Source organism: Eurosta solidaginis, unplaced genomic scaffold (genome assembly GCF_040869045.1).
Source record: "Eurosta solidaginis isolate ZX-2024a unplaced genomic scaffold, ASM4086904v1 ctg00001121.1, whole genome shotgun sequence".
Lineage (NCBI taxonomy): Eukaryota > Metazoa > Arthropoda > Insecta > Diptera > Tephritidae > Eurosta > Eurosta solidaginis.
The window spans coordinates 7,594-79,682 of NW_027137228.1; the positions used below are offsets into that span (position 1 = coordinate 7,594).

General features: G+C 38.3%; 1 pseudogene; it reads right to left on the bottom strand.

The window, feature by feature from the left end:
* Positions 1 to 3,270: 3,270 nt before the first annotated feature.
* LOC137236283 (uncharacterized) lies at positions 3,271 to 54,996 on the bottom strand (annotated as a pseudogene).
* Between the last annotated feature and the right edge of the window lie 17,093 nt (positions 54,997 to 72,089).

Below are 72,089 nucleotides of genomic sequence, written 5' to 3' on the forward strand. Positions count from 1 at the left end.
ATGCATTTTTCAAATGGGGTTCCGACCAACAACTAGCTTTTGAAAACTTCATAGAACTACTAAGTAACGCTCCGGTACTCGCGTTATACGATAGGATGGCCGAGCATGAAGTACACACCGATGCATGTAGTATGGGTTTGGCGGGTGTGCTACTTCAGTCAAGCGATAACAAGACGTGAAAACCGGTATTCTATTTTAGCAGACATTGCAATCCAACCGAAAGCAAATATCATGCCTATGAACTCGAGGTGCTAGCCGTCGTAGAGGCCCTCGAACGGTTTCGAATATACATTTTGGGGAAAAGATTTAAACTCGTAACAGATTGTTCCGCTATAGCAAAAATTAAGGCAGATAAAGAGCTAAAATCGAGAATTGCACGATGGTGGATGAGATTATTAGAGTACGATTTTGAGATGGTTCATCGTGAAGGAACTCGTACGGCTCATGTCAACGCTTTGAGCCGTGCACCAGATCAACCACAAAACGAAGTTGAAAGAGCAGGGTTTGTAATGAAAATAAACACCACGTCCGACGATTGGTTGCTAACCATGCGATTACAAGATCCAACGTTAGCATCACTTGTGGGGGTATTGAGAAAGGAAACAGTTTCCGAACAAGAGCATCAAATTCGTGAAGAAGACGAACTGAAGGACCATCGATTATACCGTCGGACTGAGAAGGGTTTACGTTTTGTGATACCTAAAGCCGTACGATGGCGAGTAGTTCACTTATGCCACGACGAAATGGGTCACTTTGCTCTCGAAAAAACGATCCAACGAATACAAACACATTTTTGGTTCCCCAAAATTCGGAAATATGTCAAAGAGTATATATCGGCCTGCCCAAATTGTTGTTATAATAAGACGCGACACGGGATGTCGGAAGGGAAATTACACTTCACCGAAGTGTTGCCTATGCCATTCCGAGTTCTTCATATTGATCATTTAGGACCATTTACTAAAATTAATTGAGGAAATTGCTACGTTTTAGCAATTTGTGATGGTTTTTCGAAATATGTAGTAATAAAACCGGTACGGAACACGAAAACTACGCCAGTAATAAATGCCCTAAACGAAATGACGAGTTATTTTGGACTACCTGCCAAAATAATAAGCGATCGAGGTACAGCTTTTACCTCAAAGCAATTTCAACAGTTCTGCGAGAAAAATGTTATTCAACATATTAAAAATGCAGTTCGCACGCCGCGAGCTAACGGCCAAGTGGAACGAGCAAATCAAACAATTTTAAACTATCTTCGAACTACAACCGAGAAACCGAAAGACTGGGACCTTTTATTGCGTAACGTCCAATGGGCAATAAACTCTCAGCAAAACGATACATCGGGATACTCACCAAATGAACAAATTTTCGATTTTCGTCTGCGCGACGTAGTACAAAATCACTTAATCGCCGCTGTTCATGGGACAACAGAAAGCCCTGACTCGCAAGGCATTTCAGAAAAACGACGAGAAGCAGAAGATAACATAAATCAAGAACGCGAAAAATGGAAGCAGCGTTTCGATGGGAAGCACCGAAAACCAACGCAATACGAGGAGGGTAGCCTATTAGTCGTCGAAAACGAACCGGCAGCAACAGGCGACTCCAGGAAACTCGAACCCAAGTTTCGGGGACCGTACGTAATCGCCCGAAAACTTGGATTTGATCGATATTTAGGGGAAGATATACCCGGCATGCAAATAACGAATAAAAGGTTCTGTTCGGTCTTCAGCTCGGAAAAACTGAAACCTTGGTGTAGTAATGCACCCGAGTTAGAAAGTTACGACGAGTCCGACGACGAAGACGATCCGGACGATTTAGTAGCAGGAAAGGCCGAACTGTCACGAGACATGGCAACTCTGACGTGCGAACGCGACATTGTCGCGGACGCAGGGAAACAATAAGAACGAAACACAATACCAAAACCAGTCAGTCATCTTTAATCGATCACAATAACCGGTAAGTGTTAAGCTCTCCTGATATACTTGATCGATTTCACTGAGTTGCAATATTCAACATTGATATGCCTTTTAAATGCCTTACACAATATTGGCGAATATGGTACAATCCATGTATTATCAATCTCAATATTCACTCCCTTCAATTGAGTGATGAATGTTCGGTCATTGTCATTTGGTGACCGCCGACGATAGAGAGGATATCCATCGTTTCCAGATTGTGTCTCCGAAATAAAAGCAAGTGGAAATCTTTGCGCACTTATACAAACTGAAGAAGGATTGTGTTTATCACATGTTCCGTGTAGCATATTTGTTTTAACCACTTTGTGCAGCTCTGGATCTAATTCAGGATCAGGAATCTCCGCCGAAATAATGTCATCGATTTGGTTTGCTTTAATTTTATCCATCATCCAAAGGAGAATGTGAGCGTGCAGCAACCCTCTTTTTTGCCACTCAACAGAATATGTCCAGCAACTAACAGTACCATATATACGTTGTTTCACAATAAAGTCCATCAAACATCTTAATTTTTGTTTGAATACCCGTGCTGTGACGTCGTGACGATTGCTTGGTGATTAGCCGGGATGCAATAGCTGCGTAATTTCGTCCAATTTGGGATTGCAAGTAAACGTAACAAACAAACAAACAAATCCGGTCGTCCATAATTGCGCACGTAAGTCATTGCATCCTGGGCGCACTCATGCATATGCCTCGGACTTCCAGTATAAGTCGCTGGCAAAATTGTGAGTCGCCCAACATCTGCAATATCTACATCGCTATTGATAGCATCCCGCAAGTGGATATATTCTTCGGATCGCAATTTGCCTTGATTGTGTTGAATATAATTGAGTCGCTCAGTCTCGATCTTAACATATCAACTACATATTGTTGAAACACGCGTCGATATCGCAGAAGGTGATTGTCAATATCTCTTCGAATCATAAATCGGTAATCATAAAAATTCTTAGAAGGAACCTTTTTATTTGTCTCGACACTTAAGAATTAACAAATTATGAATTGGCGACACGATACTGTTGCGATTACAATTTTCTTTACTAACCATTGGCCGGATCTTTCATTTTGTATTGCGAGTGATATCCGTCTTCACCTCGGCAGAAATTAAGCCGATATTACAGTATATCATATGATCCATGAGTCTCACTTATTCGCTGTAATGCCTTTGCAGTCCGTCGTTTGATAATTATGTCACGCGATTTCAAATTTTCACCACCAACAACAATGGATATTTCACTTACTGTTGGCGCATTGTACTGTCGTTCGTAAGTTCCTTGTGGTCGTTTGTCCGCTTTTATCACTATGCTATGATCATCGGATGGCATCTGTTCCAACGAAGTCTTAAAAAGTTTGATGAGCTCATTGTGTTCGTGCAACATTTGTTGAAATTGCTGTACTCTTTCTCTTTTTTTTTGTACTTAAAACCGTACCACCCTGATTTACTTCATCATGTGAATCTCCGATAAAGTATATTTGGAGATATTGGTGTTCTTGATATGAATGCGGCAAAAGAGATCCAGCCAGATGAAAAACTTGGCCATGACTCTATAAAATGTAAGGCAAATTCTGTAATCATTGTCTTTTAATTGCACGAAAAGTGGCAGATTGTGCAATCCCTACAAAAAATATTGTATCATGAGTGATGTTCCATGTGTCTTCCCAGTAAACACAAAGTCGAAGATAATATCGAACTCGCTGCGACTTGTAGGCGATATCGCGAAATTAGATTTTCTCGAATGCCATTTCTCGGACTCACAGCGAATTCGAGGCGATATCGCGAAATAAAATTTTCTTGAATGCATTTTCTCGGACTCGCCGTGAACTCGAGGCGATATAGCGAAATTAGATTTTCTCGAACTCTCCGCGAACTCGAGGCGATATTTCGAAATTAGATTTTATCGAATGCAATTTCTGGGACTCGCCCCCAACTCGAAGCGATATCGCGGAATTAGCTTTTCCCAAATGCATTTTCTCGGACTCTCCGCGAACTCGAGGCGATATCTCGAAATTAGATTTTCTCGAACTCGTCACGCCAGTTATCCCTATTTTGCGACAACTGAAGACAATTGATAAAAACCTAGAATCGCTAATGATAAAAACAGCGATTCAAGAACGATCCGAGAATGATAAAAATCGCGATTCGCGGACGATCCAAAAAGTGGAAATTCTCGAATAGCTAATGATAAAAAACTGCGCCTCACGGACGATCCGAAAATGATAAAAATCGCGATTCGAGGATAATAAGTGACACGACTGGGAATTCTGATTCGCCGAACACTCGCCTCGAAGTATCGCCGAGATAAAATTATCAGAGAAAGCGAGCTCGCCGCGAATTCCAGGCGAATCCGTTTTGTTTATTGGGTTGTTATGTTTGGGCCGTGTGTGTATTTTATAGTGTTGGTGTAATAGCATACATAGCTGGGGTTAGTGAAATTACCTTGAATGTTGGATTATAATTTTTCTCATTTACAATTTCACCACCAAACGACTTCACTTGAAAACAGTCGTTATACATTTTGATGTGTTGCAAGAAATGGTTCGAATTAGGAGATTCACCGTAAAGCAACTGGCGCAATGGCTCTGGTAGTGGAAGCAACTCTGGCAATTTAAACTTTCCGCCCGCGCAACACAGGCCAGGTGGTTCCTTCTCAAATTTAGTTGCATTGCAATACTGACAAACGTGAGACATCTGACCAAATTGAACCCATGCCCTGTATTAACTGTTCGGATTATATCGAAAGGCTGCACGTACAGTATCCAAACGAAGATCTGGTTGCTGGCGAGGCTGTCGTCCAGCATTTACACGTTGTGATCTTGCCTCTTCTCTTTGTCGAGCGCGAACTGCTCTTCTTCTGAATCGCTGTCGCTCACTGTAATGCGGCAGTTACTCACGAACGTACGTACCAAAAACGAGTTAGCTGACACGACCTATCTCATGAGTGTGCAATGTAAACGAAAACTCACCGACGTGCAACACCCGTACGTACGTAGCCCGGAACGTAGAAGTCAAACCAATTTTGATTTTTTCCCTAAGAACGTGTCAGCTGATCGCTCTCTCACTAGACAGAGTTGCCTAGTAAACTTTTGTGCGCTAATTTTTGACAGTTTGCAGTTTTATGCAAAAACACCTAATTAAAGTTTGAAAATTGTGAAAATAATTCGAAATAATTATGTAAAAGTGCAGATTACAAATATGTAATCTATTTATATTTATTTAATATTAATTCCAGCCTTTTACAACACCAAAAATTAAATTGGAAAAAGTTGATGTTTCCATAAGCATGCATGCAAAATGGTCAATGGCAACAGTGCTAATCTGTAAACAATACACACAAATATGTTATGTACATGTACACAGACGCACACATAAATTCCTACGGGCTTGATGGTTCGGTCAAACGTGCTTCGTACGGCAAACTTCTGTACGTACGGCACACGTCGGTGGGTAATTTCCGCTTAAGCTTCGTTAAGCTCCTGTGACTGTCGCTCACGAAATTCAGCCATTCTGACTCTACCTGATTGTCTTTCTATACTACGTGCCTCTTCCGTTTGATGCGTTGCATTGTTTCGATGATGCTTTGCTTTTTGAGTACGACGATATAAGTTACTGTCACCTCTTCTTGGCATCTTAACAATGGTCAACTGTAAGTGTTGACTTTGTATATATGGGCTTATTAAATTTTCAGTAATCAATTACTTACCTCTAAGTTAGTAAAAAAAAATGGAGCAAACGAATAAAACAGTTCCAATTATATTTTAGAAAACAACTGCAAAATGAAGCAAATCCATGGAAGATATTTTCCAATGAAATTGAAATAAAGTTTTCGCCGATAAACAAAGGCAATAAACTCACCTTTTTTGTCGAAGAAATATCACAATTATTTCAATTAAATATTGAGAACTCGCACATTCGCATTAATATTTTGCGCTAACACAAACTACAATTTTCCTACAGTCTGCAATTCTACAGAATATTTTTAAGTGCTACAAAGGTGCAATCTGCAAATGGTAGAACTAAAAAACCGCTTTATTCCACTTTAAAAAGACTCGTATTAGTGTTGTTATTTGAACTTTGTGATTCTAAGAATGAAGGATTTTATTTGTTATGACCTCTATGATCTAAGATGATATGCAAACGAATAAAACAGTTCCAATTCTATTTTAGAAAACAACTGCAAAATGAATCAAATCAGTGGAAGATATTTTCCAATGAAATTGAGATTCAGTTTTCGCCGATAAACAAAGTCAATAAACTTACCTTTTTTGTCAAAGAAATATCACAATTGTTTCACTCAAATATTGAGAACTCGCACATTCGCATTAATATTTTTCGCAAACACAAACTACAACTTTCCTACAGTCTGCAATTCTACAGAATATTTTTAAATGCACCTTTGTAACAATCTGCAAATGGTAGAACTGAAAAAGCGCTTTATACCACTTTTAAAAAGGCTTACCCACTCGTATTAGTTTTGTTATTTGAACTTTGTGATTCTAAGAATGAGAGATTTTATTTGTTATGGCCTCTATGATCTAAGATGATATGCTGGGCTGACATCCACAAACATTAAATTTATTTTTTGTGTCCCAAATATCAATAATATCACTTAGAAATTAAAAATCCGCACAACGTTTCAACGCAATCGTACAAAAAATTATGAAATTTAAAAGAATAAAGTAAGGCTGCGTACCTCTGTGCGGTGTTGAGTTATTGAGTTGATACCGAGCCTGCCCCCAAATTCCAATTTTCGCTTAGTTAAATTCCATCGCCAAAAATCTCTAAAACAAAATCAAGGGCGCAGAAAAGCATGCAATATTTAGTACCATGTGGTCGATAGCAAATACCACCTAAGTAATAGAAGTTAGGCTGTTATCGCTTATGACTACATGGTACTAAATGCTGCATACTTTGCTGCGCACTTGATTTTCTTGTAGAGATTGGCGATGGAATTTTAGCTTAGCGAAAGTTGGAATTTGGGGGCTTATGTCACTGAAGTTAATACACTGTTTCGTTATACCGTGGCGCAATGACGGCACTAACACAGTACCACTACAGCCTCATCTTCGACATAATATCGATTCTCAACACTTCAACTCAATGCCGCCAGTAACGCCAATAACCCTAATCTACTTAGTACTTAGTACTGGTGTTGTGATCGGGTGACATCTGTAATTCGGTAATCGGAAGTTGCTGTTAGTCAAAACTTCACCACAATGCCGCTAAGAACACTGCTGTGACGCCACCTACGACGGGTAATAAATAGCGTTATGAGCGGGCGACATCTGTCACTCGGTAGTCGGAAGTTCCTGCTAGTCATATAATGCCACCTGCGAATATTACAGCATGAGCGGGCGACATCTGTAATCGAGAGTTGCTGCTATTCAACACTGTGCGTAATATGCGAGCATGGGATTCACCACGTGGAAATAAATTATTCTCATATAAAATAGCATGGTTAATCCCATACCCGCGAAGTATTGACATGAAATATTGTTTGATTGCATGTTTTGAACCTTCTTGTTACTTCTAGTCACCCATCGGTATAAAAAATATTCTTTACGAATGTCCTTATCAACAGTTTCATTTGATATCCATATTGTATAAACACATTCTAGAGGTAGCCAGGTCCATGTTTTGGGCTATATCTCGATCCAGAGGTTTGAAAATTGTTCTGCAGTAAAGCACTCATCAGCAGCTTTCATTTGATATCCATATTGTATAAACACATTCTAGTGGTACCCGGGTCCACGTTTTGGTCTCAATTCCCTACCCACCCAGCGGAATGAAATATAGCCTATGGCCTAATCGGATACCAAAATAATATACCTACAAATTTTATAAAAGTCGGTATAGTAGTTTTCAAGTTTTAAGCATCTGAACATACACTCACAACGATTCATTTTTATATATATAGACTAGAAGACCGGGCAGACGTTGTTGTGCCCTAAATTTAGCCTATCTGCATACATTTTAATAAGATTTTTCCGTCTAACTCTGCCCTCACCCCATCGCTCTTCACTTTTTCCTGATCGTTTTATTCACTCCTCCCCTATGTGGGTATTATTAATTCATGTCTCTATTTCAGCTTCGCATGCATATTGTCAGTTTTGCCAGGTTGATGCGACTAAAAAGAATATCGCAATGCAAATTACTTAAGAGCTCTCAGCAACAGCTTTCATTTCATATCCATATTACCCACACATTCTAGGGGTATCCGGGTCCACGTTTTGGCCTATATCTTGAGACCCTAGTCACCAAGCGGTATAATATATTACTCTGTACTAAAGCACTTATTAACAGCTTTCATTTGATATCCATATTATATTAATATATTCTAGGGGTACCCGGGTCCACGTTTGAACAAAATCGACCGATGCATCTCTTCAAACATCGGTGACCAACTAACACACATTTTATCCTTTCCTTTTATTTATATAGATATTCATTTTTCACACTTCACTATAATATTAAAACGAAATGCGGATATTCGTTGCTTTTGAAATTCGGCTTAAAAATTGCACATGGAACAACTGAAGACTCTCCTGAATTAAAAAAAAATGTCTTACACTCAGAGAAAAAATACTGTAATATTGACCAAATTAGGGGTTGAGACAACAGATTTCACAGGTAAATCACATCCAAAGGATTTATTTGTTAAAACAACAGATGCTTATCGGTTGCCCACAGTTCAACAGTTTCACTGTTGAATTTTCAAAATTTCTGTTCAATCAACTTTTATTAAGTCGTTGGTTCAAAATGTTTTCTGTTAACTGTTAACGAACGTGACAGTTGATTTACCATATTGTTTCAACCATTTTACTGTTGAATTCCCGAATTTACTGTCCACTTACCTTTTTTGTAACTAGTTGGTTCAACCGTTTATCTGGTTATTTTGCCAAATTGTTTTGTGTAAATAAAAGTGTAACCTGTTCATTTAACCACAAAAATGCAGTTATTTAACAGAAAATGTGTTTTTGTGGAAAGTCAAAATTGGTTCTTTTTATAAACAATTTAGTTTCCAAAATGATTAAAAAAACGGGATGAATATATTTGTTAACTTTTATTTCACTCATTTATTATACTCAGCTGAGCAGAGCTCACAGAGTATATTAACTTTGATTGGATAACGGTTGGTTGTACAGGTATAAAGGAATCGAGATAGATATAGACTTCCATATATCAAAATCATCAGTACCCAAAAAAAAATTCGATTGAGCCATGTCCGTCCGTCCGTCCGTCTGTCCGTTAACACGATAACTTGAGTAAATTTTGAGGTATCTTGATGAAATTTGGTATGTAGGTTCCTGGGCACTCATCTCAGATCGCTATTTAAAATGAACGATATCGGACAATAACCACGCCCACTTTTTCGATATCGAAAATTTCGAAAAATCGAAAAAGTGCGATAATTCCTTACCAAATACGGATAAAGCGATGAAACTTAGTAGGTGAGTTCAACTTATACCGCAGAATACAAAACTAGTAAAATTTTGGACAATGGGCGTGGCACCGCCCACTTTTAAAAGAAGGTAATTTAGAAGTTTTGCAAGCTGTAATTTGGCAGTCGTTGAAAATATCATGATGAAATTTGGCTGGAACGTTACACTTATTACTATATGCCTGTTTAATAAAAATTAGCAAAATTGGAGAACGACCACGCCCACTTTTTAAAAAAAAATTTGTTTTTAATTCAAATTTTAAAAGAAAAGTTAATATCTTTACAGTATATAAGTAAATTAAGTCAACATTCAACTCCAGTAATGATATGGTGCAACAAAATACAAAAATAAAAGAAAATTTCAAATTGGCGTGGCTCCGCCCTTTTTCATTTAATTTGTCTAGGATACTTTTAATGCCATAAGTAGAACAAAAATTTACCAATCCTTGTGAAATTTGGCAGAGGTTTAGATTCTAGGACGATTAGATTCTGTGAAAAAGGGCGAAATCAGTTGAAGCCACGCCCAGTTTTTATACACAGTCGACCGTCTGTCCTTCCGCTCGGCCGTTAACACGATAACTTGAGCAAAAATCGATATATCTTTACTAAACTCAGTTGACGTACTTATCTGAACTCACTTTGTATTGGTGTAAAAAATGGCCGAAATCCGACTATGACCACGCCCACTTTTTCGATATCGAAAATTACGAAAAATGAAAAAAATGCCATAATTATATACCAAATACGAAAATAGGGATGAAACATGGTAATTGTATTGGTCTATTGACGCAAGATATAACTTTAGAAAAAAACTTGGTAAAATGGGTGTGACACCTACCATATTAAGTAGAAGAAAATGAAAAAGTTTTGCAGGGCGAAATCAAAAGCCCTTGGAATCTTGGAGGGAATACTGTTCGTGGTATTACATATATAAATAAATTAGCGGTACCCGATAGATGATGTTCTGGATCACCCTGGTCCACATTTTGGTCGATATCTCGAAAACGCCTTCACATATACAACTAAGGGCCACTCCCTTTTAAAACCCTCATTAATACCTTTAATTTGATACCCATATCGTACAAACACATTCTAGAGTCACCCCTGGTCCACGTTTATGGCGATATCTCGAAAAGGCGTCCACATATAGAACTAAGGCCCACTCCTATTTAAAATACTCATTAAAACCTTTCATTTGATACCCATATCGTACAAACAAATTCTAGAGTCGCCCCTGGTCCACCTTTATGGCGATATTTCGAAAAGGCGTCCACCTTAAGAACTAAGGCCACCGCACTTTTAAAATACCCATTAACACCTTTCATTTGATACCCATATCGTAGAAACAAATTCTAGAGTCACCCCTGGTCCACTTTTATGGCGATATCTCGAAAAGGCATCCACCTATAGAACTAAGGCCCACGCCATTTTAAAATACTCATTAACACCTTTCATTTGATACCCATATAGTACAAACAAATTCTAGAGTCACCCCTGGTCCACCTTTATGGCGATATCTGGAAAAGGCGTCCACCTATAGAACTAAGGCCCACGCTCTTTTAAAATACTCACTAACACCTTTCATTTGATACTCATATTATACAAACGCATTCTAGAGTCACCCCTGGTCCACTTTTATAACGATATTCCGAAAAGGCGTCCACCTATAGAACTAAGGCCCACTCCATTTTAAAACACTTATTAACACCTTTCGTTTGATACCCATATTGTACAAACCCATTCTAGAGTCAACCCTGGTCCACTTTTATAACGATATTCCGAAAAGGCGTCCACCTATAGAACTAAGGCCCACACCCTTTCAAAATACTCACTAACACCTTTCATTTCATACCCATATAGTACAAACAAATTCTAGAGTCACCCCTGGTCCACCTTTATGGCGATATTTCGAAAAGGCGTCCACCTATAGAACTAAGGACCACGCCCTTTTAAAATACTCATTAACACCTTTCATTTGATACCCATATCGTACAAACAAATTCTAGAGTCACCCCTGGTCCACCTTTATGGCGATATCTCGGAAAGGCGTCCACCTATAGAACTAAGGCCCACGCCCTTTTAAAATACACATTAACACCTTTCATTTGATACCCATATTGTAAAAACGCATTCTAGAGTCACCCCTGGTCCACTTTTATAACGATATTCCGAAAAGGCGTCCACCTATAGAACTAAGGCCCACTCCCTTTCAAAATACTCATTAACACCTTTCATTTGATACCCATATAGTACAAACAAATTCTAGAGTCACCCCTGGTCCACCTTTATGGCGATATCTCGAAAAGGCGTCCACCTATAGAACTAAGGCCCACGCCCTTTTAAAACACTTATTAACACCTTTCGTTTGATACCCATATTGTACAAACGCATTCTAAAGTCAACCCTGGTCCACTTTTATAACGATATTCCGAAAAGGCGTCCACCTATAGACCTAAGGCCCACTCCCTTTCAAAATACTCATTAACACCTTTCATTTGATACCCATATCGTACAAACAAATTCTAGAGTCACCCCTGGTCCACCTTTATGGCGATATCTCGGAAAGGCGTCCACCTATAGAACTAAGGCCCACGCCCTTTTAAAATACACATTAACACCTTTCATTTGATACCCATATTGTAAAAACGCATTCTAGAGTCACCCCTGGTCCATCTTTATGGCGATATCTCGAAACGTCGTCCATCTATAGAACTTAGGCCCACGCCCTTTTAAAATACTCATTAATACCTTTCATTTGATACCCATATCGTACAAAATAAATTCTAGAGTCACCCCTGGTCCACCTTTATGGCGATATCTCGAAACGGCTTCCATCTATAGAACTTAGGCCCACGCCATTTTAAAATACTCATTAATACCTTTCATTTGATACCCATATCCTACAAAATAAATTGTAGAGTCACCCTGGTCCACCTTTATGGCTATATCTCGAAAAGGCGTCCACCTATAGAACTTAGGCCCACTCCCTTTTAAAATTATCATTAACACATTTCATTTGATACCTATATCGTACAAACAAATTGTAGAGTCAGGCCTGGTCCACCTTAATGGCGATATCTCTAAATGGCGTCCATCTATAGAAATATGGTCCACTTCCTCTTAAAATACTCTTTAATACCTTCCATTTGATACACATGTCATACAAACACATTCCAGGGTTACCCTAAGTTCTTTTTACAACATGGTGATTTTCCCTTACTTTGTATCCACAGCTCTCAACTGAGTATGTAATGTTCGGTTACACCCGAACTTAGCCTTCCTTACTTGTTTCAAAATTTCGTTTTACATTTTGAATACTTAAATAAATCATAAATAAATAATAAGTTTTTAATAGACAGCATTCGCACTATTGCATTAAATAACCCGCTAATAATGATAAAACTGAAAGTTACAGCATTTTATTTCTTAGATATGTTGAACCGTCAGCCATACTGTATATATGCATCGGCGGACTAGTAAAAAATTCAATTGCATTTAAACAGATTTCTTGAGTATTAGCTCCAACAACAAATGACTGGTAATGTACATTTTGAATACTCAAATAAATCATAAATAAATAATAAGTTTTTAATAGACTGCACTATTGCATTAAATAACCCGCTAATAATGATAAAACTGAAAGTTACAGCATTTTATTTCTTAGATATGTTGAACCGTCAGCCATACTGTATATATGCATCGGCGGACTAGCAAAAAATTCAATTGCATTTGAACAGATTTCTTGAGTATTAGCTCCAACAACAAATGACTGGTGGATTTTAGAAGAAATTATAAAAAAACATATTTTCCTTGTCGATTAGTAATCCCTCAATTTTGTGTAAATTTAAATTTTCTGAAAAACTCGTTAGATAAAACTTTTTTTTATAGACACTACGTTTAAATGTCACTGATTTAGCAAAAAGAAATCCCTCTGTGGTTAAATTACTAGTCATAAGAAAAGAATCAATAGTATTATTTTTGTGTACTCAATCTTCAGTATATACTAAATATGGTGTTGAATCATTATATTTCAAAAGCAAGTTTGAAAATTGATAAGATGTTTTCATTGCCAGCGAATAAGAAATATTCTTCCGAAAATAACTAACAGAAGTATATTTTTTTAAGTCTTTATGTTTCGCCTCAAACCTCAAACACCAAGTATATTTCAAAGGTCCAGCTGCTTTGATTGCTGAGCCATAGTGAACCAAGAAATGATGTTTTGGCATAAGAGGTCCGAATAATTTTAATTATAATTCGTGATGACGAGATATGGTTTCTATTAAAAGTCCAATATCTTTTACAGTGAAAGTAGAATACAGGCAAATATCAATGACTTTAATTAATAAAATGATACTTCATCAGTTCTTGGTATTTTATCTCCTATAATTAATGGTAAGAAATGTGTGAATGTACGAGTTTCACTTGCTGTCATTTTTAAATTTGTCTTACGAAGGCATATCATTTTTAACGGACACGAGAAATTACCTATTTCGATTTCCCCGTACATAAAATTTTGTTTGCGCATATTAAAAAACTCTAAAGAAAAATATTTTTTTTTCAATGAAGTATAATAGTGGTTTGCATATTTCATATCGACAAATTCCTTCAAAAATGTCATGAATCACATCAACGCTAAAGTTATTAGTAATATGGAAGGTGTTAAGGTCATTAAATATACTGTTTTCTACTATTCCAGTAACTTTGTAATTATTTAACTCGAGGTCTTCTGAATAATTGTGCATATTTCTAATGTAATCATTTACTTCGATACAATCTTTTCGTATATCTGCCTTAGATCTTCTACAATGACGACATAATTTTTCAGAACAAGTTATTTCTTTGAATAAGTCCTAATGTAAATAAAACATGATAAATATTTCCATTGGCATTTATTTCAATGCCCCTTTCTTCTAAAATTTTAATTTCATCAACGAGACCATATAAAGCTGAGTTACTACCAAAATCTTTCACGTAACAACTTTTGACAAGTGCTGCCACGAAAGTAAATTTTAAACTAGATAGTAAATGTTGCGTCATAGTCGGAAAAGAAAAATAGATAGCGCATATTGAATCTTTAGTTGCATTGTTTGTTTCAAAGTCATCGGAGTAAAGAAAATATTGTATAATCAACTTCTCTTTACCAATTATGTCAACCTTTGATTTAAAAATAGATCCATTTACAAAATTCGAATACTGCGTCTGGTTTTGTAAAAATTGTGTGTTTTTCAATGTTTCTCGAAAAATAGAACGTAGTTCGAATATTTTTTGAAATTGGAAGCGTAATGGCATTATATAAGCTTTAGAACTACTTTCCGCCAAAGAGGGATTTCCAACTGGGATTCGTGGTACAATTTCATTGTTTATATTATGCTCCCGAAAGGTTTTAAACAAGTTTTTGTTTTGAATGTATTTACAAAAATATAAATTTATATTAAAACACTCATTTAATTTGGTTGTTAAGGGAAAATTCATTTCATTTTTAAGTAAGTCTTTGATATTAGTAACTATAACTTTACATATATTCCTGACAGTTTTTGAAGACTAAAAGCATCCTTACGATTTAGATTATTTTCGATAATTTCATCTTTTGGATTACTTTTCATTTTACAATTTGTATATTTTTTTTGAATTTCTTGACAATTATTTAATGATAGTGCTGTGTTGCTAAAATTTACCGATTTCGGTTTAACGGAACTAAAGCTCATGTTATCATCACGGGCATCTTTTTCATGTCTATTAAAATGTTTTGCAAATGACCATTTGCTTGAAAAATGCTGGAAAAAATTTTTCTACGCACATTTTTACACACCAAAATTTTTCAATTTATGTTTGTCCTTAAAGTGAGATATTAACTTCTTACCCGTTTCAATGCTGCATTTGCAAAGGAAGCAAAAATACATTTTAATTTTTATTTAATAACGAATTCAAATGAGATATAAGCCCACTACTAACTTTTGGCTGATGCTCGTCGTATTTTGTGTCAATTTCAAAAAAAAAACTTTTGAATAAAAAGCCAAACACCTTTGCAATATAAGGGATATTGTAAATCGAAAACTTGAAAATTTTTAAAGCATATATCTAGTGCTGGAAAAAATGATGATCCGTCTATATAAACAAAATAATTATCTATTGATGTAATAGTATTACCAGTAACTATAATTATGGGCTGCAACGTATTCTTCTCTTGCGAAAAATGTTCCTTTATATTAGAAATTGTTTCTTCTAAATTTGATGCAGAGTTAACGTGGAATAAAAAACTGTCCATGACGAAATCATCCCACTTTGCAAATAAGTTTCTTCCTTTTCCTCTATCCGAAGGATATAAAATCACAATTAATCTGGAATATTAAGACAGCGGAAAATATCGTTGTTTTAGAATGTAAACCTGCTAACTGGGGTGAAAACAAGTTTCCCTGCATAAAAAATTAAAGACATTTACGCAAAGCGAAATCTCGAGCTACTGGCATAACACGTTTACATTTTAAGGCACGTACATATGATCAAAATATTACCAGTTGTGGTCCAAGTATACAATGTTTGTATATCGGCCACTCAAATAGAAAAACGGATATCGGTTCTCCTTTCTCTAGTGAATTTTCAATCCAATTTTTCTGTAGCCATGTGTTGTTTTCCACTTATCCTGAACTACCTCTACTGGGCTGTCGTTGTGCTTCAGCTAGATCTTGATTTTTATACTCAGTTGAGCAGAGCTCACAGAGTATATTAACTTTGATTGGATAATGGTTGGTTGTACAGGTATAAAGGAATCGAGATAGATATAGACTTCCATATATCAAAATCATCAGGATCGAAAAAAAATTTGATTGAGCCATGTCCGTCCGTCCGTCCGTCCGTCCGTCCGTTAACACGATAACTTGAGTAAATTTTGAGGTATCTTGATGAAATTTGGTATGTAGGTTCCTGAGCACTCATCTCAGATCGCTATTTAAAATGAACGATATCGGACTATAACCACGCCCATTTTTTCGATATAGAAAATTTCGAAAAACGGAAAAAGTGCGATAATTCATTACAAAAAACCGATAAAGCGACGAAACTTGGTAGATCAGTTGAACTTATGACGCAGAATAGAAAATTAGTAAAATTTTGGACAATGGGCGTGGCGCCGCCCACTTTTAAAAGAAGGTAATTTAAAACTTTTGCAAGATGTAATTTGGCAGTCGTTGAAGATATCATGATGAAATTTGGCAAGAACGTTACTCCTATTACTATATGTATGCTTAATAAAAATTAGCAAAACCGGAGAACGCCCACGCCCACTTTAAGAAAAAAATTTTTTTAAGTCAAATTTTAACTAAAAATGTATTATCTTAACAGTATATAAGTAAATTATGTAAACATTCAACTCCACTTCGTGCAACAAAATACAAAAATAAAAGAAAATTTCAAAACGGGCGTGGCCCCGTCCTTTTTCATTTAACAATTCGAACAAAAATTTATACTTGTGAAATTTGGTAGGGGCTTAGATTCTAGGATGATAACTTATTTCTGTGAAAAAGGGCGAACTCGGTTGAAGCCACGCCCAGTTTTTATACACAGTCGACCGTCTGTCCTTCCGCTCGGCCGTTAAAACGATAACTTGAGCAAAAATAGATATATCTTTACTAAACTCAGTTCACGTACTTATCTGAACTCACTTTGTATTGGTATAAAAAATGGCCGAAATCCGACTATGACCACGCCCACTTTTTGGATATCGAAAATTACGAAAAATGAAAAAAATGCCATAAATCTATACCAAATACGAAAAATATAACTTTAGAAAAAACTTTGTAAAATGGGCGTGACACCTACCATATTAAGCAGAAGAAAATGACAAAGTTCTGCAGGGCGAAATAAAAAACCCTTGAAATCTTGGCAGGAATACTATTCGTGGTATTAAATATATAAATAAATTAGCGGTATCCAACAGATGATGTTCTGGGTCACCCTGGTCCACATTTTGGTCGATATCTGGAAAACGTCTTCACATATACAACCACCACCACTCCCTTTTAAAACCGTCATTAATACCTTTGATTTGATACGCATATCGTACAAACACATTCTAGAGTAACCCCTGGTCCACCTTTATGGCGATATCTCTAAAAGGCGTTCACCTATAGAAGCCCCACACCCTTTTAAAATACTCATTAACACCTTTCATTTGATACCCATATCGTACAAAAATATTCTAGAGTCACCCCTGGTCCACCTATATCGATATCTCGAAAAGGCGACCACCTATAGAACTAAGGCCCACTCCCTTTTAAAAAGACTCATTAGCACCTTTAATTTGATACCCATATTGTACAAACACATTCTAGAGTCACCCCTGGTCCACCTTTATGGCGATATCTCGAAAAGGCGTCCACCTATAGAATTAAGCCCACTCCTTTTTAAAATACTCATTAACACCTTTCGTTTGATACCCATATTGTTCATACGCATTCTAGAGTCACCCCTGGTCCACCTTTATGGCGACATCTCGAAAAGGTGTCCACCCATAGAACTAAGACCCACGCCCCTTTAAAATGCTCATTGACACCTTTCGTTTGATACCCATATTGTACAAACAACTTCTAGGGTCACCCCTGGTCCACCTTTATGGCGATATCTCGAAGCGGCGTACATCTATGGAACTAAGGATCAGTCCCTTTTAAAATACTCATTAACACCTTTCATTTGATACCCATATCGTACAAACAAATTCTAGAGTCACCTTTATAGCGATATCTCGAAAAGTCGTCCACCTATAGAGCTAAGCGCATGCCCTTTTAAAATACTCATTAACACCTTTCATTTGATACCTATGTCATACAAACACATTCCAGGGTTACCCTAGGTTCATTTTGCTAAATTGTGATTTTCCCTTATTTTGTCTCCAAAGCTCTCAGCTGAGTATGTAATGTTCGGTTACACCCGAACTTAGCCTTCCTTACTTGTTTGACATAAAATTTCGTCTGTCTCAGAATTTTCGGCTACCGGTAAATTATTCGCTTCTTCAGTACTTGCACAAAAACTGAATGACTTTTTCCCTTTTCGGTGATTAAAATAGCGGTCATACAATTTTCCATATGGCTTTCTAGTTTCTCCACGGCGTCCAAAATAAGTCGACTGAACAAAAGAGTTAAATAGGTTACATCAATCACAAACTAATTCCAATGTATTAGCTTGATCATATTTTAATTCAAATATACTGTGTGCTCGCCTGAAGAATAACTGCATATCTTGTTCGAAAGTTTGTCCAAATTGTTTAAAGAAAGCTTAATTCGGGAAGCCAAATAATGGTCAATAACACAATTTGAGATACTTTGCTGGTGGTATGGTGTAAGAGTTTGTTGATCGACATAATAATCGAGGGCGTCTTTTCCTCGAGGATAATGTTGCAGAATATTTTGAATGTCTACCTACATTATAAAATATAAAATAATAATGCCACAGATCCATGCATACTTATATATGTATATTATTACCTCAAGCGAACCATGCAAAGTTTGTGATGCACTTAAAGGTGTAGAGCTGAAACACCCTCGTTCTCCTTAATCCATTGGTTAACTTTTTTAATCGCAGACGTTATATCTTCATCTTCGCCAAACTATAAGATAGAAAAAAACTGAAAATCACAGTGCATCGACAGTTGAAATAATGACAGAAGTTATGCACGTCTTGTCATTTGTTAAAATAAAGTTGAAAAAGTATAAAGAAAAAGGTGTTATTTAAAAAAAGTAATCATACCTCCCGTTTTTTTCACAATTTGATTTTTTCACGCAATTTCGCTTTAGTGCCTACTACATCAACTGACGGAAAAATTTTGTCCAAGTCGATTTCAGCTAAGTACCTCAACTCTTGAATTCCAACGCTCGCGTCTATAAACAAGTATATACATGATTAGAAAAGGTTTAATAAATAATTTAATTGCAAATTAAATATGCACTTTCACTAGATTCCGTTTAGTTTGCACATGCAATTACATATATAGTTGCGCGAGAAGTATTAAATTGTACGTTTTGGCCCCGGTATCAATAATCCGAAAGCAAAAAAAAAAAAAAAAAATTCTTTTCACTAGAGATATTTGCAAAAAACTGTTGCAAGTTTTCATGTGGTTGTTGTACCTAATCAATTAATCAATTTGTTGTACCTACTCGCAGGCACAGTCACTGCAACTTTTTTTGCAAATATCTCCCTTTTTTTTATATAAATCACAAGTATTACGAACACTCAATAAACTCTATGGCGCATAATCATAGTCAAAATAAAATAGGTTTTAAATTTAGTTTCAGCTTTTTCGACTGATAGCTCATAGAAAATTATGTCAAAAAGCTGCAACTAAATTTAAAATCTATTTTATTTTGACTATGATTATGCGCCTATATTTTTCATTTGTAGATATTGCAAACTTTAATATTAAATTTACTTACTTCTTAGTATAAGATAAATTTTGTACAATTCCCATTAATTTAGCAAACTTAAAAGCTTTTCGTCTGCCTGCACTTCTTCGCTTTCACATATAAATTATATTAAAATCACTATCGGATACGTCAATATTACTTGATAAATTTTTTACAATTCACTTACTGCGCGTCTCCTCAGCAAACACAAACATGCACATACATATTTAAATCAACAGTCTCAAACTTGTATGTAAAAGGCAACGGTATCAGCTTTGTTTTTTCACAAAAAATCATGGCGGTTGGTTCAACATGATTCATTTTTAAATCAGCTGCATATTCTGTTACTTGTTACCAGATAAAGGGAAATACCACATGTACGATTAATTTAACAGTGGCAATTGGTAATTTTATGGAGAGATTTGTGTATCTAACAGTGGTAATTGGAAAATCAACTGCGATTTCAGTTAGTAATCAACGGATTTATTTGTTGAATTACCAGTCATACCCAACAGCTTAAATTAACGATTTTTGCCCGTTAACACGATAACTTGGGTAAATTTTGAGGTATCTTGATGAAATTTGTTATGTAGGTTCCTGAAAACTCATCTCAGATCGCTATTTAAAATGAACGATATCGGACTATAACCACGCCCACTTTTTCGATATCGAAAATTTCGAAAAACCGAAAAAGTGCGATAATTCATTACAAAAGACGGAAAAAGCGATAAAACTTGGTAGGTGAGTTGAACTTATCACGCAGAATGGAAAATTAGTCAAATTTTGGACAATGCGCGGGGCACCGCCCACTTTTAAAAGAAGGTAATTTAAAAGTTTTGCAAGATGTAATTTGGCAGTCGTTGAAGATATCATGATGAAATTTGGCAAGAACGTTACTCCTATTACTATATGTATGCTTAATAAAAATTAGCAAAGCCGGAGAACGACCACTCCCACTTTAAGAAAAAATTGTTTTTAAGTCAAATTTTAACTAAAAATGTATTATCTTAACAGTATATAAGTAAATTATGTAAACATTCAACTCCACTTCGTGCAACAAAATACAAAAATAAAAGAAAATTTCAAAACGGGCGTGGCCCCGCCCTTTTTCATTTAATTTGTCTAGGATACTTTTAATGCCATAAGTGGAACAAAAATTTATACTTGTGAAATTTGGTAGGGGCTTAGATTCTAGGATGATAACTTATTTCTGTGAAAAAGGGAGAACTCGGTTGAAGCCACGCCCAGTTTTTATACACAGTCGACCGTCTGTCCTTCCGCTCGGCCGTTAAAACGATAACTTGAGCAAAAATCGATATATCTTTACTAAACTCAGTTCACGTACTTATCTGAACTCACTTTGTATTGGTATAAAAAATGGCCGAAATCCGACTATGACCACGCCCACTTTTTGGATATCGAAAATTACGAAAAATGAAAAAAATGCCATAAATCTATACCAAATACGAAAAATATAACTTTAGAAAAAACTTTGTAAAATGGGCGTGACACCTACCATATTAAGCAGAAGAAAATGACAAAGTTCTGCAGGGCGAAATAAAAAACCCTTGAAATCTTGGCAGGAATACTATTCGTGGTATTAAATATATAAATAAATTAGCGGTATCCAACAGATGATGTTCTGGGTCACCCTGGTCCACATTTTGGTCGATATCTGGAAAACGTCTTCACATATACAACCACCACCACTCCCTTTTAAAACCGTCATTAATACCTTTGATTTGATACGCATATCGTACAAACACATTCTAGAGTAACCCCTGGTCCACCTTTATGGCGATATCTCTAAAAGGCGTTCACCTATAGAAGCCCCACGCCCTTTTAAAATACTCATTAACACCTTTCATTTGATACCCATATCGTACAAAAATATTCTAGAGTCACCCCTGGTCCACCTATATAGCGATATCTCGAAAAGGCGACCACCTATAGAACTAAGGCCCACTCCCTTTTAAAAAGACTCATTAGCACCTTTAATTTGATACCCATATTGTACAAACACATTCTAGAGTCACCCCTGGTCCACCTTTATGGCGATATCTCGAAAAGGTGTCCACCTATAGAATTAAGCCCACTCCTTTTTAAAATACTCATTAACACCTTTCGTTTGATACCCATATTGTTCAAACGCATTCTAGAGTCACCCCTGGTCCACCTTTATGGCGACATCTCGAAAAGGTGTCCACCCATAGAACTAAGCCCCACGCCCCTTTAAAATGCTCATTGACACCTTTCGTTTGATACCCATGTTGTACAAACAACTTCTAGGGTGACCCCTGGTCCACCTTTATGGCGATATCTCGAAAAGGCGACCACCTATACAACTACCACCACTCCCTTTTAAAACCCTCATTAATAATTTTAATTTGATACCCATATCGTACAAACACATTCTGGAGTCACCCCTGGTCCACCTTTATGGCGATATCTCGAAAAGGCATCCAGCTATAGAACTAAGCCCACTCCCTTTTAAAATACTCATTAACACCTTTCGTTTGATACCCATATTGTACAAACAAATTCTAGGGTCACCCCTGGTCCACCTTTATGGCGATATCTCGAAAAGTCGACCACCTATACAACTACCACGATTTCCTTTTAAAACCCTCATTAATACCTTTAATTTGATACCCATATCGTATAAACACATTCTATAAACACCCCTGGTCCACCTTTATGGCGATATATCGAAAAGGCGGCCACCTATAGAATTAAGCACACTCCCTTTTAAAATACTCATTAACAACTTTCGTTTGATACCCATATTGTACAAACGCATTCTAGAGTCACCCTTGGTCCACCTTTATGGCGATATCTCGAAAAGGCGACCACCTATACAACTACCACCACTTCCTTTTAAAACCCTCATTAATACCTTTAATTTGATACCCATATCGTACAAACACATTCTAGAGTCACCCCTGGTCCACCTTTATGGCGATATTTCGAAAAGGCGTCCACCTATAGAATTACCCCCTCCCTTTTAAAATACTCATTAACACCTTTCGTTCGATACCCATATTGTACAAACGCATTCTAGAGTCACCCCTGGTCCACCTTTATGGAGATATCTCGAAAAGGCGTCCACCTATAGAATTAAGCCCACTCCCTTTTAAAATACTCATTAATACCTTTCGTTTGATACCCATATTGTACAAACGCATTTTAGAGTCACCCCTGGTCCACCTTTATGGCGATATTTCGAAAAGGCGTCCACCTATAGAATTAAGCCCACTCCTTTTTAAAATACTTATTAACACCTTTGGTTTGATTCCCATATTGTACAAACGCATTCTAGAGTCACCCCTGGTCCACCTTTATGGCGATATCTCGAAAAGGCGACCACCTATACAACTACCACCACTTCCTTTTAAAACCCTCATTAATACCTTTAATTTGATACCCATCTCGTACAAACAAAAAACAAAGGCGTCTACCTATAGAATTACCCCCTCCCTTTTAAAATACTCATTAACACCTTTCGTTTGATACCCATATTGTACAAACGCATTCTAGAGTCAGCCCTGGTCCACCTTTATGGCGATATCTCAAAAAGGCGTCCACCTATAGAATTAAGCCCACTCCCTTTTAAAATACTCATTAACACCTTTCGTTTGATACCCATATTGTACAAACGCATTCTAGAGTCAGCCCTGGTCCACCTTTATGGCGATATATCGAAAAGGCGTCCACCTATAGAATTAAGCCCACTCCCTTTTAAAATACTCATTAACAACTTTCGTTTGATACCCATATTGTACAAACGCATTCTAGAGTCACCCTTGGTCCACCTTTATGGCGATATCTCGAAAAGGCGACCACCTATACAACTACCACCACTTCCTTTTAAAACCCTCATTAATACCTTTAATTTGATACCCATATCGTACAAACACATTATAGAGTCACCCCTGGTCCACCTTTATGGAGATATCTCGAAAAGGCGTCCACCTATAGAATTAAGCCCACTCCCTTTTAAAATACTCATTAACAACTTTCGTTTGATACCCATATTGTACAAACGCATTTTAGAGTCACCCCTGGTCCACCTTTATGGCGATATTTCGAAAAGGCGTCCACCTATAGAATTAAGCCCACTCCTTTTTAAAATACTCATTAACACCTTTGGTTTGATTCCCATATTGTACAAACGCATTCTAGAGTCACCCCTGGTCTACCTTTATGGCGATATCTCGAAAAGGCGACCACCTATACAACTACCACCACTTCCTTTTAAAACCCTCATTAATACCTTTAATTTGATACCCATATCGTACAAACACATTCTAGAGTCACCCCTGGTCCGCCTTTATGGCGATATTTCGCAACGGCTTCCACCTATAGAACTAAGGCCCACTCCCTTTTAAAATACTCATTATTACTTTTCGTTTGATACCCATATCGTACAAACGCATTCTAGAGTCACCCCTGGTCCACCTTTATGGCGATATCTCGAAAAGGCGACCACCTATACAACTACCACCACTCCCTTTTAAAACCCTCATTAATACCTCTAATTTGATACCGATATCGTACAAACACATTCTAGAGTCACCCCTGGTCCACCTTTATGGCGATATCTCGAAAAGGCGTCCACCTATAGATCTAAACCCACTCCCTTTTAAAATACTCATTAACACCTTTCGTTTGATACCCATATTGTACAAACGCATTCTAGAGTCAGCCCTGGTCCACCTTTATGGCGATATCTCAAAAAGGCGTCCACCTACAGAATTAAGCCCACTCCCTTTTAAAATACTAATTAACACCTTTCGTTTGATACCCATATTGTACAAAAGCATTCTAGAGTCACCCCTGGTCCACCTTTATGGCGATATCTCAAAAAGGCGTTCACCTAGAGAATTAAGCCCACTCTCTTTTAAAATACTCATTAACACCTTTCGTTTGATACCCATATTGTACAAACGCATTCTAGAGTCACCCCTGGTCCACCTTTATGGCGATATATCGAAAAGGCGACCATCTATACAACTACCATCACTCCCTTTTAAAACCCTCATTAATACCTTTAATTTGATACCCTTATCGTACAAACATATTCTAGAGTCACCCCTGGTTAACCTTTATGGCGATATATCGAAAAGGCGTCTACCTATAGAACTAAGGCCCACTCCCTTTTAAAATACTCATTAACCCCTTTCATTTGATACCCATATCGTATAAACAAATTCTAGGGTCACCCCTGGTCCACCTTTATGGCGATATCTCGAAGCGTCGTCCACCTATGGCACTAAGGATCAGTCCCTTTTAAAATACTCATTAACACCTTTCATTTGATACCCATATCGTACAAACAAATTCTAGAGTCACCCCTGGTCTACCTTTATAGCGATATCTCGAAAAGTCGTCCACCTATAGAGCTAAGCGCATTCCCTTTTAAAATACTCATTAACACCTTTCATTTGATACCTATGTCATACAAACACATTCCAGGGTTACCCTAGGTTCATTTTGCTAAATTGTGATTTTCCCTTATTTTGTCTCCAAAGCTCTCAGCTGAGTATGTAATGTTCAGTTACACCCGAACTTAGCCTTCCTTACTTGTTTGACATAAAATTACGTCTGTCTCAGAATTTTCGGCTACCGGTAAATTATTCGCTTCTTCAGTACTTGCACACAAACTGAATGACTTTTTCCCTTTTCGGTGATTAAAATAGCGGTCATACAATTTTCCATATGGCTTTCTAGTTTCTCCACGGCGTCCAAAATAAGTCGACTGAAGAAAAGAGTTAAATAGGTTACATGAATCACAAACTAATTCCAATGTATTAGCTTGATCATATTTTAATTCAAACATACTGTGTGCTCGCCTGAAGAATAACTGCATATCTTGTTCGAAAGTTTGTCCAAATTGTTTAAAGAAAGCTTAATTCGGGAAGCCAAATAATGGTCAATAACACAATTTGAGATACTTTGCTGGTGGTATGGTGTAAGAGTTTGTTGATCGACATAATAATCGAGGGCGTCTTTTCCTCGAGGATAATGTTGCAGACGAAAAGGCGACCACTTATAGAACTAAGGCCCACTCCCTTTTAAAAAGACTCATTAGCACCTTTAATTTGATACCCATATTGTACAAACACATTCTAGAGTCACCCCTGGTCCACCTTTATGGCGATATCTCGAAAAGGCGTCCACCTATAGAATTAAGCCCACTCCTTTTTAAAATACTCATTAACACCTTTCGTTTGATACCCATATTGTTCAAACGCATTCTAGAGTCACCCCTGGTCCACCTTTATGGCGACATCTCGAAAAGGTGTCCACCCATAGAACTAAGCCCCACGCCCCTTTAAAATGCTCATTGACACCTTTCGTTTGATACCCATATTGTACAAACAACTTCTAGGGTCACCCCTGGTCCACCTTTATGGCGATATCTCGAAAAGGCGACCACCTATACAACTACCACCACTCCCTTTTAAAACCCTCATTAATAATTTTAATTTGATACCCATATCGTACAAACACATTCTGGAGTCACCCCTGGTCCACCTTTATGGCGATATCTCGAAAAGGCATCCAGCTATAGAACTAAGCCCACTCCCTTTTAAAATACTCATTAACAACTTTCGTTTGATACCCATATTGTACAAACGCATTTTAGAGTCACCCTTGGTCCACCTTTATGGCGATATCTCGAAAAGGCGACCACCTATACAACTACCACCACTTCCTTTTAAAACCCTCATTAATACCTTTAATTTGATACCCATATTGTACAAACACATTCTAGAGTCACCCCTGGTCCACCTTTATGGATATATCTCGAAAAGGCGTCCACCTATATAATTAAGCCCACTCCCTTTTAAAATACTCATTAACACCTTTCGTTTGATACCCATATTGTACAAACGCATTCTAGAGTCACCCCTGGTCCACCTTTATGGCGATATTTCGAAAAGGCGTCCACCTATAGAATTAAGCCCACGCCCTTTTAAAATACTCATTAACACCTTTCGTTTGATACCCATATTGTACAAACAAATTCTAGGGTCACCCCTGGTCCACCTTTATGGCGATATCTCGAAAAGTCGACCACCTATACAACTACCGCGACTTCCTTTTAAAACCCTCATTAATACCTTTAATTTGATATCCATATCGTACAAACACATTCTAGAGTCACCCCTGGTCCACCTTTATGGCGATATTTCGCAACGGCTTCCACCTATAGAACTAAGGCCCACTCCCTTTTAAAATACTCATTATCACCTTTCGTTTGATACCCATATTGTACAAACGCATTCTAGAGTCACCCCTGGTCCACCTTTATGGCGATATCTCGAAAAGGCGACCACCTATACAACTACCACCACTTCCTTTTAAAACCCTCATTAATACCTTTAATTTGATACCCATATTGTACAAACGCATTCTAGAGTCACCCCTGGTCCACCTCTATGGCGATATTTCGAAAAGGCATCCACCTATAGAATTAAGCCCACTCCTTTTTAAAATACTCATTAACACCTTTGGTTTGATACCCATATTGTACAAACGCATTCTAGAGTCACCCCTGGTCCACCTTTATGGCGATATCTCAAAAAGGCGTCCACCTATAGAATTAAGCCCACTCCCTTTTAAAATACTCATTAACACCTTTCGTTTGATACCCATATTGTACAAACGCATTCTAGAGTCACCCCTGGTCCACCTTTATGGCGATATCTCAAAAAGGCGTTCACCTAGAGAATTAAGCCCACCCCCTTTTAAAATACTCATTAACACCTTTCGTTTGATACCCATATTGTACAAACGCATTCTAGAGTCACCCCTGGTCCACCTTTATGGCGATATCTCGAAAAGGCGTCCACTATAGAATTAAGCCCACTCCCTTTTGAAATACTCATTAGCACCCTTAATTTGATACCCATATCGTACAAACACATTCTAGAGTCACCCCTAATCCACCGTTATGGCGATATCTCGAAAATGCGTCCACCTATAAAACTAAGGCCCATTCCCTTTTAAAATACTCCTGAACCCCTTTCATTTGATACCCATATCGTACAAACGCATTCTAGAGTCACCCCTGGTCCACCTTTATGGCGATATCTCGAAAAGGCGACCATCTATACAACTACCATCACTCCCTTTTAAAACCCTCATGAATACCTTTAATTTGATACCCTTATCGTACAAACATATTCTAGAGTCACCCCTGGTTAACCTTTATGGCGATATCTCGAAAAGGCGTCTACCTATAGAACTAAGGCCCACTCCCTTTTAAAATACTCATTAACCCCTTTCATTTGATACCCATATCGTATAAACAAATTCTAGGGTCACCCCTGGTCCACCTTTATGGCGATATCTCGAAGCGGCGTCCACCTATGGCACTAAGGATCAGTCCCTTTTAAAATACTCATTAACACCTTTCATTTGATACCCATATCGTACAAACAAATTCTAGAGTCACCCCTGGTCTACCTTTATAGCGATATCTCGAAAAGTCGTCCACCTATAGAGCTAAGCGCATGCCCTTTTAAAATACTCATTAACACCTTTCATTTGATACCTATGTCATACAAACACATTCCAGGGTTACCCTAGGTTCATTTTGCTAAATTGTGATTTTCCCTTATTTTGTCTCCAAAGCTCTCAGCTGAGTATGTAATGTTCGGTTACACCCGAACTTAGCCTTCCTTACTTGTTTGACATAAAATTTCGTCTGTCTCAGAATTTTCGGCTACCGGTAAATTATTCGCTTCTTCAGTACTTGCACAAAAACTGAATGACTTTTTCCCTTTTCGGTGATTAAAATAGCGGTCATACAATTTTCCATATGGCTTTCTAGTTTCTCCACGGCGTCCAAAATAAGTCGACTGAACAAAAGAGTTAAATAGGTTACATCAATCACAAACTAATTCCAATGTATTAGCTTGATCATATTTTAATTCAAATATACTGTGTGCTCGCCTGAAGAATAACTGCATATCTTGTTCGAAAGTTTGTCCAAATTGTTTAAAGAAAGCTTAATTCGGGAAGCCAAATAATGGTCAATAACACAATTTGAGATACTTTGCTGGTGGTATGGTGTAAGAGTTTGTTGATCGACATAATAATCGAGGGCGTCTTTTCCTCGAGGATAATGTTGCAGAATATTTTGAATGTCTACCTACATTATAAAATATAAAATAATAATGCCACAGATCCATGCATACTTATATATGTATATTATTACCTCAAGCGAACCATGCGAAGTTTGTGATGCACTTAAAAGTGTAGGTAACTGGGACCCCATACTTATTTATCTCGTGACCTCTAAACTCCCCGAAAATACAGTCACGTTATGAGAGCAGTCTCTGACTTCAAGAAGAGAACTTCCTAACTGGTCCGAAATGGACCAGTACCTCACAACTCGATATGAAGTCGTAGAGCGAGTCGATCAATGGCGACCAAATAAATTTAAAGCCACCCCACAAGCTAGGCCATCATTCAAACCCCAGCAGTCGCATCCCTTTCAAAATAGATCGACCTCCCACACCCAGTCTCATATGACAGAGCAGCGAACAATGTACAAGTGCGCTATGTGTAAAACCTCATCTCACCCCCTTATAAGTTGCTTCAAATTTAAGAAGCTGTCGATCTCTGATCGCAGAAGGTTTGTGAGAGAAAACGATATGTGTTTCAATTGTCTCTCTCAGTCACACATATTGAAAGACTGTTCCAGTACTCAAACTTGCAATCAATGTCAAGATCGGCACAACTCAGTTCTTCACGAAGACACATCTCAAGTGCCGAAAAGACAACCCTCACGATTGCAAAAGACAGCCTCACAAGCCAAGACCACGAATTCCACAGTCTCACCCGGTAATACTCCCGATCAAGCCAATGCCCTGGATGAAAGCCCTTCATGCTCGCAGAAAAGCCAAGTCCAATCGTTTTATTCCGAAAACGATTGTGAAATAATTTTACCCACGGCTATCGTTCCCGTAGAGCAAAAAGGAGAAATTTTTAAACTAAGAGCTCTTGTGGATCAGGGATCTGAACGAACCTTTATCTCTACCAGAGCCCAAGATAGACTCAAACTCCCACTCAAACCCTCTAGATTTGAAATATCAGGGATGGGCAGCAATGTAGTTCAGACCTCAAACAAATTGTGCTCTCTGACTCTGGTATCCCCCGATTTTAAAACCAGAATAAGTGCAGAGGCAATAGTATTACCCCGGCTAACAAAAATGCTCCCCTCGCTAAAGCTCACTAGCGAGCTTCAAGCAAAATGGGCACACCTCAACCTCGCAGACTCGAACTGTCACTCCCCCTCGCAAAAAATCTCGTCCTAGGCAGTGATGTAATACCGCAAATCATCCAAAATGGCGTTGAGAAACTTTCCCCCCATCTTCTAGCGCAGAAAACCATTTTTGGATGGATTCTGAGCGGTAGAGCCCCTGTGATGGTAAACGCATTCTGCGTGCAAGTGTCAGAAGTGTCGAATGAAGATCTTAAATCTCTATTGCGTAAATTCTGGGAACTGTAGGAAGTTGCCACCAAACCTCAAATAACCCCAGAAGACGAGTTTTGCGAGAATTTCTACGCAGCCACAACCTCACGCGATGATAACGGTCGTTATATCGTAAGGCTGCCGTTTAAACCCAGCTTCCCAGAGTCAATCTCATTATCCCACTCTCGGTCTTCAGCCCTAAGCCAGTTTCTGGGAATGGAGAGAAGCCTGCAGAAGAAAGGGGATTTAAAGACTCAATATGATAGTGTCCTAGAAGAATACCTCACCCTCGATCATATGGAGGAAATCGGCTACTATGAAAAATTTGACGGAGGAAAATGCCTCTCATTTTATCTTCCTCATCACGCAGTTGTCAAACCCGAGAAAAAGACATCAAAGGTGCGGGTCGTGTTTAACGCCTCAAAGAAGTCGGCATCTGGACATGTGCTCAACGACTTACTTTATACCGGCCCTACCCTCCAACCCGATCTGATGCTTCTGATCCTCAAGTGGCGGACATACCAGTTTGTTTTCAACGGAGACGTAGAAAAAATTTATCGTCAAATTATAATACACGAAGACGACAGAGACTATCAGAGGATCGTCTTTCGCTCATCTCCGAGCGACCCCATAAAAGACTATCGTCTGAAAACAGTCACATTTGTTGTGAACTGTGCCCCCTACCTCGCCATACGTACTTTTCACCAACTGGCCAAAGATGTAGAAGAAACTTTCCCCAAAGCCGTCCCTGTTTTGACGAAAGAAACATATGTAGATGACATTCTCTCTGGCAGCCATGAAATTCTCTCTGCTGAAACATCTCTCTCCCAAGTCATCCAAGTGTTAGCGTCAGCAGGATTTCCATTAAGGAAAATAACGGCCAATCACCCCAGTATAATAAAAAACATCAAAGAAGAGGACTTGCTAGATACCAATCTTTTGGAATTCAAGAAAGCAAGCAACACCAAAACCCTCGGCATAGAGTGGAACGCCCTGACCGACACGTTTTCGTATACAGTGGACTCAATACCCCTCTCGTCAGCTAGTACGAACGACAAATTCTCTCCTCGGTCGCAAAACTTTTTGACCCCGCAGGGTGGCTTACGTCGATTATGATTCAGGCCAAGATTTTACTCCAAGAGCTATGGATAGACGGAACTGGCTGGGACGAACCAGTGAAGCCCCTCCGCTTCATTAAATGGACGCAGTTTGCAAAAAATGTACCCAACATCTCAAATATAAAGATACCTCGATGGGTTGACTACATCCCGAACCAGCAGGTTGAACTGCATGGCTTCTGCGATGCGTCATAAAAGGCATATTGCGCCACTATATATCTGCGAACAACCCACGGTGCCACCACGTCGTCCCACCTTCTGGTCGCTAAAGGCAAGGTTGCCCCTCTTCGCACTACCAGTCTTCCAAGACTAGAACTATGTGCAGCTCTACTCCTTGCCCGACTAATCGCCGTAGTACAATCCCATCTCGAGCTCTCTCTTAAAAATATTTACATGTGGTCTGACTCGGAAATTGTGTTAGCATGGCTCGAAAAGCCTCCCCACGCTTGGAAAACTTTCGTATCCAATCCAACAGCTGAAATTATGGATCTCGTCGGAAGCGCCTCCTGGAAGCATGTTGGCAGTCGCGACAATCCAGCAGACATGGGCACTAGAGGATGCAAACCCATGGACTTGGCAAATTCTTCGCTGTGGTGGAATGGCCCTGCGTGGCTGACCCAGCCACCCGAAGCTTGGCCAAAACCATCTACCCGCAGCATCAACCCGCCTGAAATGCGCCGAGTCGAAGCACTACACTCAGCTGAAGATGACCCCGATGTATTGGATCGATTTTCCTCTTTTCCTCGCGCCTTCAGGGTCATGGCATATGCTTTTAGGTTCATTAATAATCTCAAGGACCGAATTCGAGGCATTAAACCCGCTTACTCTCCCTCTCTGTCTCATGAAGATCTCCGCAAAATGAAAAATAAACTTGTGACGTTAACGCAAACCCGATATTTTCCTCGCGAAAGAGCATGCTTGGTAAATGCAAACCCCATTGATAAAAGAAGCTCCCTACTAACCCTCAACCCATACCTCGATGAAAACGGGCTCCTAAGGGTTCATGGTAGACTAGCTCATTCGACGTTGACTTACAGTGAAAAACATCCCGTTATTATCCCAGAAAAATCAATATTCGCTGTCCTCTATATACAGTACCTCCATGAACTTCTTCTCCATGCCGAAATACGTCTCATGCAGCAATGCCTCAGACAGGATCTCTATATTCTAGGACTCAAACCCCTCATAAAGAGATGCATACATCAGTGCAAAACTTGTACCCTCCACAAGCAGCAAAATGCGATCGCAAATCATGGCGGCTTTACCCCCGGAGCGATGCACATACGCTCCGCCTTTCACCACTACCGGTGTCGACTTTGCGGGGCCTTTTCAAATAAAAGCCTCCTTGCTAAGGTCTCACTCCTTACTGAAAGGCTACGTGGCCGTTTTTGTCTGTTTCGTGACAAAAGCTGTCCACCTTGAGCTGTGCTCGGACCTAACAACAAATGCCTTTCTCGCAGCATTCGCTCGCTTCGTCGGACGTCGTGGATATCCTGCCACAATGATGAGTGACAACGGCAAAACGTTTATTGGAGCTAAAAGAGCGACGGAAAAAGAGTTTGTTGACTTCATGAAAACTGCCTCTCAAGAAGTAATCGTAAAATACTCTCCCCAGGGCATCAATTGGAAATTCATTCCGCCCGGAGCTCCCCACATGGGCGGCTTATGGGAGTCTGCAGTGAAGAGTTTCAAACTGCACTTCAAAAGGACTGCAGGAGCCCACAAGTTCACATTTGAAGAATTTACCACCCTCTTGGTAAGAATAGAAGCCGTGTTAAACTCTCGTCCTATCTCACCTTTATCCCAAGATTCCACAGAGTTTACTGCGCTTACCCCCGGCCACTTTCTCCGAGGTAGCCCCCTCCTCGCTATCCCTGAAGTGGATCACGCGGAATTATCTCTTATAAACCGATGGGACAAGGTAAAAAGCTTACATCATCAATTCAGCAAAAGGTGGAAGGTATACTACCTAAAGGATCTCCAGAAAAGGCAGAAGTGGAAAAATCCACAACCCGAATCCAAGGTCGGTGAGTGTGTCTGCATTTACGACGACTCAATTCCCCCGACTGAATGGCGCCTTGGACGTATTGAAAAAATACATCCAGGACCTGACGGCCATATACGTGTTGTTGACGTTCGTACTCAAACCGGCACCCTCACACGACCATTTGTCAAGATCTGTTTCCTCCCTCAGACTGAAAGCCCACCCTCTCGGGCAACCCCGGAGAGTTCGTAGCTACTCTCAGACCACCTCTGTCCACTCTTACCACATCACCGTCACTAATAGTCGTATTTCGCAACATAATGCCAACTGAAACTCCCTGCCTTAATATTTCTCTCACCTAAAAGGCATTTACAACTATACTTTCAGATTGTCATGAAACGCGATCAGCAACGGGCACCCCGAAACTCCTTGCGGTCAGCAGTGGTCGCGCCCAGCCCGCCGCTGCAAATCGACTACCGACGATGCCGCGTATGTATGCAAACCCACGCTCTTCGCAATTGCAGAGTCTTCAAGAAACTGAAGCCGCCACAACGATGGATTCTCGCGAGGGCGCATAAATTCTGCCTAAATTGCTTAGCGCTATCGCACGCCACAGATGAATGCAGCTCACACGATCGCTGCCGAACTTGCGGCTTACGACATCACTCTCTGCTGCATCGACGGGATGCAACCCCGAGCATCCCACGTCATACCTAGGCACCCCGGCCTGGTCGCCAAGTAGTACCACCTCAGGTAGCCTCTACCCCTACCGTGCGATCCCGTTCTCGCCCAGCTGTCTCTCGGTATCGCCCAGCTACCGAAGCACAACCGCCAGCATCTACTGCCGCTCGACGCACCGTTCGGTGCATCGCTCAAGGGCTGCAAACTGCCACTTTCAGGGGAAAGGTGTCTGACCTCCTCGTACGAGATGCGCTACGGACTCTTCAAGAGCTGCAAGAGGCTCTAACCGCTGAACGCGCCTAGGGCGTGGACGATGGTTGAGCGACTATTGCAGTCATCAACAGCCAACTCCATCAACATCGTATTTTTATAACCAATTAAAAGAATTTTACCTGAATTTTTTATATTGAATTTGAACATGTACATTGAAACTTTTTATACATTACTATTAGATGTATAGTTATTATCTTTACGACCCATGAATTACGTTAAATCCATGAATTATATCTATAGTTATATCTATTAGAGTATAAGAGTTCACGTTTCGCCCCTCTGGCAACCCCAACGATGAGTTGACAGTTGACATGTACGTACATATGTACATATATATTTATTACTGTTGACATTTCTTTTACTTATAATTCGAATTCTTTTTACTCATCCCGGTGTGATACAAAAAATTTATAAACCCTCAAATTAAACGAATTTGGTTCAAAAGTTTAATAACGTGTTTTTGATAAACTCGCAAGTTCATGCAACCTAGATTTGTTTGGTTTAAAGTCTAAATAGTGTATATATATAGTTTTCTCGTCGAGGACTGATTTGCTCGTGTGAAGAAGCATACCCCCTTTTTTCCATCAAAATATTTCGTGCGAAATATTAGTTAACCCGATACACCACCATGCTCAGGCGGTGCCACCATCTACAACCGCATCATCGCCAACACCAACCACCATCATCAACGCAGCAGCCGCAGCCACATCAGCTACATCCCACAGCAGAAAAAAAAGGAAGGTAAATTGTGCATTATCCACACCCCCTTAACCAGAAGTATATAATATATATACCACCGATCTCTATGATTTTTTCAGACAACAATATATGCTATATACGTAAGCATTTGGTGTAATTTGAAGCTTCTAGCTTTTAAAACGGGACAGAAATTGCGCAAAGTTTCTTATCTGAACAATTGGTTGTATGAGATATATATTGTATTGATCATCCGCAGTGCATATGCCTATTTTTGTTAACCAATACTACTCTGTTTGTTCATAATTAATAGAAAAAGTTTTTTGTAAATTCGAACAATTCACACAAATATCGAAATTAATTTTCGTGCACAAGCGCGCCATCTTTGGGAACAATTATCTAAGTGTTCTAATACGAATTTCATACCTTTATGTATCCCCGCTAAATTCGAAAGCACAAATGTTTCACCTATATACAAATATGGTTTCCCATTGTTGCCACTTACCTATAATAGCCTCTACCAAAATCCTAAACAATTGTTCCAAAACGATTTGTAGCGTACCAAAAAATCTTAAATAGAATTAATTTTTGATCGGCCAATTTTTTGTGGCAAATTTCTGTTACATGTAAATACATAAGTCTTTATTTAACAGATTCTTTGTTTTTTATTTTAGTTGTTTTCAAAAAAACATGAAATCACAAATAATGAGTTAACTTTTGTTGAAACTAAATAATTTCTTTATAACAATTAATGGCAAATTTGCCCGAAAATGTTAAATATATAAATTTGCTACAAAAATATAACATTAAATTTTTTATATTGTCTTTTATGCTGATCTATTTAATTTCTTATTTTATTTTATTATATATTCTTTTATTTCAACTTAGTTTATTAATATTTAAATGTAACTTGACTGAATCGAAAATTGAAAAAAATACAAATTGGTCGAACTTCGACCACAGGCGATACTAGTATTTATTACTAGGCTAACTTTGTTGGATTATATGCCCATTAATCGGATGTTTAGATCCCATAACCCTAATTTGTTTAGGTCGCTTACAGTTATGAAATTAATTTTATTTTAGTAAATATGTTTGCGTGAATAATTTCAATGTTTTTGTTTGTTATTTTCTTTCTAATTTATTCTGATTTGTTATATCTTTCACAAACGATATTTTATGGTAGATATGGTCATATATATTCATGAAATGTAGTGTTTACAAATTTAATATAAATTAATTACCTACGTAGATCACAATGGGAATCCCAACATTAAATATCAGAACATTAGAATCTTCATACTTTCAAAATGATAACATTAAAACCCGGAAAAAAGTCTAAGTGCACTTATTGCGTTTTTATATGGAACTGTTTATTTACTTCACTTAATTTTTTTGCACTTTAAGTACTTTATTTTATTTGTTTTCTTTCTTTTAAGTTTTTTTAGTAAACTCTTCCTTCTTTCCCATTACATAATTTCTTTATACTTTTATTTAATTTTTTATGAAGGTATCCTCTCTTCTATTCGAAATTTTCGTTTTGTGTCACACTTACATATTACATATGTATTTATACAAAATTAAACTCGGTAAAGCTCCAATTGCATACCTAACGGGTGGTGTGAAACAGGCTAAATTCCTTTCGCGCATTTCTTCGTTTTTAACTTAAAGTTAGTGTTTTTTGAATTATGGCACTATTGAAGTAAATGGGCGATATATGTATATATAGTTTATATGGGTGATATATGCCTACTGGGGAACCGAGCACCCAAAACTAAATTCGGTAGCGCGCCACCGGCGTACCTCCCATTTGGTGTGGAAAAAGCTATTTTTCAATTCAATTTAAAGTAACAACCATAATTCTATGTCAATTTCATTTGATTTTAGATATTTTTTATATTTTTGTTTAAGGAGCTCCATACCAAAACGTTATAATTACATTTGAAAAGTTTGTAGAAAATTTAAGAAAATGCAATCAAAAAGTATAATGTCTTAGATCAAATTCAAAATTTTCATGAAAAATTTAAGTAACTTAGACCAGTTTACTATATTTCCACTCACTTCTTAACTATTAACGCATTATTGCACTACCCCCAACACTGGATCCATAGACTGAGTTGAAAAAATACAAGTTGTTCGAATTTCGACTACAGGCGATACTAATTTATATTAATATGTCGATATGTATGTATGTATATACATTGCAGGCAACAAAGAATTGTGATTAAGTAGGCATTGAAAGGGTATCGAACCATATTACGGTGTATTTTTTTTTTTTTATTTAGTATGCTATAGACAATTCAGCAGTATGTATGTATATAATGATGTGTATATTTGTTGAGTATATTTGTTACTCAAATTATGTCATATTACGGGATCACGTTTTATGATACAGGAAAATTGAGCCTTAAGCACTTAGCAAATAAGAAACAAGTAAGGACGGGACTGTCTTCGGCTGTGCCGAAGACTTCATACCTTTCATGAATAGGCTGAACAAGAATCTTATCCCGTTCGTAATCTCCAAATAATCGGATGTATAAGATAAGAAATATATAGTGAAGAGACCTAAACGATTTTTAAGACAAATATAAAATAAAAAAATAGGTAGGTATTTTGTGTGAGGATCAAAGTTTCAGGTTTTTTGTGGTCTGCGTGTAAAAACTATGACTACAAATCACGTATTTCAAAAATATATGACGTAAACGTAACTTTTTGATGAAATTTCATGAATTTTGAAGCTTCTAGCGGTAAAAAGGAGAAAAAATGACAGTTTATATGGGGTATATAATATATATACCACCGATCTCTATTGTTTTTTCAGACAATAATATATGCTATATACGTAAGCATTTGGTGAAATTTGAAGCTTCTAGTTGTTAAAATGGGGCAGAAATTGCACAAAGTTTCTTATCTGAACTATCGGTCGTATGAGATATTTACTATATATAACACCGACCTCAATGATTTTTTCAGACAACAATATATGCTATATACGTAAGCACTCATTGAAATTTGAAGCCTTCAGCTCTTAAAATAGGGCAGTAATTACGAAAAGTGTCTTATCTGGGCAATCGGTTGTGGGGGATATATACGACCATCTCATCAAATTTTTCAGACAACAATATGTGCAATATACGAAAGTATATGGTGAAGTTTGAAGCGTCAATCTGTTAAATTGAGGAAGATATGACAAAAATCCTTTTTTTCTGAAAAATCGGTTGTTGTTTGGTGAAATTTGAAGCTTCTAGTTGTTAAAATGGGGCAGAAATTGCGCAAAGTTTCTTATCTGAACTATCGGTCGTATGAGATATTTACTATATATACCACCGATCTCAATGATTTTTTCAGACAACAATATATGCTATATACGTAAGCATTCGTTGAAATTTGAAGCCTTTAGCTCTTAAAATAGGGCAGTAATTACGAAAAAATTCTTATCTGAACAATCGGTTGTGGGGGATATATACGACCATCTCATCAAATTTTTCAGACAACAATATGTGCAATATACGAAAGTATATGGTGAAGGTTGAAGCTTCAGTCTGTTAAATTGAGGAAGATATAACAAAAATCCTTTTTTTCTGAAAAATCGGTTGTATGGAGGATATATGCTATAGTGGTCCGATCCGGCCGGTTCCGACAAATGTCTAATCGGGCGCCCAAATACACCCGCTCACCAAATTTTATCAAGATATCTCAAAAATTGAGGGACTAGTTTGCATACAAACAGACAGACGGACAGACAACAATATATGCTATATACGTAAGCATTTTACATGGCGATCCTGCCTATGATTCTACTGGCTGAATTTTCAGCCTAATTTCATAGCTGGCAAGGATTTTACTGGCTGATTACAGCCTAAACCTTGTAAAGGGAAAAAACAAAAAAGATATATTGGAATTGCGGCAATTAGAAGACCCAAAGAAAAAACAAAAAAAAAAAAGATAATTGGAATTGCGGCAATTAGAAGACCCAAAGAAAAAACAAAAAAAAAATATACATTGGAATTGCGGCAATTAGAAGACCCAAAGAAAAAACAAAAAAAAGATACATTGGAATTGCGGCAATTAGAAGACCACAAAAGAAAACAAAAAAAGATACATTGGACGGATACAGATTAGCATGGCGCAAGGATGACACCGAGATCGTGAGCCTTTCGGAACTGACGACTAATAGTTATAAGTATAATACGTATATTAGCTTAGTTTTAACAATTTAAAAATTATTGTTAGGCAGGAAAATATTCGGGCAATCTAACGGCTGCCTATTGACAAGCAAAAATTTAAATTTCTGCTGTAAAATTTTTTTTTACTCATTTTTGAGATATGTTCCCAGAAGTGAACATACAAAAAGCCAATTTGACCAAATTTTCGACAAATTAGTTAAACTAAATTTAAATTCACAAGAAGGTGAAAACGAAACACCTGAGAAACCCAAGCAGGGCCCTAAGCCAATAACAATCGAGGAGTACAGAAAGAGGAACAGGATTCAAAAAATTGAGGAACCTAAAGTTCCAAAGCCGGTCAAATAGAAAAGAAAAGGAGGAGGAAAGCAATTTGGCATTCGAAAAACAATAGCCAAGATCTATGAAAAAATAAATTTAAGCACTAATCAGGCAGAAAAAATTCAACTAAAACAAGAAATTAAGGGATTAAAGAAAAATAATTATAAAAATAAAAAACCGAATCCAACGATGTAAACATTAGGGTGTTGAAGAAAAAAAAAATAAAATACAATTTTGTAAAACTATTGATTTTAAATTAACGAAAGACCAAGGAAAATTAAAACTTTTGTAAAAGGCCCACTTGAGGACCTTAAAAATGGAATTAAAATTGTAGATGAGGAAAAAACTTTAATTTGGTTGAAAAGTCATTGGAAACTTATTGAGATGCCTGGGGAACCAACAATATGGAGTGTTAGGAACCCACACGCAACAGCAGCTGAAGATATATATAGATGGGAAGTAAAATTTATGGGAAGAACAGATTAAAATATTGAAAAGAAGAATTTTGTTAATAAAAGAAAAAAAAACAAAAAAAATTGTTTGTGTTCATATTTCCTTACGATGGGAGGCCAAGGATCAAAAATAGAAAAACCAACGGCAAACGTTGTAAACTCAGTCCAAGTAGTAGACCATACCGAGGCACTAGACACTATTAAGATCATGCTTCTAATCATCTGCGTAGTCAGTTGCATCAGTTTATATCTGAAACTCTACTCAACCCATAACTAATTCTTAAAAAAGCGATATGCCAGCCGTGCCGACGAGTTGGATAAGGTTTAACTAAATTTTAACTGCCATCCCCAATGGGCAAATGGGAAGATATCGTTAAACTACTCATAGAAGAAAAAACGAAAGCAGAAAAATATTACAAATGTATTAATAAAAATACAAAAGTAAAGGCAGAAGCAGTAGTAAAGCATCTTAAAATAATAGTTGAAGAATTTAACAAAATAGGAAAAATAATTCAACAGTTAAATGGTAAACTAGACGGCAATCGAAAAGACCAAGCATATCAAATTTTTGCCAGCATTAGATACAAATTGGTATCCTCACTGAAATAGAAATAGACTTTAGCACATTCCTTCTGGAGTCAGCCTCCGATTTAGAAGAGGAACCAGAAGTAGAGCAAAAAGAAGAAGAAAAACAGGAACAAAAGGAAATTTTAACAGAGACGCCAAACTACCAAACAAGAAAAGACAAAATGGCACAAACCGCAGTAGAATTCTTAAAAACGGCTTCGTCAATTCTACCTGAGTTTGATGGTAAACATTAGAACTTACATAGCTTCTTAGACGCACTAGATATCCTAGAACAAATTAAGGATACTCACGAGACCATAGCAGTCTCCATGATAAAAACTAAGCTCAAGGGAACAACTAGAAACCCATTGAGCACTGAAAATTCAATACTAGCAATAAGGCAAAAGCTGAGTTCAGCAATTAAAGGTGAATCTGTACAAGTTTTGATGGCAAAACTCCTAAACGTCCAACAGCGCAGTAAAACAGCTAACCAGTACCCTGCCGAAATCGAAAAAGTAACAAAATCGTTGGAAGGTGCTTACATACCTGACGGTCTTGCACCTGATGTGGCAACCAAATATGCCACACAATCAGCTGTAAAGGCCACGTGTAAGAACTCGGCTAACGAAAGAGTTAAGCTGATAATGCAAGCAGGAACGTTCACATCTATGAACGAGGCTATTTCAAAATTCACGAATAGCTGTACTGAAGTCACGGGTAACCCAAATACAGTGTTACGCCTGACGCGCTCACAAGGTAATTACCGAGGTAACTTTCGAAGAAGCTACCAAAATAATAATTATCGAGGTAACCAAAATCGAAGATATTGCGGTAATACTAACAGATATAATAACAACAATAGTAATAGACAAAATAATAATTTCGCAAGACGCAATTTTGGAGGTCAGTCAAGATCATCCAATCAAAGTAACACGAGCAATCTCCGTAATATAAACCGACAGGAAAACCAGCAAACTCCACTCCAACAGTAAATTCTAACGGTAATAAAATATGCACATTCAACTTGCATCTAAACAGCTACATATCTTCCAATACTACCCTAAATAAGTCAACTTCAACATTCCTGATAGGTACAGGAGCGGATATCTCAATAATAAAGAAGGGTCAAATTGACAGTAATGTCACAATAAATAACTCACAAATCAAAGATTTAAAAGGTATTGGCCGAGGCATAACAAGCACACTTGGAACAGTAAAAGCAGATCTAACAAATGATAGTCTTTTAATAGGACACAAATTTCACATAGTAGAAGACAATTTCCCAATCCCATGTGATGGAATTTTGGGACTCGACTTCATTAAAAAATATAATTGCATTTTAGATTATAATAAAAATGGGGACAGCCTAATACTATAACCATATGATTATCCAGAAGACAATAAACCAACAATTAATAACATTACAATACAATTATCTTGGAACTTGAGTTTTATAAATATCCAAATCTTTGCACTCGATGCGGAAATTCGATTACTCGCGGTGTAAGTTTGATCTTGTTAAATTAAAGACAAGAATTAAATAAATTAAAGAAATTAAAGAATCTTCGTAATAAATTTCATAAGCTTTATAAATATTCTGGTAATTTGCAGCACAGAGTAATATATGAGAAATACTTGACTGAGTTTAACTGTCTAAATAAATTTCTTTATAAAAATTATTTACTCGGGTTTGAAATGAATATCAAATCTAATCCCAAGGCTTTTTGGAGTTTTGTAAATTCAAAACGTTCTTCGTCAGTTATTCCTCCATGGTGTCTTACAATGGCATGTGTGCAAGCACCGCTAATGAAAGGGCAAATCTGTTTGCTGAATTTTTTATACTCAGTTGAGCAGAGCTCACAGAGTATATTAACTTTGATTGGATAACGGTTGGTTGTACAGGTATAAAGGAATCGAGATAGATATAGACTTCCATATATCAAAATCATCAGTATCGAAAAAAAATTTGATTGAGCCATGTCCGTCCGTCCGCCCGTCCGCCCGTCTGTCCGTTAACACGATAACTTGAGTAAATTTTGAGGTATCTTCATGAAATTTGGTATGTAGATTCCTGGCCACTCATCTCAGATCGCTGTTTAAAATGAACGATATCGGACTATAGCTACGCCCACTTTTTCGATATCGAAAATTTCGAAAAACCGAAAAAATGCGATAATTCATTGCCAAAGGCGGTTAAAGCGATGAAACTTGGTAGATGGGTTGACGTTATGACGCAGAATAGAAAATTAGTAAGATTTTGGACAATGGGCGTGGCACCGCCCACTTTTAGATGAAGGTAATTTAAAAGTTTTGCACGCTGTAATTTGGCAGTAGTTGAAGATATCATGATGAAATTTGGCAGGAACGTTACTACTATTAATATATATGTGCCAAATAAAAATTAGCAAAATTGGATGAAGAACACGTTCCCTTTTTAAAAAAAAATTTTTTAAAATTCAAATTTTAACAAAAAATTTAATATCTTTACTGTATATAAGTAAATTAAGTCAAAATTCAACTCCAGTAATGATATGATGCAACAAAATACAAAAATAAAAGAAAATTTAAAAATGGGCGTGGCTCCGCCCATTTTCATTTAGTTTGTCTAGAATACTTTTAATGCCATAAGTCGAACAAAAATTTACCAATCCTTCTCAAATTTGGTAGGGGCATAGATTCTATAACGGTAACTGTTCTCTGTGAAAATCGGTTGAAGCCACGCCCAGTTTTTATACACAGTCCACCGTCTGTCCATCCGCTCGGCCGTTAACACAATAACTTGAGCAAAAACCGATATATCTTTACTAAAATTAGCCCACGTACTTATCTGAACTCACTTTATTTTGGTATAAAAAATGGCCGAAATCCGACCATAACCACGCCCACTTTATCGATATCGAAAATTACGAAAAATGAAAAAAATGCCATAATTCTATACCAAATACGAAAAAGGGATGAAACATGGTAACTGGATTGGTTTATTGACGCAAAATATAACTTTGGAAAAAACTTTGTAAAATGGGTGTGACAGCTACCATATTAAGTAGAAGAAAATGAAAAAGTTCTGCAAGCCGAAATCAACAGCCCTTGGAATCTTGGCAGGAATACTGTTAGTGGTATTGCATATATAAATAAATTAGCAGTACCCGACAGATGATTTTCTGGATCACCTGGTCCACATTTTGGTCGATATCGCGAGAACGCCTTCACATATACATCTAAGGGCCACTCGCTTTTAAAACCCTCATTAATACCTTTAATTTGATATCCATATCGTACAAACACATTCTAGAGTCACCCCTGGCCCACCCTAATGGCGATATCTCGAAAAGGCGTCCACCTATAGACCTAATGCCCACTCCCTCTTAAAATGTTCAGTAACACCTTTCGTTTGATACCCATATCGTACAAACATTCTGGAGTCACCCCCGGCCCACCCTAATGGCGATATCTCGAAAAGGTGTCCACCTATAGACCTAATGCCCACTCCCTCTTAAAATGTTCAGTAACACCTTTCGTTTGATACCCATACCGTACAAATATTGTAGAGTCACCCCTGGCCCACCCTAATGACGATATCTCGAAAAGGCGTCCACCTATAGACCTAATGCCCGCTCCCTCTTAAAATGTTCAGTAACACCTTTCGTTTGATACCCATATCGTACAAACATTCTGGAGTCACCCCCGGCCCACCCTAATGGCGATATCTCGAAAAGGTGTCCACCTATAGACCTAATGCCCACTCCCTCTTAAAATGTTCAGTAACACCTTTCGTTTGATACCCATACCGTACAAATATTCTAGAGTCACCCCTGGCCCACCCTAATGACGATATCTCGAAAAGGCGTCCACCTATAGACCTCATGCCCACTTCCTCTTAAAATGCTCAGTAACACCTTTCGTTTGATACTCATACCGTACAAACACATTCTAGAGTCACCCCTGGCCCACCCTAATGGCGATATCTCGAAAAGGCGTCCACCTATAGACCTAATGCCCACTCCCTCTTAAAATGTTCAGTAACACCTTTCGTTTGATACCCATACCGTACAAATATTCTAGAGTCACCCCTGGCCCACCCTAATGACGATATCTCGAAAAGGCGTCCACCTATAGACCTCATGCCCACTTCCTCTTAAAATGCTCAGTAACACCTTTCGTTTGATACCCATATCGTACAAATATTCTAGAGTCACCCTTGGTCCACCTTTATGGCGATATCTCGAAAAGGCGTCCACCTATAGAACTAAGGATTATTCCCTTTTAAAATACTCATTACCACCTTTCATTTGATACCCATATCGTACAAACACATTCTAGAGTCACCCCTGGCCCACCCTAATGGCTATATCTCGAAAAGGCGTCCACCTATAGACCTAATGCCCACTCCCTCTTAAAATGCTCAGTAACACCTTCCGTTTGATACCCATATCGTACAAACATTCTAGAGTCACCCCTGGCCCACCCTAATGGCGATATCTCGAAAAGGCGTCCACCTATAGACCTAATGCCCACCCCTCTTAAAATGCTCAGTAACACCTTTCGTTTGATACCCATATCGTACAAACACATTCTAGAGTCACCCCTGGCCCACCCTAATGACGATATCTCGAAAAGGCGTCCACCTATAGACCTCATGTCCACTCCCTCTTAAAATGCTCAGTAACACCTTTCGTTTGATACCCATATCGTACAAACATTCTAGAGTCACCCTTGGTCCACCTTTATGGCGATATCTCGAAAAGGCGTCCACCTATAGAACTAAGGATTACTCCCTTTTAAAAGACTCATTACCATCTTTCATTTGATACCCATATCGTACAAACACATTCTAGAGTCACCCCTGGCCCACCCTAATGACGATATCTCGAAAAGGCGTCCACCTATAGACCTAATGCCCACTCTCTCTTAAAATGCTCAGTAACACTTTTCGTTTGATACCCATATCGTACAAACATTCTAGAGTCACCCCTGGCCCACCCTAATGGCGATATCTCGAAAAGGCGTCCACCTATAGACCTAATGCCCACTCCCTCTTAAAATGCTCAGTAACACCTTTCCTTTGATTCCCATATCGTACAAACACATTCTAGAGACACCCCTGGTCCACCTTTATGGCGATATCTCGAAACGGCGTCCACCTATGGAACTAAGGATCACTCCTTTTCAAAATACTCATTAACAGCTTTCATTTGATACCCATATCGTACAAACACATTCTAGAGTCACTCCTGGTCCACCTTAATGGCGATATCTCGAAAAGGCGCCCACCGATAGACCTAAGGCCCACTCCCTCTTAAAATGATCAGTAACACCTTTCATTTGATACCCATATCGTACAAACAAATTCTAGAGTCAGCCCTGGTCCACCTTTATGGCGATATCCCTAAATGGCGTCCATCCATAGAACTATGGCCTACTCTCTCTTAAAATACTCTTTAATACCTTCCATTTGATACACATGTCATACAACCACATTCCAGGGTTACCCTAGGTTCATTTTCCTACATCTCCATAGCTCTCAACTGAGTATGTAATGTTCGGTTACACCCGAACTTAGCCTTCCTTACTTGTTAAATCTAATTTTGTTGATAATTGTGTTCAGAATGATACTTCTAGTGTTCGGCAATTATCTTCTTCGCTTGATTTTGGCTCCCTAGTTTTAATTGAAGAAGAAATTTTCGCAGCTATAAAAAACCTAAAATGCTCCAAGCAATTAGACGCTCATAATATCTCTGCTTTTTTCTCAAACAATGCACGCCATCTATAGTGTATCCGCTACTTTTGTTGTTTAATTTGTCTCTTAGGTCAGGTTATTTTTTGGATGAATGGAAAGTGACTTCTGTTAGTCCAGTTTTTAAGAATGGGAGTAAGAATCTGGTTTTGAACTATCGTCCTATCTCTAAAATTACTAATATTGCTAAATTATTTGAAATAATCATTAGTTCTAAAATATCATTTGCTATCAAGCCCTATATTTCGTATACTCAACATGGTTTTATACCGGGCAGATCTACGGTCACTAATATAACTGTTTTCTCTAATTTTTGTATTTCAGCCTTTGTGGATGGCTTTCAGGTAGATACAATCTATACTGATTTGTCAAAAGCTTTTGATAGGTTGTCTCACGACTTATTAATTAAAAAACTGGAAAATTTTGGCTTTCATTCTATTTTCTTGTCATGTGTAAAATCATATCTAATAGATGGAATTAACTATGTTGTTGTTGATGGCGTAAAATCATTTTCATATAGAGCTACCTCCGAGGTCCAAGCCTCTATTTTTTGTTATTTTCATCAACGATTGCTCAGAGTGTTTTTCTTTGTGTGAACATCTACTTTATGCTGATGATTTAAAATTTTTTAAAAAAATAACAAGCTTCTCTGATATTGAAATTATGTAAAATGAGGTTAACAAATTCCAGGAATGGTGTGAGCGAAATATGCTAATGATCAATATCGAAAAATGCTGCTCGGTCACTTTCAACAAAATTAGATTGCCACTCATATCTTCGTACTCTATTTCTGGCTGTGTCCTCAGTTCTAGTTATAAAATTAAAGACCTTGGGGTTGTTTTTGACTCGAATTCCACGTTTATTGATCACTTGAATTACATTATACCTAAAGCATATTCCTCTCTAGCTTTCATTAGACGAAATAGTTCAGAATTTAACGATCCTTATACTAAAAAATTACTGTTTAGTACATTTGTAAGGTCCAAATTGGAATATGCTTCTATAATCTGGAATCCGTTTTATGAAGTCCATTCCAATATACTTGAACGTATACAAAAAAAGTTTATAAAATTTGCGTTATCCAGTATTAGGTTTAATATGCCTCTTCCATCTTATGTTCCGCAGTGCAGACTGATCAGTCTGCATACTCTTGCCAGTAGGCGATTGATATCTGGCTTAGTTTCTATTCGTGATGCTCTCAATGGGACTATTATTGATTGTCCGTTTTTATTGCGTTGTATTAAACTCAATGTTCCAGCTAGAAACTTGCGACATCATGATTTATTTGCTATTGAGCTCTGCAAAACCAGGTATGCTCAAAATGAACCAATTATCAGACTGCTATCGGAATTTAATTTGTTATGTAGAGAAATAAATTTAGATATATTTGTAAATCGCAATGAATTTAAAGAAAACACTTTGTATGTACTATTTTTAATATAATTAATAAGATATGTACGTCTTAGTCTGTAAGGTTTCTAAACCAAAGACTTAATAAATAAATAAAATAAATAAATACACCCAAGAGCCGAAGTAATTAGACATGTTCATATCAATAGTCACAATAAGGAACTATTAGTACCTCATCAAGAATTGAATGATGGCATTTTTGTAGCCAACACGATAGTAAACTCAAATCATACTTTAATAAGCATAATAAATACAACAGATAAACATGCAATCATTCAAGATTATGACATCAACACAGAAAGTTTAGATGATTATGCAATAATTGAAAATACTCCTCACTGTAAAGCTAATAACACTGCTCTACAAAATTTAACTTTTTGCATTACCCTGGATCACCACTATTTTTTTTTTTAATTGCTATAGTCCCCTAATTATAAAAATGGTCGAAATTTGAAATTCTATGGATACGTTGATTTTATCATATCTCTGGAACGGTTTAGCCGATTTTATTGGGGAAAACAGCAATTTTTTTAAATCTTATTGGTTTCAGATTTATTTGCATCGCATTATAAAAAAATCGAGTTTTTGTATTAAAAATTTCCATTTTTTTTTTCTAATTAATTCGTAAAAAATTGAAAGAGACAAAAACTTACAACTTTTATTAGATGGTCATAAAACTGTGAACATTCCAAATAAGGCACGTTTTATTTCATGAAAATTCTTTATTAAAGAAATTCTACAAAATTTAGAACTTGAAATATTTAAAAATAGTTTCTACTTTTTGCTTGTCTACTGTAATTTTCTGAATTTGATTCTCGTATAAGAAACCAATTATAATCCCCCATCATATTTTCGTTGCAGAATCCTTGATAACGCTCTTCCATTGACTTAAATTGTTAGTGAAATCGTTCTCCAAGCTCGTCACTGACTTCACCAATATTTGAAGGGAAAAAATCCAAATGGGAATGTAAGAAATGCATTTTTAGAGACATATTTGCACCTGAAATTATATGTATATGTAATTTAGAGGTTAGAATTATGATGAATATACAAAAATCATATCATATTCCTACTTACCGATTTTCGAATAGAAAAATAGAAATGACTTCCTTATAATTTGGACCCCGATTATTTCCTAAAAAGTTTGAAACAATCAGCCTAAATGAGTTCCAAGCAGCCTTTTCATCGGGTGATATTAACGCCTCTAATGTTGAGTTCTGTAGTAGTTTTCGTATTTGTGGACCATCAAAAACACCTTCAGAAATTTTTTAAGCTGATAATTTTGGAAATATTGTTTGAATATAATGGAATGCTTTTTCATTTTTGTTTAGCGCCTTAACAAAATTCTTGACTAATCTAAGCTTGATGTGTAATGGTGGAAAAATCACATTCCCCTTTTTTATTATTTTATATTGTGTGTGCCTACTTCGTGATTGGTTCTTGCTGGCCAGTCCTTCCTTAAATAATGTGCGCTTCGATCTCGGCTATCCCAAAGGCAAAGAAAACCACAATGTTTTGTGTAACCACCTTGTAGTCTAGTTAGTAAAGCTACCACTTTCAATTCGCAACATATTTTCCAATCGTGTTTTTCATAATGAATATATTGTAACGAATCTACTTACAAATCCTCTTATTTGCCCTTCTGCTAAGTTCAAATCTCTAAACTGTTGAATAAATAACTCCAATATTAAATAATGGAAAAATGACCTTTATTAAAGTACTTCACAATAACAGTTATACTTTGCAACTAGCTTGCTTAACAATCAAACTGATTGATAGCTCAAATGAAACTCACTCTTCGCCTCTACTGTCGCGCCTTTATACTTTTTGATTTCTCATTTCATACTTCCAGGATTTTCCATTCCAGAATTTACTAGTTAGTTTCAGCTACAAAATCGCCAGCCACAACTACGTTTATAACTTCTCATTTGAGTAATACTTGCACAAATTATTGCCCTCTCTTGTGAGCAATTCAGATAAGATATATGCATGTGTTTCTGCATTGCTTCTCCGCTGCTCGTATACGTACATAGGTGTAGACGCAATTATTGATTCGTTTATGTAGATACATAATGATTGATCTATGGATGTGCATGATATCACTGTTTAGCATCGGCGTAGAGATGGCAGCACCCCTTAGTTTTGCTAATATTCGTAACACTGCCCTCCACTTAAGTCTGATCCTCCCGAGTAGACAAATCTCCCGATCTAAACGTTGCCAGCCTTTCCAAATGGACCGCTTTCATTTTGGTTCGTGGTTTACCGATGGTTTGTATGCGGTACACTACATCGTTGATCCGTTTTACAACTTTGTATGGGCCTTCCCAATTACACTTCAATTTCGGGGACAAACCTTTTTTAGGGTGTGGGTTGTATAACAGCACCAAATCTCCTCCCTTAAACCTTCCGAATTATTTTCTTTATCGTATCCGGCTTTCATCTTGTCACTCATAATCTTTGCTCGTTGCCTTATCAGATCATGGGTTTCTCTTAGCTCTTCTTCCAAATCACTAGTGGATTTCTTGACATTTCTCTCCGCATTGGCGTCTATCCCAAACTTCAAATCAGCTGGCAGTCTAAGGTCATTGCCAAAAATTACTTTTGCAGGAGTTTGGCCCGTTGTCTCATGCACTGCTGATCGGTAAGCCATCAAGAATAATGGTATGCGGGTATCCCACTCTTTATGGTACTTGTCTATTACTTTCCTTAAGTGCTCCTCCAATGTTCTTTTGAATCGTTCTACCATACCATCGGATTGAGGATGCAATGCAGTTGTTCGTGTTTTTCGAATGCCCAATGATTTACACATTTCCTGGAACACAGCTGATTCGAAATTCCTGCCTTGGTCAGAATGTAACTCCATTGGTACACCATACCTTGCAACCCAATTGTTTATAAACACATCTGCTACTGTTTCCGCTTCTTGATTTGGGATTGGGTATATCTCTGGCCATTTGCTGAAATAATCCATAACTACCAATACATATTTGTTTCCGCCGTTGCTATTAGGAAATGGACCGGCGACATCCATAACGATCCTTTCAAATGGCGCACCTGAGTTATATTGCTTCATCTGGCCATGACTTCGGGTTCTGGGCCCTTTCGCTCTGCTGCAAACCTCGCAGTTCGCAATCCACTCAGTGACCGACTGACGGCAACCAACCCAATAGAATCTTTGTTAAATCTTCTCGAGCGTCTTCGTGATTCCAAGATGACCTCCGCTTGGACCATTATCCAGCTCGCTGAGCACGTCAGGAATCCCCTTTCTGGGAACAACTATCAGTTTCTTCTTGCATTTACCATCCTCACTCTCCCATACTCGATGAATGCAACCAGATATCAATTCTAAACTGTTCCAATGTGCCCAATATGACTTCGAAATGGGACTCTCTGTTGACATCTCTTCTCTGTTTGGTCTTTTGTTTCGTTCGAGCCCTTGGATAACACGTGACAGATCTGTATCTTCTAGCTGACACTTTCTTAGCTGTTCCTTGTCCCATTCATCTGTACATGTTATAGTCATTAGCCGGACATCTATAATGTCTTCTTTAGCCTCGGCTTTTGAACAGTGCTTGCATTCCAAACTACATGGTCTTCGTGACATTGCGTCGGCATTTCCATGGGTACTACCTTTTCGATGCTCAATGAAAAAGTCATAGCTTTGTAGTGGCTCGATCCACCGTGTCAATTGTCCTTCCGGATTACGGAACTGCTGAAGCCATTTTAAAGCGGCGTGATCTGTCCTGACAAGGAATCGCTGGCCGTAGAGGTATTTGTGAAAATGTTTAATGCACTCTACCAATGCCAACAGCTCTCTCCGCGCAACGCAATAGCTCCTCTCTGGTTTTCCAGTCGAACGGCTGTAATATGCAACTACCTTCTCCTGTCCATCGACCAGTTGTGACAAAACGCCTACTATAACATATCCACTCGCATCTGTATATAGATTAAATGTTGCTCCTGGAATCGGATATGCTAACATTGGGGCAGTGCACAAACGCTCCTTCAATGTTTGGAAAGCCACTTCCTGCTCCTTCTTCCATTCAAAAGCTTTATTTTTTCTTGTTAGTTCGTGGAGGCTAGGGGCTACGCCGGAAAAATTTGGAACAAATCGGCGGTAATATGTGCACAGCCCAAGGAAACTTCTCAATTCATGTAGGTTCTGTGGTCTTGGCCAATCCTTTACAGCCTCTATTTTTCGTTCGCAGTTCAGATGCCCTCTGTCGTTACCTTGTGACCCAAATAATTTACTTCCTTTTTAAACAGCGCACACTTTTTGGGACTTAACTTCAGACCAGCGCCAGCTATTCTCTGGAAAACTTCCTCAAAGTTCTTAAGATGTTCATCAAAATTCTTGCCCAATACGATGATGTCGTCAAGGTACACCAAGCATGTTTTCCAATGTAGTCCTTTCAGTACCTGGTCCGTGAGTCTCTCAAAAGTAGCTGGTGCATTACAAAGTCCAAAAGGCATCACCGTAAATTGCCAAAGACCATCACCGACACTGAAGGCTGTTTTCTCTTTATCTTCCTCCTTCAACTCCATTTGCCAGTAGCCACTTTTCAAGTCCAGTGTGGAAAACCATTTCGTACCAGATAGCGAGTCCAGAGTGTCGTCAATTCTTGGCAATGGGTAGCTATCCTTTTTCGTAACGTCATTCAACTTCCGATAGTCCACGCAAAACCTCATTTTTCCATCCTTCTTCTTTACAAGTACTACCGGTGAGCTCCATGGACTAGCTGATGGTTCGATGACGCCGCTGTCGCACATTTCTTTTATGATTTGACTCACAACTTCCCGCTTCGCCAGTGGAACACTACGTGGTGCTTGACGGATCGGCCTCGCATCTCCAGTGTCAATTTGGTGTTTCACAACATTGGTGCGGCCTTGTTTGGAGCCATCCTGGTCAAATATGTTCGCGTACTTTAGGAGCAGTTGCTTTGCCTTACTCTGATAGGCTTCCTCTAGCCCCTGCGTCCATGCCGTGATGTCATTTGAAAGATCAGTATTACTATATGAAACATGTTCCTGGAGCTGTTCACAGTTAATAACTACTTCGGCCTCTTGGCATCTTCCCAAAATAGCTCCTTTGGTCAAATTGAATGGTGACTTGAACTCGTTGAGTACTCTTACCCGAATAAATCCATCTTGTTTTGTCATAGCCATGTTTTCCTACAAGAATGTTCTATGCTGATTTCTTTGCTGCTTCGACAACCCACATGGCACACAAATCAATACAGAGACAAAATGTCTCAATTGTGAACAACACAATGAGTGTAGAAATGAGAAAAACTGAATTAAGCATGAAAACCAATACCAGCAGGATGGCTTAGTGGTTAAAGGCTACTGCAGTTTCACCATGTGATTCACGGTTCGAATCCCGGTGAAACCTTTGATAACATTACAAAATTGCCTGATGATGATTACGTTGGTGCGTTTCGAAATGGGTCCATCGCAATATGCCAGTAAATGTTTCTTTCTTTTCAGTTTCTTTTAGAAATCATAATAATTGAAATTCAATTATTATAAGCTGGTGTTAAGCTCATGAATTCTTAAATATAAGTATAAACTGCACACCATTAAACAAACATACATAAACCCACAATTTGTTTGTCCCACAATCTCCATCAACCTTTGCCCAGATGACTGCTTCTGATTTTGGTGGTATTTGCTGACTCTCTTCGACCAGGCACTCGTTTACTGCTGTAGCCTCTCTCGTAGCCGAAATTAAGTGGCACATCCATGTTCTTATATCGCATCGTCTTGCTTTGCATATCGATTTTGATGCCTTGGTTGATTAAGAAGTCCACTCCAATTATGATTTCATCAGCAATACCTGCCACTATAAAATTGTGTAATACCGTGACGTTCCCAATTTCTACTTCACATTCTACTTCTCGAATTACCTGAGTGTCCTCTCCCGTGGCTGTACGTAATCTTGCTCCAAGCAATGGTCTTATCCCTTTGTTGACTAAATCTGATCGAATGATGGAATGGGATGCACCCGTATCTACAGTCAGTAACCGTTCCTTTCCATCCACATGTCCTCCGACAGTAAGATTGCTTGAACTTCTTCCAATTTGCGAGATAGATATTATGGGGCATTCAATTGAGGGAGCAAGCTGTCGCCCCTTGCGGCTGACTCGCTTTAGTTTAACCATTGAGTGGTCTTGGAGATTTGCTCATCTCCTTCTGCTCTGCGTTTACGACCACCCACATTGTTGGAACTGTTAGGATTGGTACTGCAATAACGTGCAATGTGCCCTGGCTTCCCACATTTAAAGCATTTGACGGCACCAACGTTTTTCTGCTGCGTTCCTTTTAATGCTTCCAAAATTGTGTCTACCCAGTCTGGCCTTTCCACTTCCACGCGATGAGCTTTGTATGCAGGCTTACTCAAAAGTGATGCTGTTTCCTGATTCAGTTATACCGTTTCAGCAAATGTTAGTTTTGGTTTCGCATATGTAGCCCGCTTCGTTTCCACGTCTCGTATGCCATTTATGAAGCTCTGGATTTTTACCCTTTCAGTGTATTCCACGGGTGCGTCCGCATTTTCAAGCTGAGCCAATCATTCAATATCTGAAGTAAACTCCTGCAATGTCTCATTTGCTTTTTGGTAGCGGTTTTGCAATTCAGTTTGGAATATCTGTTTTCTATGCTCGCTTCCATAACGTCGTTCTACAGCAGCCATCAATGCGTCATAACTGTTCCGTTCGTACTCTGGAATAGTCTGTAAGATTTCGGCACCTGGTCCTTTCAATGCTACAAAGAGTGCAGCAACTTTATCTTCACTGCCGCGGTCTTCTCAAACTGTAGCTTAAAGACCTGGAAAGGAACAGAACCATCAAAGGATGGCGTTTTTACCTTTGGATTGCTTGCTGAAACAGCTGGGCGATTTAGCTGTAACTGCTCCATACGACCTTTTAAATCATCTACTTCTGCCTGAAATTGAGCCATTTGGGCATCCTGCGCTTCCAGTTTTGATGATACCTGTTCCAAAATTTCTGCCGACATTTCAGATATACGTGCCTCTTGCGCTTCCAATTGAGATGCCATATATGTCTTTTGGTCTTCCAGTTGAGATGACACTTGCGACGTCATTTCTGAAATACGTGCCTCCTGTGATTCCAGTTGGGATACCATATATGTCTTCTGTTCTTCCAATTGCGATGTTATACAGGTTTCTTGCGATACCAGTTGGGATGCCATATCGGTTGATATTTGTGACGACATTTCCGAAATGCGCGTTTCCTGTGCTTCAATCTTCGATGTTATTTCTGACGACATTTCTTTTACTGTCGATGTTTTTGCAGATATTGCAGCCAAAATCATGTTCAAGTCTGTGCTCGTAACTGTCTGCGGTGCTTCGTTTTTCTCTTCAATTTTTGTTGTTGTCTCGTCCCCATCAGGATAAAAGACATACTCGTCCATATCAATTCCTTCTGCTGCCATTGCCTCTCGTAGCTGTTCCTGAAGTTCGTGTTTAACGCCGCTTGTATTCAATCCACGGCTCTCCAACTCCTTCTTCAATTGCTGGATCTTCAATTCACTGAACTTTGCCATGTCCTTGTTGTCCTCTGGAATTTATTCAACAATTCCTCTTCTGACACCAATTGTAACGAATCTACTTGCAAATCCTCTTATTTGCCCTTCTGCTAGGTTCGAATCACTAAACTGTTGAATAAATAACTCCAATACTGAATAATGGAAAAATGGCCTTTATTAAAGTACTTCACAATAACACTTATACTTTGCAACTAGCTTGCTTAACAACCAAACTGACTGATAGCTCAAATGAAACTCACTCTTCGCCTCTACTGTCGCGCCTTTTATACTTTATACCAGGCTTTTCCATTCCAGAACTTACTAGTTAGTTTCAGCTACAAAATCGCCAGCCACAACTACGTTTATAACTTCTCATTTGAGTAATACTTGCACAAATTATTGCCCTCTCTTGTGAGCAATTCAGATAAGATATATGCATGTGTTTGTGCATTGCTTCTCCGCTGCTCGTATACATACATATGTGTAGACGCAATTATTTACCCCTATTCTGCATTTCGATTACGTTCCCGTTCTACGCTCCGCTTTAATCGAAGTTTGGTATTCTGCATTACGACGGAATCGTAAAGAGAAGAGGTAGAGCAAATGATTTTTCGAAATCAGCTGTTGGTACGGAATGTGTGAACATTGGAACAAAATAAATTAAAGAAAATTTGTAAAAAACACTGAAAAACGTTTATATTTTATTATCCAGGCCATTTTGTACAAAAAAAAAGCAATAGAATATATTGCCGCAGTGTTATATTTTTTTGAGTGAAGTGCTTTCATAATTGTAAGTGTGTTTTTGTCGTTCTTTTGGTCAATTGGCTGCCGTGGCCACCAAGTTTTGTTAAAACGGATTCCTGCACGAATATAGTTGACATTTTCTGAATTTTGAGGATGCTAATTTCATTGCACTGGCCTAAAATACTTTATAAAGATTTATTTATTCTTTCCGCAAGGATTGTTTACGTTTTCGCTTCACCTTCCTCTACGCCGGCAGCTTGCTTTGGCATATAACTGGACCCAACGAACAGACACAAATTATAGCTGTCTATTATAATGGAATCAATAGCCGCGGCATTATTTATGGAATTGGAAACAACGCATACGAAAATTGCCAGGCGAGAATGGAAAGGCAAATATTGCGAGATTTGTGTAATCCATTTGAGATGAGTGACGAATTGTAAGAAATTTAACTTAAAAGTGGTAAAGTTTAATGACTTATTTTCTTATTTAGGTTCAAAAAACTTTCGACATAACGAGGATGCTTTCAAGTATGTGTTAGATACTCTTGCGGGGCAAATACGTCCAAGGACTTCGACATCGACATGTTGTTTTTGACCTGGAAACATATAAAAAAAAATCATCATCAAGCCTTCTACATTTCTTAACAAGTTTTTGTTAAAACTTTGTTATAAATTAATAAAAAATGAAAAGAAAATATTTTTCCGCCAACTAATTTGCAACTTAGAAAAACGGAACTACGATCGAAATGCAGAATAAAAAAAATCTAACGATTCGAAGTTGGATCGAAAGAGATTGGAACACAGAATACCAAAATTGCCAAATCGAAAAAATTCCAATCCAAGTCGAAATGCAGAATAGGGCTGATTGATTCGTTTATGTAGATACATAATGATTGATGTATGGATGTGCATGATATCACTGTTTAGCATCGGCGTAGATATGGCAGCACCCCTTAGTTTTGCTAATATTCGTAACAATATTTTAAAAGTTTGGACATGGTTTCATAAGTCTCCTTCATATTTACGGCGTGTGCGAAAGTTCATATGCTATGGGAAATGGACTGTGCAGGCTGGGATGTTCAGTAGTTAGGTAGAACAGTTTCTATGACGGAATGATAATTTGATTTTTATGTTTTTATGATTCAAGCATTCTAAGAACATCGCTAGAAATGCCTCAAGGAAAATGTTGTATATATTTGATAACAAATATATATGACCATACTTCTTTCTTACGAAAACTTAAACTTAAACGGCAACTTAAATTTTCCATACAGTATGAGACATTTTTTCTTATGATCTGCGTTTTGCCTTAAGAAAAATTGACGGGGAAAATTTCTTGAGTGTCAATATTGAGTTTTCTCATTTCTGGCGATGCCCGTAGTAAGCTTTAAAAAGACAAAGTTGCGCAAAATGTCATACCTAAATAATTTGTTTGTCAAAAACAATAATAGGCTTGATATGCAAAATTTTCGCTAAATTGGGTATTTTCACTTTATTGTTAATAAAACCACATTTATTCATGTATTTTCACGAAATAAGGTTTCAGTTATTTACAATGTTTACAGTTTTAAGACCGTGAAATAAAAATGGTAAGTTTTTAAAACTTTCGAGTTTTTATGAATTTTTGAAAAATAAAAAAATGTTCGATTTTGCAAAAAAAACAAACAAATTTTACATTTTTATGTCAATAACTCCACAACGGTTGATCAAAAAAAAAAAATTTTCTTATCAAGACTCGAAGAAAATTTTGCGGTGAATCCACTGGTATTTCTCTGAACGAATTTAGATAAGTAATTTCCAAGATATGATAAAATATATGGAAAGCCTCTGTGAAAATTCGTAATTTTAGAAAAAAAAAAATAAAAATCGTATCCATATAATTTTAAATTTTGGGTGTTTTTGAACTAAGGGGGCCATAATACATCGAAATTAAATAGTTAGACTTGAAAGTAATTTCTCGTGTTGACTAGTGTAATAAAGAAAAGTTTGAAAGATTGAATAAAACTTTCCCACCATTCGCTAGTAAATCACTCAACACCTTATGCTCAGAATTCGTTGATATATTCTCATTAGAAACAGAACCAATTACGACCAACAACTTTTACAAACAAAAGTTGCATCTGAAGGATAACACTCCTGTGTATATTAAAAATTATAGGCTACCCCAAGCACATAAGAATGTAAAATAAATATGAAATAAATAAACAAGTAAATAAATTAATTCAAGATGATATTGTTGAACCATCAACTTCAGAGTACAACAACCCTATTTTATTGGTACCTAAAATATTTCTTCCGGGCAAACAAGAAAAAAGGTGAAGATTTGTTGTTGATTTCAGACAAATAAATAAAAAATTAAATTCCCTTTGCCTAGAATAGATGTTATTGTGGATCAATTGGGAAGAGCGAAATATTTCTCATGCCTAGATTTAATGTCAGGATTTCACCAAATAGAACTCAGCCTAGAATCAAAAGATATCACATCCTTTACAGCGGATAACGGTTTCAAAAGATTACCTTATGGCCTCAAAGTAGCTCCAAACTCATTCCAGAGGATGATGACATTGGCATTCGCAGGTCTAAAACCATCACAAGCATTCTTATACATGGACGATTTAGTCGTATTAGAATGATCCGAAAAACATATGATTAAAAATTTACGAGATGTATTCTCCACCACATTTAAAATTACATGCGGACAAATGTCTATTTTTCAGCCAAGAAGTCACTTACCTTGGACATAAATGCACAAGTACTGGAATTTTACCAAACCCAAGTAAAAATGCCGATGAAGCAAAAAGATTTGTCACCTTTTGTAATTATTATAGAAGATTCATACCAAATTTCGCGGAATACGCCAGGATTCTAACAAGACTTAGTAAGAAAAATGTAATTTTCTATTGGACAGACGAATGCGAGAAATCTTTTAACTACCTAAAAAAGCATTAATTAGTCCAAATATCCTGCAATACCCCAATTTTGATAAAGAGTTATTTATTACAACCGACGCAAGTGGTTATGCTTGCGGTGCTGTGCTAAGCGAAGAATATGAACGAAAACAATTACCCATTGCCTATGCCTCAAGATCATTTACAAAAGGCGAAATAAATAAAGCCGCGATCGAAAAAGAAATAGCGGCCATACATTGGGCAATTGTATATTTTAGACCATACGTTTATGGCAGAAAATTCACAGTGAAAGCGGATCATCGACCTTTAACGTATTTATTCTCAATGAAAAACCCTTCATCTAAATTAACTAGAATCAGGTTAGATTTGGAGGAGTATGGTTTTGGGGTGGAGTACATAGCCGGAAAAAAAATTAGGTGGCAGACGCTCTGTCACGAATAGATATCAATTATTTGAAAGAAATGTCAGTACAGACATGTAAAATAATGAAAGTCACGACAAGATCGCAAACTAAAAAAGAATTCCAGTAATAATAGTAATAGAAATGAAGAGAAGAAAAGTCACAAAGAGAACCCTATAATATACGAAGCGCTTAATAAATGTGAAGTAAAAAGACTATTCCAGCTCGTTTTCGATCCTCCGAAATTATATTTCAAAAAAGGAAAGAAAATTTGTAGTGAAATAAATATAGAGAATCAAATTTTTAGGCGAAGATTGACTTAGGCTACCAGGCTTATGGAAAAAGCCCACAATTTGGGAATTAAGAAAATACAGTTGTCCTTAGGAGACAAATTGTTTAATTATACTCGTTTAGACACATTTAAAGAAATAGGTACCAAAGTTCTCAAAAATTTAACTGTATAACATTAAAAAGAACACGATCAATTTTCAATTGGACTTCACTGTCCTGTACTTTTTCAGCAACTGTCTTTATTTTCCCAAAAACCAAATTCACATAAAACGGTGCTTAAACTTAAAACATGATGCATATACTGTATATGCTCTTTCTGATATGCAGTTAGGTCAAATTGACTTAGCTAAAGCAGTATGTATATATTATTTATGTACATTGTGTTTAGAGAGACAAAAGAAATAGTAAAATATGTATTGAAATGGTATGTGCGACTCTCAGTGCAATTAACTGTGCTGTGATAGATATGTACAGAGGTATGTAGGTAAATATGTTATGCAGTACTTATATATTATACCAATGTAATATATGCGAAACTGTATGATAAGATGGGCACAGTATTTGTGCACTAGCAGAGGGGTGCTTCTGGGTAATTATTCCCAATCTCAAACATCCTGCCCAGCTGAAGCTTCGCGGTTCAGAATTTCTTCGGTTATTCCAGTCAGCCTCACAACCTTTTGTACTGGTCGCTGACACTGGCGTTTGACGTATGTTCCTTCCGAAGTTAGTTGGTCTCCGTTGCATGCAATGGTAACCACTCGTACAAGGCCATCGCTGCCAGGGTGGGTATCAATAATGCGACGAATTCTCAAGTACGCCGGTGGCAAGTTCTCATTTCGAATAAGTACTACATCATCGAGCTGTAGGTTTGGTTCAGGCCTCATCCACTTGCTGCGTGCCTGGAGCGAGGACAAATATTCATTCTGCCAGCGTACCCAAAAATGCTCGAACATTTTTTGCAACCGTTGCCAATAAACTAGGCGGTTTTCGGGGATGTCCGGCAGGGGTCTTTCTGGACGGCTATTTAGAGGGCGGCCAATAAGAAAATGCCCCGTGTTAGAGCCAAGACAGCCTGCGGGTCATCATAAGTGGCCGGGAGTTTAAACAGGCTTCAATCCTTGTTAGAAGCGTATTAAGGTCATTATAACGTAATGATTGTCTGCCCATGATGCGAAGTAGATGCTTTTTGGTCGAGCGAACAGCCGCCTCCCAGATTCCTCCATGATGTGGCGCCGCTGGTGCTATGAAATTCCATTGAGTACCCGATGAAGCTACATGCTGTTGCGCGTACGTTGACATCCAGGCCTTTAAATCATCACGCATCTGTCTATCAGCTCCTACAAATTGAGTACCATTGTCGCTGAAGAGCTTAGCACAAATTCCGCGGCGGCTTATAAAGCGATCATACACATCTATGAAGGACCTTGTGCTTAAATCTTCTGCAAGTTCTATATGGACGGCGCGTGAGGCCATACACACGAATACTGCCGCATAAGTCTTCGTCGTTGCATTTGAGACCTTGCAACCCATGCGTACATGAAACGGGCCACAATAATCGAGACCGCTGTTTGAAAACGGTGGGGCTACAAGTACTCGTTCTCTAGGCAGCGATGCCATTTGCTGCTTCTGAAGGATTCGCTGATGTCGCCGACACACGCTACATCTCCAGACGTACGCCTTCACTTGTGACCGCGCGTGTATTACCCAGAATCGTTGTCTTAAATATTGTAACATGTGCTGAATACTTCCATGAAGACATCGATGATGGGCATCAGCAATTAGTAAGTTGGCAAATGTACCCTTGGGTATAATAATTGGGTGCCGCTGCTCGTGCGGTATGTTGGCATGTTTGAGGCGTCCACCGACTCGAATTATACCTTCATCGTCCATGTATGTGTTAAGTGTCAAGATTTGACTTCTCCTATCGAGCCTGAAATTTGATTTAAGGGCACTAATTTCAGTTTTGTACTCCTTACCTTGCACTTGTTTAATAGTGAGATGAAGGGCCCATTCGCGTTCTTCAGCTGTCACCGGTTTCGACCTCTGGCCTTTGTAGAATTTGAGGAATCGCCGCAGCCTTACTGTTGTGTTCAGGGCGCGAACAAGTGTGCTAAATTTGTCAAGAAGAGGAATGCGATGACCAAATGCTACTATTGTAAGTAATTGATGTTCTGGGTGTATAGCTACTAATGCACGCAGAGGGTGTCATTCCGCAGTATGCGATTGGTATTGATCATCAGTAAGTTCTGGAACCACATATTCATCATCATAACGAAGCTGGCAACGAGGTCGACCTGTCCACCACAATGGATGGCACTGGAGACTGGATGGCTTAATTCCTCGGCTTGCACAATCAGCCGGGTTGAACTCGGAGCGAATGTGGTGCCAACATGTAACGTCGGTATTGGCCTGTATGAATGCCACGCGATAAGCCACGAATTGCTTTAATGACTCTGGCTGTTTGCAAAGCCAATAAAGGACTATTGTCGAGTCACCCCAGAGTATATAAGGTGAATGTTCCAAACGCCAAGCATTCTTTACATGATTGAGGGTTGTAACGAGGAGGTGAGCCACACATAGCTCCAAACGTGGTATTGTAATTCCTTTTACCGGTGCCACCTTGGTTTTAGCAGTAACAAGTGCCATCTTGGAATCACCACTTGGTGACATACTGTTCGCATAGATAACAGCAGTGTAGGCCCTTGAGCTGGCATCACAGAACCCATGTAGTGTAACCGATTCAGACGAGGACATGTATAACCAACGAGATACCCTAACTTGCGCTAATTCCTGTATACCGTTTCGAAACTCGAGCCATTGATCGCGCAAATCTATGGAGTATCCTAATTTAGGTCTGCCTTCCACAACAGTTGAATAAAAATTTTCGCCACAACAACAACAGGCGCAAGGATACCAACCGGGTCGTACAATTTAACTACGTCACTAAAATATTCCGCTTAGTCGGTGGTGTGTGGATTTCGGAAATACGGACCTTAAAGGATAGTTCATCGGTTAGTGGATCCCAATGTAAGCCTAAAACAGTTGCTTTGGAATCGCTGAATTCGGTGTCTTCTGATGATTTCTCTGGAACGGTGATCGCTCCACCTGTTTTGGCACAGTTTGAGTTCCATTTGCTTAAAATGAAGTGACCTTGACGAAGTACTTTATCCACATCTTGGGCGCAATGAACAGCCTCCTCGGAAGAATCAAAACTCTCCAAGTAGTCGTCCACATAAAACGCAATAAGAATGCTATTTCTCGCTGCAACTGCGCGGCAATCATTGGCGACAATCCCGAAATTATCTATGGCACATTGACGTAATGAACGGATCGCATTGTACGGACCACTTCTCATGCCGTACGTCACCGTGGCTAACTCAAATATGCGTAGTGAATCTAAAGGAGACTCTCGCCACAAAATACGTTGCCATTTCCGATGCAATGGATTGACCTCAACCTGGCGGAACATTTTCCTTATATCTGCAGTTATGGCAATCCGGAATCGGCGGAACCGGTGAAGAATATCTATCAAATTATCTTGAAGTTGTGGTCCTGCAAACTGCGTGTCATTGAGAGATAACCCATTGGTTGTTTTACAAGACGCGTTAAATACAACACGAAATTTTCCCGTCACCGCATGGTGAGGGATGTAGTAGCATTCCGTTGGGTCAATCGAGTCATAATCGACTGCATTCATATGGCCAAGCACAATGCACTCGCGCATAAACGTGATGTAATTGTCGAAGTTCAACGTCGCCGGCTAGCTTACGCTCAAGGTTGAAAAACTGACGCCTCGCTCTCTGATATGACACACTTAAAGCAGGCGCATTTGTACACTATAACGGCCATTTGATATGCGCCGTACCGTGTCGATGAATATGCGTTCGCATGGATCTACTGGGAGGTCGGATGCAGGGCCAATCTCCTCCACTGGCCAAAACCTCTGCAAAAGCTCGTCCAGTCGCTTAGTGTTGGTGCATTTACTGATACAAAGAGCGCGTTTTGACTCGCGTCGTGTATGTATTGTCGCAGGGCCGAAAACAACCCAGCCTAGGCGGGTGCGCAGCGCACACGGCTCGTCGAGAGATCCCTCAGAAATACCTTCGGCTATTAACGCTGGCCAAATATCGGCACCAGTAAGCAAATCGATCTTGTCGGGCGTGGCAAAATTTGGATCAGCAAGTTGGAGTCCTGAAATGTGGTTCCAGGAAAAAGTGTCAACCTTTGACACTGGTGTCGTATCGTTATGGTTGGCAATATGTAAACCTCGAATTGTACTGAAAACGTGTTATCGATGAGGGACGTCGTTTGCACCGTCGTGGTGCCTTTAGTATAAATTGTTACGTTTGCCCCTATAACTTCCACTCGTATCTCGCCAGGGGGTCTGCGGAGATTCAAAAATTTAAACATGGATTCACTGAGGAAGCTCACCTGAGATCCGATGCCGCATAGTGCCCGACACTCATGTCGCTGTCCATAGCAATTAGCCAGCTGAACTCTGGCCGTTGCAAGTAAGATAGTCCGGTCACCTTGGACAATGAATGACGGGACCTCATCTGTATGTCATTGCTGACGTGAATACACTCGTGGCGGGGTCGGTCCTTGTGCCGGTGCATTTGTCGAGTTGGATGACGAAGTGGAGCTGGATATTGCTGGTACTGAGTTTCTAGTTTCTTGGCTTACTCCTTGTGCTGACAGAACAAAGTGCTATGTTTCTGTTTGCAGATCGAGCACTCACCAGAAGAGCACTGCCGACTGGTATGCCCTGGCCGGAGACAATTGAAACATACTGATACCTGTTTGACAGTCTCCCAGCGTTGTTGTACATCAAAGTTGTGAAAACGTTGGCATTTCATTAGGCGATGATTAGCTTAGCACTGTGGGCATACAGCATCTGGTGACACACGCAATGATTGCGTGGCGTTTGCGGTACCAACATGCGCCTTAACCGTACGCCCAGAACCGCGCTTGAGCGCAGGTTGCATAATAGCAGACGTTGGTGTAGAATTGATATTGTCGGAACGCCTCTCGATAAACTGTAGTAAGTCATCTAGCTTCGGTATGTCGGACGTTTTGAGGCTCATACCCCATTCGTTTCGCGTCGTTGTCGGTAGCTTCGGCAAAAGGACCGGAACGGCAATTGCATCCCAGTGTTCCACAGGAATTTCCATTACGGCGAGGGCGCGGAATGAGTTGCGCACACAATCGACAATGTTTCGCAGCGCAAGCGGAGTCTCTGCTGGATTATCTGGAAGATTAAGGAGGCTCTGTACATTTGTTTCGGATAATATACGGGGATTGTCATAACGGCGTTTTAACTCTGATCACACCTCATCGTAGCCGCCAGTATACAATCCCCCAATCATGGAAACCCTGTCTTGGTCAACACATTGACGAAGCTTGCCTAGTTTGAAGGCAGGGTTCAAGTCGGATCGGTTATGTACCAAAGTTTCGAATAAATCCTTAAAAGCCAACCAACTTGTGGCTTTCCTATTAAAACGAGGAATTGTTAAAGGGTCTAGACGCATATCAGCCTAATGGTTGGTTATCGTAGGCTTCACCTGAGTAGCAGGAGGTTTTAAATGACGCTATAACGCAACACATATTGTAGTGTACAGCTCCTCTGTTGTAGCAAATAATTCATCATGAGCTGTAACCTCCTCTTGTTTGGCCTTGCCTACTAGATCCAAGTGATGCTGTGCAAACCGTTCAAACTGTTGGTTTACGCTGCCAAGTAACACCTCACACTCCTAGTCGTCGGGATCGAAGTTTTCATCTTGGATTTCCCTTCCAAGACGCGCAATTGACGAGTGCGCTGAGGCACGTAAATTTAGTGCGACCATAAAATATAGGCTGATGATATAGGTGATCGTGGTTCCTCACAGGAGGCACCAAAAATGTATAACATTAAAAAGAACACGATCAATTTTCAATTGGACTTCACTGTCGTGTACTTTTTACTTTTTACTTAAAACATGATGCATATAATGAGTATTTTAAAAGGGCGTGGGGCTTAGTTCTATAGGTGGACGCTTTTTCGAGATATCGCCATAAAGGTGGACCAGGGGTGACTCTAGAATATGTTTGTACGATATTGGTATAAAATTAAAGGTATTTATGAGAGTTTTAAAAGGGAGTGGTGGTAGTTGTATATGTGAAGGCGTTTTCCACATGAAAATGTGGACCAAGGTGACCCAGAACATCATCTGTTGGATACCGCTAATTTATTTATATATGTAATACCTGCCAAGATTTCAACGGTTTTTTATTTCGCACTGCAGAACTTTTTCATTTTCTTCTACTTAATATGGTAGGTGTCACAACCATTTTACAAAGTTTTTTCTAAAGTTATATTTCGCGTTAATAAACCAATCCAATTACCATATTTCATCCCTTTTTTCGTATTTGGTATAGAATTATGGCATTTTTTTCATTTTTCGTAATTTTCGATATCGAAAAAGTGGGCGTGGTCATAGTTGGATTTCGTTCATTTTTTATACCAATGTAAAGTGAGTTCAGATAAGTACATGAACTAAGTTCAGTAAAGCTGTGTCGATTTTTGCTCAAGTTATCGTGTAAAGGCCATGCGGGAGGACAGACGGACGACTGTGTATAAAAACTTGTCGTGGCTTCAACCGATTTCGCCCACAGAAAACAGTTATCGTCATAAAATCTCTGCCCTCTCTGTTAAAATTTTACTTAAAAAAATTTTTTTTTTTTTAAGTGGTCGTGGTCCTTCTTCGATTTTGCCAATTTTTATTAAGCATACATATAGTGATAGGAGTAACGTTTCTGCCGAATTTCATCATGATATCTTCAACGACTGCCAAATTACAGCTTGCAAAAGTTTTAAATTACCTTCTTTTAAAAGTGGGCGGTGCCACGCCCATTGTCCAAAATTTTACTAATTTTCTATTCTGCGTCATAAGTTCAACCCACCTACCAAGCTTCATCGCTTTATCTGTCTTTGGTAATGAATTATTGCACTTTTTCGGTTTTTCGAAATTTTCGATATCGAAAAAGTGGGCGTGGTTATAGTCTGATATCGTTCATTTTAAATAGCGATCTGAGATTAGTGCTCAGGAACCTACATACCAAATTTCATCAAGATACCTCAAAATTTACTCAAGTTATCGTGTTAACGGACGGACGGACATGGCTCAATCAAATTTTTTTTCGATCCTGATGACTTTGATATATGGAAGTCTATATCTATCTCGATTCCTTTATACCTGTACAACCAACCGTTATCCAATCAAACTTAATATACTCTGTGAGCTCTGCTCAACTGAGTATAATGATATAAGAAAATATATAAAGAAATGCGTTAATTGCAATAAAAATAAACTTTATAAAAATTTAAAAGAACCAATGATTTTGACTGAAACACCACCGAAAACGTTCGAAACAGTACAAATAGATACAATTGGACCTTTACCAAGATCATTAAATGGAAACGAATACGCTGCCGCTCTGATATGTGATTTGACTAAATACTTAGTAGCAATTCCTATACAGAGCAAACATGCAAAAATAGTAGCCAGAGCCATATTCGAAAATATCATATTAATTTATGGAAGTATGAAAACAATAATAACGGATATGGGATCTGAATATAAAAACAGCCTGTTTGAAGAACTATGTAAGCTTCTCAATATTGAACACAAAACATCTACGCCGTATCACCACCAAACGTTAGGTACTGTTGAACGTAGCGTTCATACATATCCATTAACAAAGATGACTGGGATGAGTATCTCAAATATTTTGCATATTGTTACAATACTACCCCATCTACAGTCCATAACTATTTTCCATTCGAATTGATCTTTGGCAAAAAACCCCAGACTTACGAATGTTTACAAGAAAACACGGTAAGCCCATTATACAATTATGAAGCTTACGATAAAGAAATTAAGTATAGGTTACAAATAGCACAGCACAGAGCATTTAAATTAGTCAAAGAGGCTAAAGAAAAACAAAAGATTAGTTATGATAAAAATATCCACTATAAGGAAATAAATATAGGATATGTAGTGTTAGTAAAAAATGAAGTAGGTCATAAGTTAGATAGTAGATATAAAGGGCTCTATAAGGTAGAAAAAAATCGATGAAAATAATAATTTTACTCTAATACCCAATAAAGTAGAAAATACTGATAATAAAATTACTGACACTTTAATCCCATCTAGAATAAGAAATGAGGATAAGCAAAAATTTCTCCGTAACATAGAGAAAAGCAATATCATAAATAATAAGAAAATAATAATACACAAAATAGACTTAAATTAGTAGAATAAGTAAATTCTCAACCTACAAATATAAAATACAAAAGCAGAATTAATTTATACTTAACTAAATAAAAATAGAATGCTCACGCATTCTCCAAATGCAAAAGCATTCTGAAAAAAAGGGAGATGTAGTGTAAACAGCCAACAATTTAATGCCAAATATTTAAATCAGCTAATATGCTACCCTATTACAAAAATAGTATAAATGTTCATCAACACATAAAAAGGCATTTGATAATTCTTGCTGACATAGCCGTTCACACGATCTAATACAGGTGTGTGTACAACACACAACCAAACAAATTTGCATTCAAGCAAATTTGTGAACGTTGCATTTCCCACAGAAGTCACAACTCAACACAGGTGTGTAGGTACATATTTTGTATCGAGTTGTATGTAGGTATGTAAGTATGTATGCTTAAGGTAAATATGCATGTAAGTATGTATGCTCAAATGTAAATATGTATGTAAGAATATGTTTAGAATAATTTAGTATAAATAAACTGACAATATTTGAATAAAGATTCATTCAGCAATTCGCACATTGATGTCTAATCAGACACAACCCGTTTCCTTGCGTTTAATCTTTTACATTGAAGCTTCTAGCTGGTAAAACGAGGCACAAAATGCGCAAAGTTTCTTATATGAACAATCGGTTGTATGAGATATATACTATGTATACCACAGATCTCAATGATTTTTTCAGACATCAATATACGCTATACACGTAAGCATTTAGTGAATTTTGAAGCTTCTAGCTGTTAAAATGGGGATAGAATTGCAAAAAAAAAATATATATATATATATACTATATATATATACTATACATATATACTATATATACCATCATTTATATATTATATATATCACCGATCTCTATAATATTTTTCCATATATTATATACGTAAGCAATCGGTGAATTTTGAAGCTTATAGCTGTTAAAATGGCGTGGAAATTGCGAAAAGTTTCTTATCTGAACAATCGGTTGTTAGAGATATATACTATATATACAACCGATCTCTACGATTTTTTCAGACAACAATATATGCTATATACGTAAGCATTCGGTGAAATTTGAAGCTTCTAGCTGTTAAAATGGGGCTGAAATTGCGAATATATATATATATATATTATATATATATACTACATATACCACTGTTTAAGCGACTGCCACGACTCATACGCCTACAAGCACATCAAATTACTCCCTTATAACTCACATTAAACTGCTCGCCTCAACTGCCCTACGCTTAGCTATGGTCCTTCGAGCCGGCTTCTGTGGAATTACAACTAACCGACTAAGTCGTCTAGGGGGGGAGCATGTTTAAGCGACTTAAACTATGAGTTTTTTTCTTTCGTTTGTTTCATAAGCGCTGAAATTCTCATCCGGCTTATGAAATATTCTAAAGACATAGTTATAGTTTTTCATTTAAAATTCAGGTTCTTCGAGTAGAAGATGGGGTGCCAATACCTCAGAGCCCAGTGCTCGCCTCTACATCACATTTTGAAAGGGGTCTTCAAATAGAAGATGAGGTGGCTCATTAGAGCGAAACCTCAGAGTTCCCTATGCTCGCCCCAACTTAAATAAATAAAGGTGTACCGATGCTTTGCTTCGTCCCGTGTTTTAAATACACCATAAATAAAATTAAAAATAAAAAACGTAATAAATTGAATACATTAAAATAAATATATTATAAATAAATAAAGGTGTACCGATGCTTTGCATCGTCCCGTGTTTTAAATACACCATAAACTAACTACATAAAGGTGTACCGATGCTTTGCATCGTCCCGTGTTTTAAATACACCATAAACTAAATGAAAATAAAATACAGTCCATTAAAATAATAATTTATAAAATAATAAATTTATAAAATGCTTGGTTGCAGTGGGCTTTGAACCCGCGAACCCAAACGTTTGAGTCGGGTACGTCATCCACTGGGCCACGACTCATACGCCTACAAGCACATCAAATTACTCCCTTATAACTCACATTAATCCGGCCCGGCTGGTTGATGTCCTCGTCAAAGCAAAATCTGACATCACCGCCATCCAAGAAATGCGTTGGACGAAGCAAGGAAAAAAGAAGATAAAAAATTGTGACATATATTGGACTGGCCATACGAATAAGCGCAGTTTCGGCGTCGGATTCGTGGTGGGAGAGAGGCTTTGTCGCCAAGTGCTGGCGTTCACGCCTGTGGACGATCGTCTTGCCGCTATCCGAATAAAAGCAAAATTTTTTAATATATCATTCATCTGCGCCCATGCGCCGACAGAGGAGAAAGACGATGAGGTGAAAGACACTTTCTATGAACGCACATACGAGCGCTGCCCCCGTCATGATATAAAAGTCGTGCTTGGCGACTTTAACGCCAGGGTGGGCAAAGAAGGTGTTTTTGGCCCTAAAGTCGGAAAGTTCAGCCTACACAATGAAACTTCTCCTAACGGACTGAGGCTTATTGAATTTGCCGGTGCTCGAAACATGGTCATATCCAGCACGAGGTTCATGCATAAAAAGATACATCAAGATACATGGCTGTCTCCTGATCAAAATACTCGCAATCAGATCGATCACGTTGTGATAGACGGACGGCATGCCTCCAGTGTTTTAGATGTGCGCACGATCGGAGGACCTAACATCGACTCGGACCATTATCTCGTTGCAGCCAAAATACGCACCCGCCTCAACGCGGCTAAACCCAAGGAATAAAAAACACAAGGAAAGCTAGACGTCGAAAAGCTTCAATCACAACAGACTGGCAATGATTTCGCAACTCGACTCTCACACCTGCTCTCTGAGAGCACAACTCATCCTGAAGGAATACAGGAGCAGTGGGAGCATATCTCCAAAGCACTTCGTACTGCCGCCGAGGAAAAATTTGGTTACCGGCGGCCACGAAAAAACAACTGTTACGATGAAGAATGCCGCGTTGCAACCGAAAGAAAAGACGCTGCCTACAGGGCTACGTTAAAAGCGAGCGCGACAAGAGGAGTGTGCGAACGCAATCGTGAGTTGAAAAGGGAAGCGAGGCGCCTTTTCAGGAAGAAAAAAACAGAAGCAGAAAGGCGTGAGTGCGAGGAGCTTGAGCTGCTAGCCACCAGGAATAACGCCCGAAAATTCTACCAAAAAATACGGCGACAGACGGAAGGTTTTAAGACCGGGAAAAATCCTGTAGGAATGAAAACGGAGACCTTGTAACTGATGTCCAGAGAGTGCTTAGATTATGGAGGGAATACTTATCTGCTCTCCTAAATGGAGGCAGCAATTCACCGCGCAGAGATGGAGAACCCGATCCCGCAATCAATGATGATGGAATATATGTCCCCCGCCCGATTATGATGAAGTTAGAATAGCAATAACCAGATTGAAAAACAACAAGGGCGTGGGCGCTGATGGATTGCCTGCGGAGCTATTCAGGTTCGGCGGAGAGGAGTTGGTAAGGCGATGCAGCAGCTTCTTAGCAAAATATGGGCGGACGAAAGCATGCCCGACGGTTGGAATCTAAGTGTTCTTTGCCCAGTCCACAAGAAGGGGGATACTGCAAAATGCACCAACTATCGTGGAATCAGCCTTCTTAATATCGCATATAAGGTCCTTGCAAGTGTATTGTGCGAAAGACTGAAGCCCACCGTGAACCGGCTGATTGGATCTTATCAGTGCGGCTTCAGACCTGGTAAATCTACCATCGACCAGATTTTCACAATGCGCCAAATCTTGAAAAAAACCCTTGAAAAGAGAATCGACACACATCACCTCTTCGTCGACTTTAAAACCGCCTTCGACAGCACGAAAAGAGCTGCTTATATGCCGCTATGTCTTAATTTGGTTTCCCCGCAAAACTTATACGGCTGTGCAAAATGACGTTGAGCAATACCATCAGCTCAGTCAGAATTGGGAAGGACCACTCCCAGCCGTTCGAAACTAAACGAGGTTTCAGACAGGGTGACCCCCTATCGTGCGATTTCTTTAATTTGATGCTGGAGAAAATTATACTAGCTGCAGAACCTAACCGCACTGGAACAATATACTATAAAAGCGTGCAATTACTGGCATATGCTGATGACATTGATATCATCGGCCTAATCACCCGCGCTGTTAGTTCTGCTTACTCCAAACTGGAAAGAGAAGCGTTAAAGATGGATTTGATGGTGAATGAGGACAAAACGAAGTACCTCCTGTCATGGGGCAAAGATTCAGC